Below are 72089 nucleotides of genomic sequence, written 5' to 3' on the forward strand. Positions count from 1 at the left end.
AGCCATAAATAATTTAAGAGCTACAGATGACTCTTAATAGCCTATATTCTGGAATAATTTTCAGCATGGGACAGCTCCTGCAATGACAGATAAAGATGCACTATGCAGAAATAGCTGCGCCATTTCCTGGTTTCTAAAATTCTAATAGTTCGCCTAATTTCAGTTTATGTGACAAAAGAAACAAGTACAGTGTAGAGAATTATTGAACCATCTAAATAGTTTTAAAAACATATTTTCCATAACCAAAATATTGTATATTCAGCGGTTTGAAGTTGGTGTACAAAACCGAAAGTAAAAGACGCGAAAACTAATCTTGAAAAAGGGAAGTATAGAACTAGCACACATAGAACAGATATACCGCTTCTTAGACTTGCTTTCAATGAGTATGACATATCTATAACTCACATTTCCATATGCAGCTTTAAAATTCACAAAGCTGCCTTGCGGGGGCTTCTGGGGTTTGTGCTATGCCAGTGGTTTTATTGGGATTTTACCTGAAATTGCAGTAACTGCCTGTTACATTCTGAAATTGCTGCAGTAGCTGCCGGCAGCACTTAGCCATGTAAAACAATGGAAGTCCATCCCCACCACCAAAACCATGTAAAATTGATAAGTTTTTTATTTGTAATATTGTGTGGTGATTTCAGAGGTGGCCCCACAGGTCTGGTGGGGGAGTATTGTTTTCCTGGGGCCCAGAGTTTTTCCTAGGCTAACCTAACCAACTCCGGACCCTAGTTAACACCATAGTGCCCTCCAAGCTCGTCATCAAGCTCGAGACCCTGGGTCTCGACCCCGCCCTGTGCAACTGGGTACTGGACTTCCTGACGGGCCGCCCCCAGGTGGTGAGGGTAGGCAACAACATTTCCACCCCGCTGATCCTCAACACTGGGGCCCCACAAGGGTGCGTTCTGAGCCCTCTCCTGTACTCCCTGTTCACCCACGACTGCGTGGCCACGGACACGCCTCCAACTCAATCATCAAGTTTGCGGACGACACAACAGTGGTAGGCTTGATTACCAACAACGATGAGACGGCCTACAGGGAGGAGGTGAGGGCCCTCGGAGTGTGGTGTCAGGAAAATAACCTCACACTCAACGTCAACAAAACTAAGGAGATGATTGTGGACTTCAGGAAACAGCAGAGGGAACACCCCCTATCCACATTGATGGAACAGTAGTGGAGAGGGTAGCAAGTTTTAAGTTCCTCGGCGTACACATCACAGACAAACTGAATTGGTCCACCCACACGGACAGCATCGTGAAGAAGGCGCAGCAGCGCCTCTTCAACCTCAGGAGGCTGAAGAAATTTGGCTTGTCACCAAAAGTACTCACAAACTTCTACAGATGCACAATCGAGAGCATCCTGGCGGGCTGTATCACCGCCTGGTACGGCAACTGCTCCGCCCACAACCGTAAGGCACTCCAGAGGGTAGTGAGGTTTGCACAACGCATCACCGGGGGCAAACTACCTGCCCTCCAGGACACCTACACCACCCGATGTCACAGGAAGGCCATAAAGATCATCAAGGACAACAACCACCCGAGCCACTGCCTGTTCACCCCGCTATCATCCAGAAGGCGAAGTCAGTACAGGTGCATCAAAGCTGGGACCGAGAGACTGAAAAACAGTTTCTATCTCAAGGCCATCAGACTGTTAAACAGCCACCACTAACATTGAGTGGCTGCTGCCAACACACTGACTCAACTCCAGCCACTTTAATAATGGGAATTGATGGGAAATGTAAAATATATCACTAGCCACTTTAAACAATGCTACCTAATATAATGTTTACATACCCTACATTATTCATCTCATATGTATATGTATATACTGTACTCTCTATCATCTACTGCATCTTTATGTAATACATGTATCACTAGCCACTTTAACTATGCCACTTTGTTTACATACTCATCTCATATGTATAAACTGCACTCAATACCATCTACTGTATCTTGCCTATGCCGCTCTGTACCATCACTCATTCATATATCTTTATGTACCTATTCTTTATTCCCTTACACTTGTGTCTATAAGGTAGTAGTTTTGGAATTGTTAGCTAGATTACTTGTTGGTTATTACTGCATTGTCGGAACTAGAAGCACAAGCATTTCGCTACACTCGCATTAACATCTGCTAACAATGTGTATGTGACAAATAAAATTTGATTTGATTTAGTTGTAGCGTATGACATAGTAATAAATCAGCTGTAAAAAAAATAATTATGTATGGGCTTTGATATGGACTATGATAGGAGCAGAATATTTTTCTTATAACGTGACATGGTAAAAAAAAAAATCCTGGAAAACCTCTTGGCCCTAAGGAGAATAATAACATTATAACCCGTTACAAAGACAGAGACAACTGCGATTGGACAAAAATATACAACAAAACTAACAGGGCTGAACTCACTATATGCAGGGTTGCAATGTGTAGGCCTTCGCATCTGTAAAAAAAAACTAAAAACTCTTACAGTATGACATCACTATTGAGTTGATTAATTCCAGTCAATCATTTTTTATTAAAAAGACCTAGGAAGCCTAGCACCCGAAGTGTGAATATAAATCAAACTTGATCACATTCACATTTTCGCAGAACACAAATAAATTGGCTCTTTTAGGCTATAAATACATACAGTGGGGCAAAAAAGTATTTAGTCAGCCACCAATTGTGCAAGTTCTCCCACTTAAAAAGATGAGAGAGGCCTGTAATTTTCATCATAGGTACACTTCAACTATGACAGACAAAATGAGAAAAAAAATCCATGCAATGATTTGCATGATATTTATAAAGATGAAGCCTGGTTTATTGTAATGTTGTAAAGTAGGCCTATTGTGCTTTTATATTCGTGTGAGAGGGTTAACCATTCATTTTTGATAGGCAAATGTTACTTGATGAAGACATGCTGTTACAGCAAAACTGTGCTTTTATATTGAAGCTAAAATGTTATGTGTAACCTACAGACAAGAAAATAAACCCTTTTATTTGTCTGCACACACAGTACCAGTAAAACAGTTTGGACACACCTACTCATTCAAGTTTAAAAAAAAAAACTATTTTCTACATTGTAGAATAATAGTGAAGACATCACAACTATGAAATAACACATATGGGATCATGTAACCACAAAAGTGTAAAACAAATCAAAATATATTTTAGATTTTAGATTCTTCAAAGTAGCCACCCTTTGCCTTGCTGACAGCTTTGCACACTCTTGGCATTCTCTCAACCAGCTTCATGAGGTAGTCACCAGGAATGCATTTCAATTAACAGATTTGCCTTGTAAAAAGCTATTTGCGGAATTTCTTTCCTTCTTAATGCGTTTGTGCCAATCAGTTGTGTTGTGACTTTGGCGGTGGAATACAGAAGATAGCCCCATTTGGTAAAAGACCAAGTCCATATTATGTCAAGAAGAGGTCAAATAAGCAAAGGGAAACGGAAGTCCATCATTACTTTAAAGACATGAAGATCAGTCAATCCAGAAAATGTCAAGACCTTTGAAAGTTTATTCAAGTGCAGTCGCAAAAACCATAAAGCGCTATGATGAAACTGGCTCTCATGAGGACCGCCACAGGAAAGGAAGTAACAGAGTTCTCTGCTGCAGAGGATACATTCATTAGAGTTAACACCATCAGTCCTTCATGGTCTAATTGTGGCAAAGAAGCCACTACTAAAGGACACCAGTAAGAAGAAGAGACTTGCTTGGGCCAAGAAACACGAGCAATGTACATTAGACCAGTGGAAATCTGTCCTTTGGTTTGATCAGTTCAAATTGGATATTTTTGGTTCCAACCGCCGTGTCTTTGTGAGACAGAGTAGGTGGACGGATGATCTCCACGTGTGGTTCCCATCGTGAAGCATGGAGGAGGTGTGAAGGTGCTTTGCTGGTGACACTGTCTGTGATTTATTTAGAATTCAAGGCACACTTAACCAGCATGGTTACCACATCATTCTGCAGCGATACGCCATCCCATCTGGTTTACGCTTAGTGGGACTATCATTTATTTTTTCAACAGGACAATGACCCAACACACCTCCAGGCTGTGTAAGCGCTATTTGACCAAGGAGAATGATGGAGTGTTGCATCTGATGGCCTGGCCTCCACAATCACCCGACCTCAACCAAATTGAGATGGTTTGCGATGAGTTGGACCGCAGAGTGAAGGAAAAACAGACAAGTGCTCAGAATATGTGGGAACTCCTTCAAGACCATTGGAAAAGCATTCCAGGTGAAACTGGTTGAGAGAACGCCAAGAGTGTGCAAAGCTGTCATCAAGGCAAAGGGTGGATACTTTGAAGAATCTCAAATATTAAATATATTGTGATTTGTTTAACACTTTTTTGCTTACCACATGATTCCATGTGTTATTTCATAGTTGTGATATCTTCACTATTATTCTACAATATAGAAAATAGTACAAATAAAGAAAACCCCTTGAACAAGTAGGTGTATCCAAACTTTTGACTAATACTATATATATATACACATATATACACACACACACACACACTACTGTTCAAAAGTTGGTCCTTGTTTTCCATGAAATCATGCATGAATTTCGTTGCAAAATGAATAGGAAATATAGTCAAGATATTGACAAGGTTATAAATAATGATTTTAATTGAAATAATAATTGTGTCCTTCAAACTTTGCTTCATCAAAGAATCCTCCATTTGCAGCAATTACAGCCTAGCAGACCCTTGGCATTCTAGTTGTCAATTTGTTGAGGTAATCTGAAGAGATTTCACACCATGCTTCCTGAAGCACATCCCACTAATTGATTTGGCTTGATGGGCACTTCTTAGCACGCGCTCCAGCAGGTGTATCTCACTGATCATCCCTAAAGCCAACACCTCATTTGGCCGCCTTTCGTTCCAGTTCTCTGCTGCCTGTGACTGGAACGAATTGCAAAAATCGCTGAAGTTGGAGACTTTTATCTCCCTCACCAACTTCAAACATCTGCTATCTGAGCAGCTTACCGATCAGTCTATCGGTAAATAGCCCACCCAATTTTACCTACCTCATCCCCATACTGTTTATATTTATTTACTTTTCTGCTCTTTTGCACACCAGTATCTCTACCTGTACATGACCATCTGATCATTTATTACTCCAGTGTTAATCTGCAAAATTGTAATTATTCACCTACCTCCTCATGCCTTTTGCACACAATGTATATAGACTCTCTTTTTTTCTCTACCGTGTTATTGACTTGTTAATTGTTTACTCCATGTGTAACTCTGTGTTGTCTGTTCACACTGCTATGCTTTATATTGGCCAGGTCGCAGTTGTAAATGAGAACTTGTTCTCAACTAGCCTACCTGGTTAAATAAAGGTAAAAAAAAAAAAGAAAGTACCATATGGTCAAGTTGCTCCCACAACAGCTCAAGAGGGTTGAGATCCGGTGACTGTGCTGGCCACTCCATTATAGATAGAATACCAGCTGACTGCTTCTTCCCTAAATAGTTATTGCATAGTTTGGAGCTGTGCTTTGGGTCATTGTCCTGTTGTAGGAGAAAACTGGCTCCAATTAAGCACTGTCCACAGGGTATGGCATGTCGTTGCAAAATGGTTTGATAGCCTTCCCTCTCCAAGATCCACCCCCAGACAATCACATTGCCTCCACCATGCTTGACAGATGGCGTCAAGCACTCCCCCAGCATATTCTCTTTTTTTTTTTGCGTCTCACGAATGTTCTTTGTGATCCGAACACCTCAAACTTAGATTCATCTGTCCATAACACTTTCCCCCCCAATCTTCCTCAGTCTGTGTTCTTTTGCCAATCTTAATATTTTATTTTTATTGAGATATGTCTGATATGGCTTTTTCTTTGCAACTCTGCCTAAAAGACCAGCATCCCAGAGTCGCCTCTTCATTGTTTTGTGGGTACTATTTAATGAAGCTACCAGTTGAGGACTTGTGAGGCGTCTGCTTCTCAAACTAGACACTCTAATGTACTTGTCCTCTTGCTCAGTTGTGCACTGGGGCCTCCCACTCCTCTTTCTGTTCAGGTTAGAGCCCGTTTGCGATGTTCTGTGAAGGGAGTAGTACACAGCATTGTACGATATCTTCAGTTTCCTGGCAATTTCTCACATGGAATAGCCTTCGTTTCTCAGAACAAAAATAGACTGACGAGTTTCAGTAGGAAGTACTTTGTTTTTGGCCGTTTTGCACCTGTAATCGAACACACAAATGCTGATGCTCCAGATACTCAAATAGTCTAAAGGAGGACAGTTTTATTGCTTTTAATAATCAATCAGACAACAGTTTTCAGTTGTGCTAACAAAATTGCAAAAGGGTTTTCTAATGATCAATTAGCCTTTTAAAATTACAAACTTGGATTAGCTAACACAACGTGCCATTGGAACACAGGAGTGATGGTTGCTGATAATGGGCATCCGTACACCAATGCAGATATTCCATTAAAAATCAGCCTTTTCCAGCTACAATAGTAATCTACAACATTAATGTCTACACTGTATTTCTGACCAATTTGATGTTTATTTTAATGGACCAAAAAAAAAAGTTTTTATTTTTTATATTTTTTAAATGACATTTCTAAGTGACCCAAAAATGTTTGAACTGTAGTGTATATACGTTTTATTGTCACATACACTGGATAGGTGCAGTGAAATGTGTAGTAAAGATTTTAACAATATAACAAGTGTTTTATTCAGTTTAATGAATGCTAGAGAGAGATGCTAACTTCAAACCATATATTTACCTAATTATTGAAAGGCAAGGATGTTGGCCAAGTAGCTCCTGCCAAGTCCAGACATATAAGATGGAATTTTTCCCTCTCATGTCCATAAACAAACATAAATCCATTCATTTAGACATTATACAAGTCTTATCCATCATAACTGATCAGACAAAATTAGAGATTTTTCATAATATAAATAATGTATGTGGTCAAACTAAAGCTAACTCATTTGCTTGATTAATCCTATTTTTGTTGAGGCTGGCGCTATTTCCTTTGTCCAAGGAAAATCCATAAGCTGCAGAATTACTTCCTCCCCACAACACACTCATACACATTTCAGTCTCACACCATATGGAATGCCCTCCCACCATATGGAAAGCCTCTTCAGTTTCACGTTCTATGAAAAAACAGTAGAACAAGAAGCAAACTACTGCCAGATTATTTTTTTTACCACGTAATCAGTTTTTCAGTACATCTTTTTCACAGACGTGCACTTGCTCTATGGCTCAAAGCAGCTAGTACAGACAAACAGGCGCGTGCTACTGCAGTTATCCAAGGGCCATCCAGACCTAACAAATTCAGGGCCAGGATGTCAGGATCAGCATGCCATGGAATTTTGTGAGTGTGAACATGCAGAAACAGCTAGTTGACAAAGTAAACCAATTGCTGGTAGACTTGCTCCCCCTGCTGGTTGAGAAACAACTACACCAGATAAAATCAATCCCTTACCAGCCAGTTTAGGTGGGGACCTTAAGAAAACAAACACAAAACAGCTGAACACAAGTGACTGCCTCACGGATAATCTTCTAGTTAACCTGATAAGTAATGTGTTGTGTTGACTTTGGTTAAGCTGGGTGTCCCTGTGTTATTGTGGGGGTTCCAGGAGCTCCTTCAGATGTCCATCTGGTGCTAGCTGGTAAGGTACCTGGGACTTCTTGTTTGTGTGGCTCCGGAGGGAGGGACAGCACTGGAGAAGGAGTCTGCAGACATCTTCATGGCTCTGCTCTGCAGCCTGCTCCCTTTGTCAACACACACCAGCGTAAGTGATACAACTACAGCAGGGATGGGCAACTTTGATGGGTGGGCCCCACAAAAGATCTGAACTCATGATGGGCTGCAGTGGCTCACGGGTCTGTGTTCCCACATCAATAACCCATCATGCATTCAGAGCCAGCCATTTAGTTGGCGAGGAGAGAAAATAATTGTAGTTTTACAGCTAATTTCATGCAATTCTACATATTTTGACATATTTGCGGTTAATATCATATCTGAGTGACAGTGACGAATAAAATCAATGGAGGCCCCCTGGCCGGAAATAGCTGGCTAGACTAACTTACCAATCTAAAACCTGGGCTAATTGAGTGACTGTAAAGACTAATCTCTCATGGACAGATACACGACAAGATAACTGACAACAAATGCTTCTTGTAGCCATCAAATAGCTTGCTGCACCGTACTACTGGCAATGTGGGCTACTCTTCAGCAGCAAACTGCTCTAATTCTTAAACTTCTATTTTAAGATCTCTCCATAGGTTTTGGATGCGATTCAGATCTGGACTCTTCGCTGGCCACTCCAGAACAGTCCAGCAGTTGGTGTCCAGCACTTAAACATGACAGGTAGCCTAGTGGTTAGAGCGTTGGGCCAGTAACTGAAAGGTTGGACTGTTCAAATCCCCAAGCTAACAAGGTAAAGATCTGTCGTTCTGCCCATGAACAAGGCAGTTTAACCCACTGTTCCTAGGCCATCAATGTAAATAAGAATTTGTTCTTAACTGACTTGCCTAGTTAAATAAAGGTTAAATAAAAATAGCTCAGGGGTGCCAATAATTTTGCCCATGCCCAAACTTAAGTTTTAATTTAAAAAATTAAATGTTTTTTTCAATGTTGAAAATCCATTAACAACGTACGGTGAAAAAACGTTTGTTTTTCATTTCAACTTATTTGAGAAGAAATAGGAAATGATTTAAGTGCAAGGGTGCCTATATATTTGGCTCCAACTGTATTTATAAAAAAGAAAATCGAAGGAAAATTGATCCGTGGGCCACCAGTTGCTCATCCCTGAATTACAGTATTGCCTTACAACATAATGCTAGTACTGCACCTTATGTAAAGGGGAGGATCCATCACCATCACATAGCTGGGGATCTGCCCCATGGTGAAGCAACAGCTGGACCACGTCCAGCTGTCCACAGTAGGCAGATCGGTGAAGAGGAGTGGCCCCACCTGGCGTCTGAGGGTTGGCACATGCCCCGCTCTCCAGAAGGAACTTACATACAGACTTATGCCCACTGCGGCTGGCATAATGCTGAAATAAATCACAACCATTACACATGGTTAGGAGGATCAGTTCAACTCAGCCAAAATGTGTTACCAAATATGTGAAATTATAATTTTTGCCTTTGGAGACATCCTCACCAGAGCAGTGTAATTGGCTGAGTCTCTTAGGTTAGGGTCTGTACCCTTCTTGAGAAGTGATTTGACCCTCTCCAAGTCTCCATCCATTGCAGCAGACCAAATACCTGTAATATCACTCAGACTTCACTCATTACAGCTATATATCTGTTTTGTGATCCATTTAACCAGGCAAACTGTTAATGAGTACTAAAGTACCAAATATAGCTACCTCTTTCAAAGTCCATTTCATCCAATGTTTGGTGCGCACTGGGGGACGCAAGTTGGTGGGAACAACACCTAACGTTACATTGATGGCCTCCAGACGACATTGCAGTCTTCAGTGCAGTTGTTTATGTTCTTGTATAAAAAAAACGCATTTGAAAAACAAAGCACGAAAATAGAGGAAACGTTGCACTCGGTAGCTGGCTTCCAAGTCCCACTACTGTACGTTGCTAACGTTAGCTAGCTAATGTTGTTAGCTACAGCTAGCTAGCTCTCATAAGTAGCGAACACAGATGCTAGCGAAAACCGGACGATTGTCTGCAAACTTGTCCCTAAAGTAACCGAGCTTGAGTTTAGCTATTTATCTGGACTCAAAGCTAATATTCTCGAACCACCAACACAGAATGTATACAAATACTTGTGTAACTAACCCATGATGAACACGTGTACACAGGAACTCGACATTAAAGCCATGCTGTCAACATTTTCAAAATAAAGGTTTGCTACAAGAGTAGACAACGTAACTCATACTGGCAATCATTTGTTGGAATTTAGTTAACTAGGCAAGTCAGTTAATTAAGAACAAATTCTTATTTATGATGACGTACCCGTCATTGTATTTTGACATCGTGTTACACTGTTTTAAAGCCATACCCTGTAATATGCAATCTAGCAAAAATTGTCCCCCAACAGACACCACAAAACACAATGATGGCACGGCAATGTTTAATAGAGTTAGCTAGCATACAGTTGCTATATATTATTGAGTCCACTTTGTCTGTCAGCGAGGCTTACCTACAAAAAGGTACATGAAAAACATTACTTACAATTTGGATACAAATTGTTTAAAACATTGAGAGAAAAAAAACACATAAAAAGTTGCAATATTTAACTACCAAAACAACCTCCCTTTATATTCAACTTCTGGGTAGCTTCTTGAAGGGAAATGTATTTTCAAAATTGTAAATGTCACTCACAAGTAATGCCCTCAGCCGGTACATTTCGGGATGAGGTGAGACATCAGCACAGCCAAACAAACTGCAAGATGTGTCTATCTTCGGAAGGTCTTCAGCCAGCTGTAGAATTGTCATTTTAACTAGATTTTACAATGCAACTATAGGAACATCCCTGCCATCAGTGGATACTTTACCATCACAACCTTTAGGAAAAGACCTAGCTACTTTTGCTTCCATATTATGAATAGGTAAAGTACTTACATTGTCCAGGGTGTCAGACAGGCTGTCAGTAACTCTTTTCCCCCCTGGGTTCAAGCCATAGGACCAATGTTGACAGCAACCGTGTGACACTAGAGGCGCTACCAAAAGCAGCAGCAACAAGACCTTTAGGTAAGCAACTCAGGTGTCTGAGGTTTTATAGGCAGCTTAGTTCCCATATGCCATACCCACCAGTTCCATCACTGCTGCAGGAGGACAAAGTGGATTACAGAAAAAGGCTCCACTCAAAAATATATTACAGAGCAGCTTTAAGCACCTCCACTTCAGGCACCCCTAATAGCCTTTTAAAAGATTAACACTTTGGGAATGATTGTGCACTTTTACAGCAGCAACAATAAAATTAATTAGGCACATGGTCTTGGTGTTCTTCTGGAAAGTTAGTGAAAACAGTATTTCATTTTTAATTACACAGTGGCTTTTGTTTATTGATAACAGTAATTTATTGAAATACATTTTTGTGCTTGAGTGCAATAATTATAGACAGGGGAGGAAGAGAAACACCCCCAGTCTTTAACTAACTTTCATTCGATATTTCTTTGATATGTTATATCAAAATAAATAACCATTGTTCTTTTCTACAAGGTCCTGATACTGACGATCTCCACACTCAAGGTGCAATATTCTTTATGATTGCCTTCATTATCACGACAAAAGAGTACCTACTATGGAATAGAGTATAGAGAGAGAATATTGCATCTCAAAAAGGTTTCAGCTACACCTAGAAAAAAAATTCAGCAGCCTTAGACTGGTAAAATACAGTCTTTAAACATGCAAACATTTTCTTAAACAAACTGACAGATTAACAATCACAGTCCAGCAGTGATGTTTTGCTATCCTTATAAAACGCACAAGTTTTGTAAGCACTGGATTTAAAAAATAAAATAAAAAACACTACAAGCACCACATTCAACTTGTTGGTGTCCTGCGAGTAAGTAAAACAGAAGTTAGTGAACAAAATGTTTAATTTAAGACAGATTTGTGCAAACTTCAAAACATGATTGAATTATATGCAATTCATTGTGATGGGAGTGTTGTTATACAACCATCTTCCTCATACAACTAGGTGATCCACAAGCTTGAAAATGACAGTAAACACTTAAAAAACAGCTTATTCACTTTGATTATTTGCTTATCATATTTGGATATGATGAATAATGGTTTTCATACAACAAGAGACAAAAACCACCATGAAATGCATGGAACTAGATATAAATCAGAAAGTGGTAAAAAAAAACGAGGTAGATTCACAGAGAACACCAAACAAAACAACAGGCAGCTTCTGACTTCAGTGATTATCAATGAAGAGTACATTGCATTCTTGAAATTCTGTTTCATCAGCCACATTATTATAAGAAAAATGAAATCCACAGCATAATTAGGTGGTGCAATAACAGCAAATTATTTTGCCATTTTTATCATGCTACAGTATAGCTTTGGCGTAGAAAAAACATTATCCTAATCATAAAGCCTATCTGACATAAAACTAAGTACATTGATAAGAATGTACAGTCACACCATGCCCTTATATTGTTACTTTAAACCTTCATGCACTTATAGTTTAATAATCAGACTTTCAGAGATGTTGCGTTAAATAATCAAGAAAGTGTATATACATCTAGAATTTAAAAGAATACTAATAAGGTAGGATTGAATCCAGACATAATAGTAAACATACATGAAATATTTTGGTTTTGGGGAAAAATAAGGAAAGACAGTTAAACAAATATCCCTGAATGTGCTCTAGTGCAAATTATTTAAAGCTAGTATCTGAGCTGGAATGCCAGGGATGTGCATAAAACTACCTGTATTGCACAAGGGTCAAAGAAGCTTGATAGTAGGGGTGGGTGGGATTGGCTGGCAAATGAAGACCTTTGCCAGGCATCCATGAGATTAACCAGCCTGAACCCAGATGGAATGTGCAGGAGAGTTATCTAACACTCTGAGACATGTGCAATGCAGTCAGCATCTCTTCAAAAATGGCCCCCTTCACGTTGGACCCTCTCAAGTTGGCCTCTTGTAGGTCACAGCCAGACAGATCACAGTTCTGTGAGGAGTAAAACGAAACTCAACCGTCAGTATTCTTGGTACTAACCACAGTCATTATTCTTGGTACTAACCTTAACTGTTTTATTACCGTGACATCTATCTTAGGATGGACAACTTCATGGTATCTAACTGACAAACCTTTAACTTGTTGAGTTTACTGCCTACTACTCATCCCCAGAAGATAAGATATGCATATTATTAGTAGATTTGGATAGAAAACACTCTGACATTTCTAAAACTGTTTGAATAATGTCTGAGTATAACTTAACTTATGTAGCAGGCGAAACCCAGAGGAAAAACCATTCAGATTTTTTTGTTTTTGAGGTCACTCTTTTCAATGGGTTTTCATTGGGAATCCAGATTTCTAAGGGACCTTCTTGCAGTTCAAATCAAATCAAATTTTATTTGTCACATACACATGGTTAGCAGATGTTAATGCGAGTGTAGCGAAATGCTTGTGCTTCTAGTTCCGAGATACAGTAGATGGTATCGAGTACAGTATATACATATGAGATGAGTATGTAAACAAAGTGGCATAGTTAAAGTGGCTAGTGATACATGTATTACATAAGGATGCAGTCGATGATATAGAGTACAGTATATACGTATGCATATGAGATGAATAATGTAGGGTAAGTAACATTGTTTAAAGTGGCTAGTGATATATTTACATCATTTCCCATCAATTCCCATTATTAAAGTGGCTGGAGTTGAGTCAGTGTCAGTGTGTTGGCAGCAGCCACTCAATGTTAGTGGTGGCTGTTTAACAGTCTGATGGCCTTGAGATAGAAGCTGTTTTTCAGTCTCTCGGTCCCAGCTTTGATGCACCTGTACTGACCTCGCCTTCTGGATGATAGTGGGGTGAACAGGCAGTGGCTCGGGTGGTTGATGTCCTTGATGATCTTTATGGCCTTCCTGTAACATCGGGTGGTGTAGGTGTCCTGGAGGGCAGGTAGTTTGCCCCCGGTGATGCGTTGTGCAGACCTCACTACCCTCTGGAGAGCCTTACGGTTGAGGGCGGAGCAGTTGCCGTACCAGGCGGTGATACAGCCCGCCAGGATGCTCTCGATTGTGCATCTGTAGAAGTTTGTGAGTGCTTTTGGTGACAAGCCGAATTTCTTCAGCCTCCTGAGGTTGAAGAGGCGCTGCTGCGCCTTCTTCACGATGCTGTCTGTGTGAGTGGACCAATTCAGTTTGTCTGTGATGTGTATGCCGAGGAACTTAAAACTTGCTACCCTCTCCACTACTGTTCCATCGATGTGGATAGGGGGTGTTCCCTCTGCTGTTTCCTGAAGTCCACAATCATCTCCTTAGTTTTGTTGACGTTGAGTGTGAGGTTATTTTCCTGACACCACACTCCGAGGGCCCTCACCTCCTCCCTGTAGGCCGTCTCGTCGTTGTTGGTAATCAAGCCTACCACTGTTGTGTCATCCGCAAACTTGATGATTGAGTTGGAGGCGTGCGTGGCCACGCAGTCGTGGGTGAACAGGGAGTACAGGAGAGGGCTCAGAACGCACCCTTGTGGGGCCCCAGTGTTGAGGATCAGCGGGGGGGAGATGTTGTTGCCTACCCTCACCACCTGGGGGCGGCCCGTCAGGAAGTCCAGTACCCAGTTGCACAGGGCGGGCTCGAGACCCAGGGTCTCGAGCTTGATGACGAGCTTGGAGGGTACTATGGTGTTGAATGCCGAGCTGTAGTCGATGAACAGCATTCTCACATAGGTATTCCTCTTGTCCAGATGGGTTAGGGCAGTGTGGTTGAGATTGCATCGTCTGTGGACCTATTTGGGCGGTAAGCAAATTGGAGTGGGTCTAGGGTGTCAGGTAGGGTGGAGGTGATATGGTCCTTGACTAGTCTCTCAAAGCACTTCATGATGACGGAAGTGAGTGCTACGGGGCGGTAGTCGTTTAGCTCAGTTACCTTATCTTTCTTGGGAACAGGAACAATGGTGGCCCTCTTGAAGCATGTGGGAACAGCAGACTGGTATAGGGATTGATTGAATATGTCCGTAAACACACCGGCCAGCTGGTCTGCGCATGCTCTGAGGGCGCGGCTGGGGATGCCGTCTGGGCCTGCAGCCTTGCGAGGGTTAACACGTTTAAATGTCTTTAAATGTTCCTACCGCTTCCACTGGATGTCACCAGTCTTTAGAAATTGTTTGAGGTTTTTCCTTTGTGTAATGAAGAAGTAGCCCTGTTCAAAACGAGGGTCACTTCATGTTTACTTTTTGATGGAGGCAAGTGACCAGAAAAGTAGCGTCAGTTTGGTTTCCTCCTGTATTGAACACAGATCATCCCGTTTACAAATACCTAAAGTTGTATTACAAAAGTAGTTTGAAATGTTTTGGCAAAGTTTACAGGTAACTTTTGAGATATTTTGTAGCGTTGGAAGCTGTGTTTTTCTGGATCAAACGAGCAAAATAAATGGACATTTTGGATATATACTTCCGGCGCCGACAGAGATGGCCGCCTCGCTTCGCGTTCCTAGGAAACTATGCAGTTTTTTGTTTTTTTACGTGTTATTTCTTACACTAGTACCCCAGGTCATCTTAGGTTTCTTTACATACAGCCGACAAGAACTACTGAATATAAGATCAGCGTCAACTCACCATCAGTACGACCAAGAATATGGTTTTCGCGACGCGGATCCTGTGTTCTGCCTTACAACCAGTGTAACCGAGTGGATCACATGCAGCGACCAAAAAAAAAACGACTCAGAAAAAGAGGGAAACGAAGCGGTCTTCTGGTCAGACTCCGGAGACGGGCACATCGTGCACCACTCCCTAGCATTCTTCTTGCCAATGTCCAGTCTCTTGACAACAAGGTTGATGAAATCCGAGCAAGGGTAGCATTCCAGAGGGACATCAGAGACTGTAACGTTCTCTGCTTCACGGAAACATGGCTAACTGGAGAGACGCAATCCGAAGCGGTGCAGCCAGCGGGTTTCTCCACGCATCGCGCCGACAGAAACAAACATCTTTCTGGTAAGAAGAGGGGCGGGGGCGTATGTCTTATGGCCAACGTGACATGGTGTGATGAAAGAAACATACAGGAACTCAAATCCTTCTGTTCACCTGATTTAGAATTCCTCACAATCAAATGTAGACCGCATTATCTACCAAGAGAATTCTCTTCGATTATAATCACAGCCGTATATATCCCCCCCAAGCAGACACATCGATGGCTCTGAACGAACTTTATTTAACTCTCTGCAAACTGGAAACGATTTATCCGGAGGCTGCATTCATTGTAGCTGGGGATTTTAACAAGGCTAATCTGAAAACAAGACTCCCTAAATTTTATCAGCATATCGATTGCGCAACCAGGGGTGGAAAGACCCTGGATCATTGTTACTCTAACTTCCGCGACGCATATAAGGCCCTGCCCCGCCCCCTTTCGGAAAAGCTGACCACGACTCCATTTTGTTGATCCCTGCCTACAGACAGAAACTAAAACAAGAAGCTCCCACGCTGAGGTCTGTCCAACGCTGGTCCGACCAAGCTGACTCCACACTCCAAGACTGCTTCCATCACGTGGACTGGGAGATGTTTCGTATTGCGTCAGACAACAACATTGACGAATACGCTGATACGGTGTGCGAGTTCATTAGAACGTGCGTTGAAGATGTCGTTCCCATAGCAACGATTAAAACATTCCCTAACCAGAAACCGTGGATTGATGGCAGCATTCGTGTGAAACTGAAGGCACGAACCACTGCTTTTAATCAGGGCAAGGTGTCTGGTAACATGGCTGAATACAAACAGTGCAGCTATTCCCTCCGCAAGGCTATCAAACAAGCTAAGCGCCAGTACAGAGACAAAGTAGAATCTCAATTCAACGGCTCAGACACAAGAGGTATGTGGCAGGGTCTACAGTCAATCACGGACTACAGGAAGAAACCCAGCCCAGTCACGGACCAGGATGTCTTGCTCCCAGGCAGACTAAATAACTTTTTGCCCGCTTTGAGGACAATACAGTGCCACTGACACGGCCTGCAACGGAAACATGCGGTCTCTCCTTCACTGCAGCCGAAGTGAGTAAGACATTTAAACGTGTTAACCCTCGCAAGGCTGCAGGCCCAGACGGCATCCCCAGCCGCGCCCTCAGAGCATGCGCAGACCAGCTGGCCGGTGTGTTTACGGACATATTCAATCAATCCCTATACCAGTCTGCTGTTCCCACATGCTTCAAGAGGGCCACCATTGTTCCTGTTCCCAAGAAAGCTAAGGTAACTGAGCTAAACGACTACCGCCCCGTAGCACTCACATCCGTCATCATGAAGTGCTTTGAGAGACTAGTCAAGGACCATATCACCTCCACCCTACCTGACACCCTTGACCCACTCCAATTTGCTTACCGCCCAAATAGGTCCACAGACGATGCAATCTCAACCACACTGCACACTGCCCTAACCCATCTGGACAAGAGGAATACCTATGTGAGAATGCTGTTCATCGACTACAGCTCGGCATTCAACACCATAGTACCCTCCAAGCTCGTCATCAAGCTCGAGACCCTGGGTCTCGACCCCGCCCTGTGCAACTGGGTACTGGACTTCCTGACGGGCCGCCCCCAGGTGGTGAGGGTAGGCAACAACATCTCCTCCCCGCTGATCCTCAACACTGGGGCCCCACAAGGGTGCGTTCTGAGCCCTCTCCTGTACTCCCTGTTCACCCACGACTGCGTGGCCATGCACGCCTCCAACTCAATCATCAAGTTTGCGGACGACACAACAGTGGTAGGCTTGATTACCAACAACGACGAGACGGCCTACAGGGAGGAGGTGAGGGCCCTCGGAGTGTGGTGTCAGGAAAATAACCTCACACTCAACGTCAACAAAACTAAGGAGATGATTGTGGACTTCAGGAAACAGCAGAGGGAACACCCCCATCCACATCGATGGAACAGTAGTGGAGAGGGTAGCAAGTTTTAAGTTCCTCGGCATACACATCACAGACAAACTGAATTGGTCCACTCACACAGACAGCATCGTGAGGAAGGCGCAGCAGCGCCTCTTCAACCTCAGGAGGCTGAAGAAATTCGGCTTGTCACCAAAAGCACTCACAAACTTCTACAGATGCACAATCGAGAGCATCCTGGCGGGCTGTATCACCGCCTGGTATGGCAACTGCACCGCCCTCAACCGTAAGGCTCTCCAGAGGGTAGTGAGGTCTGCACAACGCATCACCGGGGGCAAACTACCTGCCCTCCAGGACACCTACACCACCTGATGCTACAGGAAGGCCATAAAGATCATCAAGGACATCAACCACCCGAGCCACTGCCTGTTCACCCCGCTGCCATCCAGAAGGCGAGGTCAGTACAGGTGCATCAAAGCTGGGACCGAGAGACTGAAAAACAGCTTCTATCTCAAGGCCATCAGACTGTTAAACAGCCACCACTAACATTGAGTGGCTACTGCCAACACACTGTCAATGACACTGACTCTACTCCAGCCACTTTAATCATGGGAATCGATGGGAAATGATGTAAATATATCACTAGCCACTTTAAACAATGCTACCTTATATAATGTTACTTACCCTACATTGTTCATCTCATATGCATACGTTGATACTGTACTCTATATCATCGACTGCATCCTTATGTAATACATGTATCACTAGCCACTTTAACTATGCCACTTGGTTTACATACTTATCTCATATGTATATACTGTACTCGATATCATCTACTGTATCTTGCCTATGCTGCTCTGTACCATCACTCATTCATATATCCTTATGTACATATTCTTTATCCCCTTACACTGTGTATGACAGTAGTTTTTTTTGGAATTGTTAGTTAGATTACTTGCTCGTTATTACTGCATTGTCGGAACTAGAAGCACAAGCATTTCGCTACACTCGCATTAACATCTGCTAACCATGTGTATGTGACAAATAAAATTTGATTTGATTTGATATATCGACGGAATTAATCGAACAAAAGGACCATTTGTGATGTTTATGAGACATATTGGAGTGCCAACAAAAGAAGCTCGTCAAAGGTAAGGCATGAATTATATTTTTATTTCTGCGTTTTGTGTCGCACCTGCAGGGTTGAAATATGCTTTCTCTCTTTGTTTACGGAGGTGCTATCCTCAGATAATAGCATCGTTTGCTTTCGCCGAAAATCTTTTTTTAAATCTGACATGCCAGGTGGATTAACAACAAGCTAAACTGTGTTTTGCTATAATGCACTTGTGATTTCATGAAAATTAAATATTTTTAGTAATTTCACTTGAATTTGGCGCTCTGCAATTCAGCGGATGTTGACGAAAATGATCCCGCTAACGGGATGGGTGCGCAAAGAAGTTAACAACAAACTTAAAATGATTACAAGACTAGTCTAATTCTATTTGACTTAATTTTTTTGTCTCAAGATTAATCCTCTTAAATGCCCTCAGCTTACCTCAAGATCGGTTCCTGCCAAAGTGGCACCCCGCAGGTTACAGTTCTTCAGCTTAGCATTTTTGAGAGTGGCCACACGCAGGTTAATTCCGGTCATCTGACTTCCCTCCATGTCAACCCCTTTCAGATTGGCACCTAATAAGACAGAAATTAGATGTTCAACACCAGAGGTTAAACAAGTGTTATCGGTTCCATGTTTCTCATTCCTCTTATCATAAAAATCAATTAGAAAGCTTACCCTCTAAGTTGGCCTTGAGTCCAGATGGGTCCTCAAAATTGCATCCTTTGAGAGACGCCCCCTCAGCATTTGAACAGAGCATCTTGACACCCTGCAAGTTAGCACCCTAAAACAGAAAGACAAAATCAGTCCGTACAAAATACTGCTAATTTCTGAAAGATTTCATAGGCTAGTGAAGGAGCTATGGCTCACATCGAGGTTGGCCCCAGACAGGTCAGCGCGCTCCAGGTTTGAAGAGCATAGGTTGGCATGTGTCAGGTTGCAGCGACTCAGGTTGGCCATCTTGAAGTTGATGTAGCGCAAGTCGAGGCGAGAGAGATCAGCACCACTGAAATTAAGTCCCTTGTGGGTAAAGGTATTATTTGTCAGGTTCACGTGTCATGTTAGTTAGACCGGATCTAATGTTCAACAGTGCGTTGTCCTTGTTGCAAATGTGTTGCGTTTTACCTGACAGCGGAGCTCTGATTTGGTGGGTGTAGCCAGCAGAAACCGAACAAACTCCTTGCGAGAGATGGGAGAGTGGTCCTCAGGTGTCTGGTTATTCTGGAGAAAGGCATGGGGTGACATAGGACATGGATCAATATGCTGTGTTGAAATGTAATAAATCATTTGAAATATGTAGCTGGAGTTCTTCACCTTTATTGCTACTTCCAACTGCTCAGCAAGCTGCGCAATTCCAAAGAAACGGGCCTCCTCCAAAACCCCTGAAATTCACATTTAATTTACTGATTTGAGCTAATATATTGTCAATATTTCAGAAATCTAAATACTGTATTCAACATGCACAAATTAAGTGTTCTCATTCATCTGTGAGCAGTATCATAGAATCAAGGTAATGAAAGTTCTGGCTGTAAATGCCATACATACCAAGTAAATTGATTCCTTCATTGATAATGAGCTGGCCATGTCGCAGGTAATTAAGAATAGGCTCGAAGTATTCTGGGCTGCGATCAATCAGGTAAGCCCCACATTCATCCTGCTTGTTACCCCATACAGCTGCAGAGCAAGGATAGAGGGGACATCATTATGGGTAAATCACAAAAAAAAGGTAGCAGGGTTAGTAGTAGATGTGACAGACTTAATTATTTGTACCCTTCTCCCGAAACATGTGAGCAAGCATGCTCTCTGGCTCCTTGCTGACCAAGGTGCTCCTGTAAAAAAAGATTTGTTTGTGAGGAAAGAAGTGACCAAAGGATAAAGTGGATGGCAATAACTGAGAAAGATGTTCATTTGTGATTTCTGATGTTCACAGACCATGGAAATAACTCCTCCATTGCTTACCGTGTGGTGGTGAAGAGACGCCCTCCAATATTAAGCGTCAGCCAATCGGTGTGTGTCCCAGGCCGATCGTCTCTAGCCCTGACATCATTCTGTGGGTCTAAGATAATAACACTATTCAGAGGGATAACTCAAACCAAATGGTTTGCAAGGAAAGAATTAGAGGACACAAACTCACCAAAAAAGGGGTCTCCCTCTGAGACATACAAAACATCATCATCCCTATAATAAGAAATTGTAGAGAAATTAATACTCAATATTGGCAGGAGTAAGGACCTTCCAAGTGCATGAAACTACAAAGTGTTGAAGGAAGTTAACAATACCTGATGAGCGCTATGTCATCTATAAGACCACCTTTTCCATTGTATAAATTACAGGCTTTGATTCCCAACTTATTGGTTGCTACAGATAACAGGTCAGTCAAGGTCCCATACACAGCTACAACCTAATAAAGGAAAACAGAGTTATTGTCATAAAACAGACTGATTTGGGCAAACCCATTATTTCTTGCTTACTTAAATATAGACTCAGCAATATGACATGACACACAGCTAGAGCACTGCTTATAGACAGATAACAACAACAAAGTTCAAATCTACCAAGACTGCCAGGAGTTAGCGACTTAACTTTAGTCAACTCTGAGTTCAACTCGGGATAACTGGTCATACGAAAGTGGCTCACCTTTTGGTCAGGTACATTTCTATGGCAACGAATCCTCGAGAACTAACCTGCTCCGGGGCAGCCTAACTCCACTTACTCTGAATGAAATTACTAAGTCGCGAGTTAAGGAACAATGAAATCAGATTCCCTCCATCTTGCAAAGTCATCATCCCCTTCATTTGAGGTAGACAATGGATTAAATATTTTATTAATAAACATTTTTATTTTGTGTGTTAAAAATAGTAATGTTAAAATATAATCACATTACACATTTAGTAAACTTCACACAATCTAACACTGTATGTATGACTCAATAAAAAATAAATAGGTTTGGGGAAAAAGATGCTTGTGCAAAGCAGGGGCGGCAGGGTAGCCTAGTGGTTAGAGCAGTGGGCAAGGTACAAAACTGTTGTTCTGACCCTGAACAGGCTGTTAACCCACTGTTCCTAGGCCATCATTGAAAATAAGAATTTGTTCTTACCTGACTTGCCTAGTTAAATAAAGGTCAAATAAAGAAGCACACCAAAGATGGCATTAATAAAATAGAGTGAACTTATAAAAGTCAGAGCCTGCTGAATTTGCAAGACAACTTTTCTTTCATTTTGATTTTGAAACAAATGAAAATGTGGCACTGTCTCAATGAAGGGTTTGGCATTGAGAGAAAATTCTAGGTGGGATTCTGCCTTCTCCCTGCAGTTTTCAGCCATTAGCTTCACCCACGACTGGCTCATGTGAAATACGATCCCGATGCTGTGTTTTAAGGTTTAGAAACGTCAATAATCATCGCTTGCGAAACGGCTTGCGAAACATATAGCCCTTACCTTTCATCATGCCTCCTTGCAGCATGCCTAAGGCACGTTCACGCAGATGAGAAAGAATCTTTCAGATAAAAAATATACACTTACTGTGGCAGTTTGCATAGAGTTATTTTTGCATAGAGTTATGGATGCCCCCCATCTGATGAAACTACACTTAGACATAGGTGTTTGGTGCATGTTATATATCTAATTATAAACTGGGTGGTTCAAGCCCTGAATGCTGATTGGCTGACTTTTATTTTTATTTCTTGCTGATATGTAAAATAAGGTCCTTTTATGTTTCATACTTTCACTTTTGATACTTAAGTATATTTAAAACAAAGTACTTTGACTTTTATTCAAGTAGTATTTTACTGGGTGACTAACTTCAATAATGTTCTATTAAGGTATCTTTACTTTTACTCAAGTATGACAATTGGGTACTTTTTCCACCACTGACTTTAGCTAACTACACAAATTATGGGCCGCATAACTTCGATGCAACTAAACCAGTTTGTTTGGACATTTGGCTGTTAGTGGCTTAGTTGCGTCGAAGAGGAGGCTGTATTAAATTAGCTAGCTAGCTAGTCTAGCTAACGTTAGCTCAATAGCTAAGCTAACTGTACGCACCTTGCCATTTCTGGACGTCCCGTTCACAAAAACAGTAACTCTTCTCATTCTTAGTAATAAGCTTTAATACTAATTCTAGAACAATGAGCCCCAGAAGGATGCTCCAGAGGTAGCTAGCTAGCAGACTTGACAGTGGGACGAAACAGCAAGAAGACAACCTTGAACATTGGTTAACGCCAACCAACCAATGGAATGGGCATATTACTAAGGTATTAAGCCTCACACCAATCAAATGTTGAAACAGAAAGTAGGTGAGCCAATCAGGGGCCATCATTGGGTGCAATCGTTTTACAAGCCGGTGCGTGCCGTCAGTAATACTTTAAAGGTCCAATGCAGCCGGGTTTTATCTCAATATCAAATCATTCCTGGGTAACAATTAAGTTCCTTAACCTCTTTGTGATAGTTTCATTCAAAATGTTAAAAAATAAACTAAAATAATTTACCAGCAAAGAGCAATTTCTCAAGCAATAATTGGTCTATTAACTAATTTGCATCACCAGGCAGGCCAAAACTCTATCCCACCAGATATTTCAGGCAGTCTTTTCAAAAAGCTTGTACACTAAAAGGGTATTATCATAATTTGATTTAGTTAATAAATGAAGTATATCTGGTGCTATCCACATTGTCCACACGCTCTGCAGTCCACACACCCATGGTAGTTACTATCTAGAATCATTGGGATATACCCGTACGTAAAAAATTTCAAATCAATGTTTATTGGTTGCATACACAGATTTGCAGATGTTATCGCAGGTGTAGCGAAATGCTTGTTTTCTAGCTCTAACAGTCTAGCAATACACAATCCAAAAATAAATTGAGAAATATCAGAACGAGCAATGCCTCCTTATGCCTCCTTGCAGCATGCCTAAGGCACGTTCATGCAGATGAGCAGGGACTCTAGGCATCTTTCTTTTGGTGTTTTTCAGAATCAGTAGAAAGGCCTCTTTAGTGTTCTAAGTTTTCATAACTGTGACCTTAATTGCCTACCGTCTGTAAGCTGTTATTGTCTTAACGACCGTTCCACAGGTGCATGTTCATTAATTGTTAATTGAACAAGCATGGGAAACAGTGTTTAAACCCTTTACAATGAAGATCTGTGAAGAAATTTGGATTTTTACTAATTATCTTTGGAAGACAGGGTCCTGTTTTTTTGTTTGTTTATATACTGTACCATTAAAAATCTCAGACATCTACTCAAAGGTTTTGCTTTATTTTGACTAATTTCTACATTGTAGAATAATAGTGAAGACATCAAAACACATGGAATCATGTAGTAACCAAAAAAGTGCTAAACGAATCAAAATATATTTTAGATTCTTCAAAGTATCCACCCTTTGCCTTGATGACAGCTTTGCACACTCCTGGCATTCTTTCAACCAGCTTCATGAGGTAGAATGCATTTCAAATAACAGGTGTGCCTTGTTAAAAGTACATTTGTGGAATTTCTTTCCTTAATGCATTTGAGCCAATCAGTTGTGTTGTGACAAGTTGGGGTGGTATTCAGAGCCATATTTGGCAAAAGACCAAGTCCATATTATTATTGCAAGAACAGCTCAAATAAGCAAAGAGAAACAACAGTACATCATTAATTTAAGACCTGGTCAGTCAATAAGGAAAATGTTAAGAACTTTGAATAATTATTTTTCAAGTGCAGTCTCAAAAACCATCAAGAGCTATGATTGAAAATGGCTCTCATGAGGACCGCCACAGGAATGGAAGACTCAGAGTTAACTCTGCTGAAAATGATATGTTTAGTAGAGTTGTCAGCCTCCGAAATTGCAGCCCAAATAAATGCTTCACAGAGTTCAAGTAACAGACACAGAGGAGACTGTGTGAATCGGGCCTTCGTGGTCGAATTGCTGCAAAGAAACCACTACAAAGGACACCAATAAGAATTGACTTGCTTTGAATAAGAAACACGAGCAATGGACATTAGACTGGTGGAAATTTGTCCTTTGGTCTGTAGTCCAAATTTGATATTTTTGGTTCCAATCGCCGTGTGTTTGTGAGACACAGAGTAGGTGAACGGATGATCTCCGCATGTGTATTTCCCACCGTAAAGCATTGAGGCGGCAGGTAGCCTAGTGGTTAGAGCGTTGGGCCTGTAACCAAAAGGTTGCTAGATCGAATGCCTGAGCTGACAAGGTAAAAATCTGTCGTTCTGCCCCTGTACAATGCAATTAAACCACTGTTCCCCAGTAGGCCATCATTGTAAATAAGAACTTGTTCTTAGCTGACTTGCCTAGTTAAATAAAGTATGGTGTGGGGGGGGCTTTGCTGGTGACACAGTAATTTATTTAGAATTCAAGACACGCTTAACCAGCATGACTACCACAGCATTCTGCGGTAGTCACGCAGTAAAAGGCACATGACAGCCCGATCGAGTTTGCCAAAAGGCACCTGAAGGACTCTGACCATGAGAAACAAGACTCTGGTCTGAATGCCTGCATGAAACTTGGCACCATCCCTACGGTGAAGGCATGGTGGTGGCAGCATCATGCTGTGGGGATGTTTTTCGGCGGTAGGGACTGGAAGACTAGTCAGGATCGAGGGAAAGATTAATTGAGCAAAGTACAGAGATCCTTGATGACAACCTGCTCCAGAGCTCAGACTGTGGCGAAGGTTCACCTTCCAACAGGACAACGACCCTAAGCACACCCAAGACAACGCAGGAGTGGCTTCGGGACAAGTCTCTGAGTTGCCCAGCCAGAGGCCAGACTTGAACCCGATCGAACATCTCTGGAGAGCTCCCCATTCGCCCTGACAGAGCTGGAGAGGATCTGCAGTGAGAATTTTATTCAAAATCTTAAGTTACATCAATCAATCAATCAAATGTATTTATAAAGCCCTTATTACATCAGCCGATGTCACAAAGTGCTGTACAGAAACCCAGCCTAAAACCCCGAACAGCAAGCAATGCAGGTGTAGAAGCACGGTGGCTCGGAATAACTCCCTATAAAGGCCAAAACCTAGGAAAAAACCTAGAGGAACCAGGCTATGAGGGGTGGCCAGTCCTCTTCTGGCTGTGTCGGGTGGAGATTATAACAAAACATGGCCAAGATGTTCAAAATGTTCATAGATGACCAGCAGGGTCAAATAATAATAATCACAGTGGAATCACAACTGCAATCAACGCATGTTTACAACTTCCAAACAGTACACTTGTGTACTTTTTATGTACTACAGTGGACAGCCACAAGAGGGCGATGTCTACTGGCAGACAGGCCTTACATATCCGCTTTCTGAGTTTCCTAGCAACCACAGCAAAGCTGTGAGTGACTGTAGTACTGTGGATGAAGGTGTGGAAAATCATGTTGCTAATGTATTCAGCACAACAAAAATACATCCCAGCAGAGTGCACAAATTTATTGTAATGAAAGACATTTTTCTTTCAGCAATACTGTTAATTTTAGTGTTAGTATTTGCTTGAAGGAGTCATTATTCCATCAGGATATGGTCACATGGTTCCTCTTGAAACAAAAATATACATATTTTGATATAAAATGAAGTCAGTAATTCCAATTCGGTTTAAATTGCAAATATCCAGCAGAAAACATGACAACCAACCAACCCATTATCATGTCTGCATAGGTTTTGGTGCAGTTTAAAAGTTTAGACTAATTAGAGGAAGTAAACCATACCAGTTTGGATAATATTATCCAATGTGACAGTGCTTTTAACTCATATGGTCCACTCAAGATTTAATATTAGTCCCCTTACAATGTTGAGTTAAATGATGAACCAATCAAATATTTATTACAATTTAGATCCACTTGGGTTTGAAATAAGGGAAAGTTATCCTCAGAAATTGCAACATCTGTACATTTTTTTATTCCATCAGTGTCTCATCTTCAACAGTTAAATATGAAGCAACACTTTTAAATGGAGTCGGTGTAAGTTACTGGGTCATATTTGAACAACTCATTTAAACTGTCTCCATTCAGACTGTGGGAAATAAGGAGACAACTTCAACTAGTTCTTAAGGTATCTTTGCACACTGTTTAATGTGCCACAGTAACCACACCCAAAGGTAAAAACAAGTCTTAATTGAATCTATCAAAGTAAAGCAGAACATTCACCTTCATTGTCATTTAAGTGATGGATTTTATGGGGCATAACATACAGCAGAATAAATACAGAATTTGAATCAAGCAATGCAGCTTAGCCTTGAATGTGTTTAAACAAAACAAAAATAAAATCCACAATATCAAGAGATGCAACTTAAAGCCTTGTCATTGGGACAGGTTCTGGGTCTTTCTGGTAAATGCTGGTCAACACTTTGCCAGTCCTGGCCAGTTTCCCCGTCATATGGCGTGTAGGGGAGTCCGTAGAAGGCATGCCATAGGGAGCCATGGGCTCTCCCCATCAGGGGGTGTGGTGGACTAGTTGGTGGACTTTTTTGGGGCAGAATAGGAGCACCACCAGTCTCTTCAGAATGTCTTCCGATGGATGGCACGTGCTCGGTCTTCCTCATACTCCTTCTTTGACACCCACATCTTCTTGAAGGTGTCCAGTGACGCAAGGATGGAGCCCCTTAAAGCATACAACAGAGGATCATTACCGTCCATTACTCTGGAAAGACTGTTTAATCTAAGTGTGGCTGATCACATGACGTTACTTACCCTATCCACGTGGAGTAGAGTCGTTCTTGAGGTGCAGAGATCTAACAGAGAAACAGGGAAATAAACTGGCTGTGAAACAGCACAACTAGTTCAGAAATATGTTGCACCAACATTAAACATACTACATTGAAATTGCTGCTCATACATGGGTAAATACAGCGCCAAGGCAGCAAATACCTTTATTTTCACATCTTTAGGTGCCAACTTTTTTACTTCACTTAACAACCGGTCACCAAAACCTTTGGGACAGAAACAAAATTGTAAACAGGGAGAGTAATACAATTAGCCAATGCTGAAGGAGTAGAGTTTGTTTGCTACAGTCTTCAATATTTAATTGGTGGGACAGGACTCTAGGCCATACCTTTGAGGAGTGTGGAGCCCCCAGAGAGAACAATGTTGGAAAAGAGTGTACGTCGCAGGTCCATGTCAGACTTCTGAATTGCAAAAGCAAGAACTTCGTGGATTCCTTCACTCTCGTCCCCTATCAGGTCTGGACGGAAGAGGAGCTCTGGGGCTCGGAACCGAGCAGGGCCAATCTACACAGGGGATAACAAGCTGTCAATTCATCAGTAAAATACAACAGTTTATATGTTAATGTCAAAGTAAGTAGTAATATTTAACTTCCAGAACACTAAATCTTAAACATTTTGAGAATGAATCTAACATGACTCACATCCAATGTGCTGCCATCAGGAAGAGTGTACTGCACCTTCTCTGTCTCCAAGGTCTCATCTTTTTGTGGGTTCAGTGAGAGGTAGCATGCTCTCTGCAGAGGTAAACAATTAGGGTGACAGGCGTCAAGGACAAAGAATGAAACCAATAACAAGACTGATAGTGTCTTGAAGATTTATACAACTATTTGCCTTGACCCCATCAAAAATACAACAATTTCTTCATCCATACCTCTTTGATAGTGCGCACAACCTCAAACTCAGCTGAGGTGTGGAAGTCATAGCCTTCCTTGCGCAGTAGCAGGCGTAGGTAGCGTGAAACATCACGCCCAGCAATGTCGACCCGCATGATAGAGTGAGGGATGGCAAAGCCTTCATAGATGGGCACAGCATGGGTTACCCCATCACCAGCATCCAGCACCACTCCTGTTGTCCGCCCTGTGGCATATCTGCAATATCCAAAGAGACATTCAAAACGGTTGTTTTTGCTAATGATCATTTTCACAACGCTACAGTTACTAATGCATTACATGTCATATTAAACTGGGGTTTCCTTAGTTGTCAATACCACAGCCATAGGAGGGGTTTTATGACCTATATGGCTGTGATAACTAGTGATGACCATTTTCTTCCTTTGGGAGTGAAATCTTTTAATGTACCGGTATGCCCAACATAAGGCTGGCAAACAAGAGAAGATATCTAGAGGAAAAAACAAACTCACAAGCTTAATACTGCCTGCATGGAGATGAAGAGCGCTGGTACATTGAAGGTCTCAAAAAACACCTCTGCTGCACGCTCCCGGTTTTTACTTGGGTTCAAGGGGGCCTCTGTCAGCAGCACAGGATGCTAAAGGACATTAGGAGAAATGCAAAAGAAAGTAAATGCAGTGAAACAGTAAAAAAACACACAAAAAACAAAATTCATATTAACTTCAAGAAGCCCTGAGAGAGAACACCAGCTCTCATGATCAAATGAAAAGTACCCAGAATAAGTATCACAGAAACCAGAGAAAAATACCTCTTCAGAGAAGGTCTGTAGTTGCTCCTTAGAGTACACATATTGCCAGATGCGCTCCATGTCATTCCAGTCCTTCACAATACCGTGCTCCATTGGGTACCGCACAGACAGGAGCCCCCTGTGTTCCTACAACCACATGGAGAGAAAGTATTGGGAATAGCAGGCAAAGTACTATATTTTGTTTAAAAATACAGATTTAGTGTTAATAACAGCCTACATATAGGCATACAGGCCCATAAAGCCCTTTACATTATCAGTGACACAGGGCCACAGGCATCTGTCTTAGTAGAGCACTGTACCTCTGCTTTTGGGCCAATGAAGAGATCTCCTTCCAGAGCACCTGCCATCACCCGAACATGCTTTGGACGACCCACACTAGAAGGTAAACACATGGATCATTTTACATACACTTTTCATTCAAACAAAGCATTTCAGTCAAATACATTTAAGTATTTAATATTATAGTGTTGAGATGGCTGTAGTGTTTGATCTTACTAGTTTGGGAAGCAGTATTTGGGGATCTGGTCTCCTGCAAAACCAGCTTTAACAACACCGGAGCCCTGAAAGAGAAAGAACATGTAGGTCCTTGCAACGTCAGCTACATATATTAACTCATTTATTATAGGGACTGAGGGCGTCTCTGACCACATCTGTTCATCCTGTTTGTACAGTGATATCAGTCAGTAGTCATGAGAGAGTGCTGAGGGGCAGCACACCAGCCTATTGTAAACTACTGTGTCAGACCCAATATCAGTAGTAAAAATATGCTGTTCCTTAATTCTTGTACTCTAATGCCTTGTATTGATTACGATCAGCAACACAATAATGCATAGGTAAATTATTATTTCTTTTATTTCACAATGATGCTGCTATCAAGTAGCCTGAAGAGAAAGGCTGTTCATAATCTAGCCTAACGTTAGATGATGCGCTAGTTTCCTAACTCGTCCTTTCTTTGATAATTAACGTTGTCTAGACTTCTTATTTATAGCTAGCTGGCAAACTAACCTAACTAGTTGAAAAGTAAGATACGTTGTTTTACTCTGAGCTCCCCATAATTCGCATACGGCATATGGATGGATTGGTTGGGGATGCAACCATCTAACGTGAGCTTGTTGTTAGCCTTGGTTATCACCCTTCCCGTCTCACAATGCTATGGTAGGTAGCTAACTAGCTACTGACTGAGTCGCAAAGCTAGTCAGTGGCTTTAGCAAAGATATTTGATCTCTGTGGCTTTAGCTAGCTAATCTTGTTAGCTAACCATCTAGACAATAAGAGGGTTTGCAAAAGCATACTACTGGCTAATCAGCTAACTAACTTTAGCTATAAACAAGACAACGACCACCACCCATTGAAAAGCAAACTAACGTTAGCGACTTTTCGGTTACCTTAGTTACCGTTACATTTACCAATGATGTTGGCTACTTACATTATCAATAACCACAGGCTGATTTGCTATTATATCATAGGACTCCATGGTGATAACCTTATAGATATAGGTCCTTTATGAATCCTTTTGTCCTAGCATTGTAGTTAGCTGATTTCGCCTTGTTATGTGGCGCAACGATGCAGATATAAATGTATAGCTAGATAGGCTCAGCTATTATCCGCCCACTCTGTGCAACGATTAGAGGGTTGTTTTTGCGATTTCGACGTACAGCCACACAAGCCAATCGCAAGCCATTGGAAGTAAAACGGTGACGTATGAAGCTTACCTAGCAACAATAGGGTGCATGCAGTGGTGTAAAAATACTTAAAAGTTCTACTTAAGTAGTTTTTGGGGGGATCTGTACTTTACTTTACTATTTATATTTTGTACATTTACTCCATACGTTTTCCCGGACACCCAAAAGTACATTGTGACAGAAATGGTCCAATTCACACACTTATCAAGAGAACATCCCTGGTCATCCCTACTAATTTACCTCTGCTCTGGCGGACTCACTAAACACAAACGCTTCGCTTGTAAATTATGTCTGAGTGTTAGTACCCCTGGCTACCTGTCAATAAAAATAAAAATTGTGCCGTCTTGTTTGCTTTAATGTAAAGAACATGAAATTATTTATACTTTTTACTTTTGATACTTAAATACATTTGAGCAATTATATTTACTTTTGATTACTTAAGTATATTTAAAATCAAACACTTAGACTTTTACTCAAGTAGTATTTTACTGCGTGACTTCACTTTTACTTGAGTTATTTTATATTAAGGTATGTTTACTTTTTACTCAAGTATGACAATTGGGTACTTTTTCCACCATTGGGTGCGCACGCACCCTGAAAATAAAAGCTCACCATTGAAACTGATCCAAATGGATACAAGTAGTGGAATAATGCCATATCTGGACCACTAGATAATGCTAAACGAGGTTGTAATGTTGTTACATAACTTAAAAACAATGCAATAATAATTAATTTGACAAACAGTATAAAAAAATTAAGATCCCTCTGGATGTGTTAGACTGCATAATTGCAATTGGGGCATGCATATGTCCACTGTACGGCCAGCTTCACCTACTCGGTGACACACACAGATTACAATTCCAAAGAGTTTACTCAAATATTAAGGTAATAGCTCTTAATGCAGGACCTGGTAGGCCTACCCTGTAGCAAACAAACAAACAAAATCATTTCCATAGGCTATGGACCGTACCTGTTTAACTTGTATTTTTTTCCTCTGAAGTGGCCTCTCTAAAAGCAGAGTGCATCAATGCTTCCCGTTGGAGCAATTTTTTTAATTTTATGTATTAACTTTTTTATTCTTTATTTAACTAGGAAAGTCAGTTAAGAACAATTTCTTAATTACAATGATGGCCTACCCCGGCCAAACCAGGACAACACTGGGCCAATTGTGCGCCGCCCTATCATGGCCAGTTGTGATATAGTGTGGAATCAAACCAGGGTCTGTAGTGACGCCTCTAGCACTGAGAAGCAGTGCCTTAGACCGCTACGCCACTCGGGAGCTGCATTTCAAGATCGCATGTACAGTTTCAGGATAAACAATGCATGTGCTTTGAATTCATGGCGATTTGTATGAGAAAATACGGTAGGCTACAACAACGCACACACGATTATTGATCATGCGGATAGCAGAGCAGAGAAGACCGTATGAAGTATGGGACAGATTTATACATTGCATATAATTTAACAGTTCCATTTAATGTCACACTGTTCCTTGCGGCTGGGAATTGCCAGGGACCTCACAATGCGATACGATCATGATACTTATGTGCTGATATGATATATAGCGATTCTCACAATTCTATATGTATTGCGATTTGACGTTCCAAACATATTGCTAACTATATGTCTGCTGCAGAAAGACGAGAGAGCAAATGAGTTTTGATCAGTCAGGGGGAAAAAGTGCTGAAAACATGTTGGCTCCAACTAGCGTTAGCTAACGCTGCCTAATATTTTAAATATATTTTTACACACTGATATTTGTAGTCAAATAGCGGATGGGTTTGGGTGGGAAATCTTGGTAACCTGGTTCCCACCCAAAAAAATCCTAGCTGATACTACATTTTATGGATGCACACTATAGGTAAGTCTGTACAGTGCATTCGGAAAGTATTCAGACCCCTGACTTTTTTCACATGTTGTTACGTTACAGCTTTATTCTAAAATTGATTCAATCGGTTTCCCCTCAATCTACACAAAATACCCCATAATGACCAAGCAGGTTTTTACTAAACTTAAATAATACATTTACATGAGTATTCAGACTCTTTACTCAGTACTTTGTTGAAGCACATTTTGCAGTGATTACAGCCTCAAGTCTTCTTAGGTATGACACTACAAGCTTGGCACACATGTATTTGCAGTGTTACTCCCATTCTTCTTTGCAGATCCTCTCAAGCTCTGTCAGGATGGATGGGGAGCGTAGCTGCACAGCTATTTTCCAGTCTCTCCAGAAATGTCTGATCAGGTTCAAGTCTAGGTTCTGGCTGGATCACTCAAGTACATTCCTGCGTTGTTTTGGCTGTGTGCTTAGAGTCGTTGTCCTGTTGGAAGGTGAACCTTCCCCCAGTCTGAGGTCCTGAGCACTCTTTTTTTAAATATTTTTTTTACCTTTATTTTACTAGGCAAGTCAGTTAAGAACAAATTCTTATTTTCAATGACGGCCTAGGAACAGTGGGTTCAAATCAAATCAAATCAAATTTTATTTGTCACATACACATGGTTAGCAGATGTTAATGCGAGTGTAGCGAAATGCTTGTGCTTCTAGTTCCGACAATGCAGTAATAACCAACAAGTAATCTAACTAACAATTCCAAAACTACTGTCTTATACACAGTGTAAGGGGATAAAGAATATGTACATAAGGATATATGAATGAGTGATGGTACAGAGGTTATTTTCCTGACACCACACTCCGAGGGCCCTCACCTCCTCCCTGTAGGCCGTCTCGTCGTTGTTGGTAATCAAGCCTACCACTGTTGTGTCATCCGCAAACTTGATGATTGAGTTGGAGGCGTGCGTGGCCACGCAGTCGTGGGTGAACAGGGAGTACAGGAGAGGGCTCAGAACGCACAGTGGGTTAACTGCCTGTTCAAGGGCAGAACGACAGATTTGTACCTTGTGAGCTCGGGGATTTGAACTTACAACCTTTCGGTTACTAGTCCAATGCTCTAACCACTAGGCTACACTGCCGCCCACTCTGAAGGTTTTCATCAAGGATCTCTCTGTATTTTGCGCCGTTCATCTTTCCCTCGATCCTGACTAGTCTCCCAGTCCCTACCACTGAAAAACATCCCCACAGCATGATGTTGCCACCACTATGCTTCACCGTAGGGATGGCGCCAGGAACTCCTCTAGATGTGATGCTTGGAATTCAGGCCAAACAGTTCAATCTTGGCTTCATCAGACCAGAGAATCTTGTTTCTCATGGTCTGAGTCCTTTTAGGTGACTTTTGGCAAAATCCAAGCGGGCTGTCATGTGCTTTTTCCTGAGGAATGGCTTCCGTCTGGCCACTCTACCATAAAGGCCTGATCGGTGGAGAGCTGCAGAGATGGTTGTCCTTCTGGAAGGTTCTCCCATCTCCACAGAGGAACTCTGGAGCTCTGTCAGAGTGACCATCCAGTTCTTGGTGACCTCCCTGACCAAGGCCCTTCTCCCCAAATTGCTCAGTTTGGCCGGGCGGCCAGCTCTAGGAAGAGTCTTGGTGGTTCCAAAGTTCTTCCATTTAAGAATGATGGAGGCCACTGCAGAAATTTTTTGGTACCCTTCCCCAGATGTGTGCCTCGACACAATCCTGTCTCAGAGCTCTACAGACAATTCCTTCAACCTCATGGATTGGTTTTAGCTCTGACTTTCACTGTCAACTGTGGGACCTTAGATAGACAGGTGTGTGCCTTTCCAAATCATGTCCAATCAATTGAATTTACTACAGGTGGACTCCAATCAAGTTGTAGAAACATTTCAAGTATGATCAATGGAAACCAGATGCACCTGAGCTCAATTTCGAGTCTCATAGCAAAGGGTCTGAATACTCATGTAAATAAGGTATTTCTGATTTGATCTACAATAAATTAGCAAAAATGTCAACACTGTTTTCGCTTTGTCATTATGGGGTATTGTGTGTAGATTGATTTTGTCATTTAAAAAAAAAAACATTTAAAATAAGGATGTAACCAGTGTCGATTTTAGCATGTAAATCATGCTGGGGCAAACCATTTTTTCTTCAGAAAAGCCACCTCACAACAGTAAACAATACATTCATTTATAATGGTGACAAGCAGTGCCCACAAACTGTTAGGGCCAACATAAAGCTGTCCCAACAGCAGAGCTTTCTTTCCAGCACAATGGAGTGAATCCTTACCAATACCTTTTTGCCCCACTGTACATGTATGCCCTCAATGCAATTATGCTGTATAATACATCCAGAGGGATTATTTTTTACCATTTATTGTAAATGGTATTAATTATTGTATTCATTTGTAAGTTATGTAACACTCCAACCTTGTTTAGCATTGTCAAGTCCAAATATGGCGCTATTCCACTATTTGTTTCCGTTTGGATGTTTCAATTGATAACCTTTATTTTGAAGGTGAACAAAAGTGACAACAACAACACAAAATGTCACTATCTCAATACTTGGATATCACTGTATGTTTCGATAAGCCTACACCACCACCAGAGGGCACTGAAATACAATGTGGAATGTTGGACTTTACAATCAGGATAGTCTCTTCCTACAGCCGCTGAGTGCCATACTTTCTTCTGGCGAGCAAGACTACAAATGGGATGTTTCACTTTTCCGACATGCAGATGTATCATTCAGGCCATTATATTGGCAAATAATATAAGCCTACTTTGAGAAATTTAGAGGAGATTATTATTAACTCTTAAGAATATTTTTCTTAAACTTGCTATATTAAGAGTCCAAATGGCATGGTTATGCTCTTTCAGTCTGACTGACAGATTCAATTTACTTTACATTAGTTATTATTTCTACTCTTCACATTTTACATGGACCAATGCACTCAACCTGCTTTTCCTCTCAACCACCACATGTAAATAGTAATGAGATAGATACATGTTTTTCTGTAAGTAGAGGCGCTAGAGCAGTTGGTACAGTAGGAGAGAATATCTGTATCACATAGTGGACACCCTATCACTAATGTGCTAAACCAATCTCTAAGTACAGAGCTAATAGTCATGGTCAGAGAAGCAACAAGGAATTGTCACTTTAATAATGTTTACATATTTTTGCTATACTCATCTCATTTGTATATACTATATTTTACTTTTAGGTTGTGGCGCCGGGGGAAGAAAGCTGACGTTTTACGTGTTTCTTTTGCGTTGTTTGTAAAAAAATATATTACAAAAATTCTACATAATGTTGCCTCTACCATCTCTGACTGAAAAGATCTTCTGGACACGATTACTCACTACGAACTGGCAGAATCCTTTTTTTCCTTTAACGAGTCTAACGAGCCCGATGTGAATGACATACTGCTTTCCGGGAAACAGGCCCAGATCCCCGTCATTTGCACGAAGAGAAGGCAGAGAAAAAGTGGCCGGAGGGCGGGCTGCCTTCTGAGAATTCGTAGGCGCTCAAATAAAACCCCACTGCCTTCCATTCTACTAGCAAACGTGCAATCTTTGGAAAATAAAATCAATCACCTACGCAGAAAATTAAACTACCAACGGGACATTCAAAACTGTAATATCTTAAGCTTCACGGAGTCTGAACGATGACATTATCAGCGTACAGCTGGCTGGTTATACGCTGTATCGGCAGGATAGAACAGCGGCGTCTGGTAAGACAAGGGACTATGTATTTTTGTAAATAACAGCTGGTGCACGATATCTAAGGAAGTCTCAAGGTTTTGCTCGCCTGTGGTAGTTTTTTTCATGATAAGCTGTATCGTTTAGGTTGTGGCCAAGAGTTTTACCTAGAGAGTATTTTTCGTAGCTGTCTGCATACCATTACAGACTGAAGCTGGCACTAAGACCGCACTCAATGAGCTGTATTCCGTCATAAGCTGTCAACGCTGGTATGAATGATTCGGGAGACAGGCGCAGGAATGCGTAATAGTTTTCTATTATACCCAAATTACGGCGTGACATGTAAGGGCATGGGGACGAAGACCAAACAAACACTATACAAAACACGGGTTTAAACCCAAACAAAAGAGCAAGGAGTACCTCGAATAAATAACACAAGCGCACAATGAGTAACACGGGACGAGACCCATAATCACCTGAGCAATCCACAATGGCATGAAAGCCAAAACACACAGCACAGGTACTCAAACACACCAACGGATATGAGAACAATAATCAACAGGACAATGGTAAACCAAGGACACACTTTTACAATTACTAACCACTGGGAATAGAGGCCAGGTATGCGTAATGAAAGTTCCGGAGTGATCCGTGACATAAACAAACAGGAAAACGCTCACCCAGACGGGGACTAATGCAGGGAAACTTAAATCTGTCTTAACAAATTTCTATCAGCATGTTAAACATGCAACCAGAGGGGGGAAAAAAACTCTGCACCACCTTTACTCCACACACAGAGATGCATACAAAGCTCTCCCTTGCCCTCCATTTAGCAAATCTGACCATAATTCTATCCTCCTGATTCCTGCTTACAAGCCAAAACTAAAGCAGGAAGCAGCAGTGACTAGATCAATAAAAAAGTGGTCAGATAAAGCAGATGCTAAGCTACAGGACTGCTTTTCTAGCACAGACTAGAAAAGTCATTCCTCCGATGGCATTGAGGAGTACACCACATCAGTCATTGGCTTCATCAATAATTGATGATGTCGTTTGATGATTGATGATGTCGTCCCCACAGTCACCATACGCCATGGATTACAGGCACCATCCACACTGAGCTAAAGGCTCGAGCTGCCGCTTTCAAGGAGCGGGACTCTAACCCGGAAGCTTATAAGAAATCCCACCATGCCCACAGACGAACCATCACACATGCAAAACATCAATACAGGACTAGGATCGAAACGTAATACACCGGCTCTGACGCTCGTCGGATTAGGTAGGGCTTGCAAACCATTACAGACTACAAAGGGAAGCACAGCCGAGAGCTGCCCAGTGACACGAGCCTACCAGACGATCTAAACTACTTCTATGTTCTATTTGAGGGAAATAACACTGAAACATGCATGAGAGCACCAGCTGTTCCCGGAAGACTGTGTGATCACGCTCTCCGCAGCCGATGTGAGTAAGACATTTAAACAGGTCAACATTCACAAGGCCGCAGGGCCAGACGGAATACCAGAACGTGTACTGCGAGCATGCGCTGACCAACTGGCAAGTGTCTTCACTGACATTTTCAACCTCTCCCTGTCCGAGTCTATAATACCAACATGTTTCAAGCAGACCACCATAGTGTTCTTGGGCACAGGGACTAAGGTAACCTGCCTAAATGACTACCAACCCGTAGCACTCACATCTGTAGCCATGAAGTGCTTTGAACGGCTGGTCATGGCTCACATCAACACCATTATCCCAGAAACCCTAGACCTACTCCAATTTGCATATTGCCCTCACATATCCACAGATGATGCAATCTCTTGCACTCCACACTGCCCTTTCCCACCTGGACAAAAGGAACACCTATGTGAGAAGGCTATTAATTGACTACAGCTCAGCCTTCAACACCATAGTGCCCTCAACGCTTATCAATAAGCTAAGGACCCTGGGACTAAACACCTCCCTCTGCAACTGTATCCTGGACTTCCTGACGGTGGTGGTAAGGGTAGGTAACAACACATCCCCAATGCTGATCCTCAACACATGGGCCCCTCAGGGGTGCGTGCTCAATCCCCTCCTGTACTCCCTGCTCACTCATGACTGCACGGCCAGGCATGACTCCAACACCATCATTAAGTTTGCCGATGACACAACAGTGGTAGGCCTGATTACCGACAACGACGAGACAGCCCGAAGGGAGGAGGTCAGAAACCTGGCCATCTGGTGCCAGGACAACAACCTCTCCCTCAACATGATCAAGACAAAGGAGATGATTGTGGACTACAGGAAAAAGAGGACCAAGCACACCCCCATTCTCATCGACGGGGCTGTAGTGGAGCAGGTTGAGAGCTTCAAGTTCCTTGGTGTCCACATCACCAACAAACTAACATCGTCCAAGCACACCAAGACAGTTGTGAAGAGGACACGACAAAACCTACTCCCACTCAGGATGCAACCATCCTGACTGGTTGCATCACTGCCTGGTATACCCAAATTGGTATACCCAACTGCTTGGCCTCTGACCGTAATGCACTACAGAAGGTAGTGTGTACGACCCAGTACATCACTTGGGATACCAGGCGGTGTCAGAGGAAGGCCCTAAAAATGGTCCAAAACTCCAACCACCCTGGTCATAGACTGTTTCCTCTGCTACCCCACGGCATGCGGTACTGGAGTGCCAAGTCTAGGTTCAAGAGGCTTCTAAACAGCTTCTACCTCCAAGCAATAAGACTCCTGAACATCTAATCAAATGGCTACCCAGACTATTACATCGCTGCTCTCTCTGTTATCATCTATGCATAGTCACTTTAATAACTCTACCTACATGTACATATTACCTCGACACATTGACTCTGTACTGGTACCCCACTGTATATAGTCTCGCTATTGTTACTTTACTGCTGCTCTTTAATTACTTGTTACTTTTTATTTCTTATTCATATATATATATATATATATATATATATTTTTTTTTCTTTAACTGCGTTGTTGGTTTGGGGCTTGTAAGTAAGCATTTCACTGTAAGGTCTACAGCTGTTGTATTCGGCGCATGTGACTAGTAAAATTTGATTTGTGAATTGTTAGATATTACTGCACTGTTGGAGCTAGAAACAAGCATTTCACTACACCCGCAATAACATCTGCTAAACATTTGTACAGTATGTGACCAATACATTTGATTTGATTTGAATTCTACAGCTGTGGAACATGTGTTTGTTTTAAATTCCCGAAGCTATGGGCAAACTAAGTAAGAGTACATTCAGTTGTATTCATGCAAGACAATTGACAATGAGACAATGCATGTAATATCCTGTTGACAACTGAATAGGTTGGTCATATTCTTATCTCCAATAAAAAAAATGTAACATTCAATGTGTTTCTGTGTCTGCCACCCTGCTCATACTACGCAAACACACAAACCAGATAATCACCACTATGGGCTATCTTGTTGATGTAATTGAAAGTACCGGCATTGAACATACTCCACATAGTGTACAGGGTATTATCCTTTATGAAATAGATTTGATAAGGTATTAAAGGGTACTAAAATGGGTAAATCTAATCCACTTCTGAATATAAAACTATTGTAAAAGATGAATACTGTTCACTTTCAATTTAACAAGACAATTGATCTCTCAGATTTACACAGGTTGCAACTGAATGTGTAAAATATCAAATGAAGATACAGAACAATGGTTTTAATAGATTTTGTAAACATGGGACAAAACCTTAGTGTGGGATACAGTTACAACACAATTATTATATTTCGGACTAATCTTGGACATTCAGACTATAGGTTTAGCTGGATAGGGTCTTTCAGGGTCTTTTTTTAGGGGATATAGAAAAGTAGAGCAGGCTGTAGCCAGAACTGACTTGCTCACACCCTCGCTCCAGCGCCTGCTTCACTCTCTTCCACATGACCTCAAACTGCACCATTTTGTTTCTCTCCGTTGCCCAGACACTTTCAACATGTTGGTAATAAAGCATTTGACCTTTCCATTGTGTTAATAATGGAGGATTGGTTGATTTCCAGTTAAGTATGTTTTTTTCAAGATGATTGATGAGAAAGGTATCGTACAACCCATTGGGTACCTCACTGTACCCTCATTTGCCATGTCTTGAAATATGCAGACATACAGATTAAAAGTTGCTTGTAGGAATCTAGAACAGGTTTTCACACAGGCAGAATGGCCCTTGTCTGAGACTTCTCAGAGGGCTTTCATCAGTCTGTAATGTATATTATGCTGTTTTAACACCATCTACAGTGGGAGGATGTAACCTAGTCTAGATGAGACTAGCAACACAGTTTGTAAAATAACCTTGGCCTAGAGATAATTGTATAGCTTTGAAACAACCAGACACTGTTAGAGGTGATTTCTGAAGGGACAAATATACCCTGCCTATTCCCCTCCCCAATATCCCAATTTGAGCCACACATGAAAGAGGAACCTACATGCCAAGTATATAGCATATATTGTGTTCCCTACAGGTTATAGAGAAGAGCAGAAGCGCTGAAGACTCCAGTCGTATAGTAGTCACCCCTGCCCTTTTTTCAAATAATGCACCATTTCTTTCAGAAAACTGTAAATTAAAAAACTATTTGGTATCCACATTTGGTTTGCAGCTGGAAAAAAAATCTGAATAATTTACCAAATCTTAGCTTATTCCACAAAGAAATCCTAAAATGGCCCAGACAATATTATAGGCACCTTCTAGAAGTAGTTACAAATAATTAGATTTCAAGCAGCTGATTGTCCTTTACTTTGGAATTGAACTCACATGTGGTGGTTGCAGGTGCCTGCAATATGAAAAGCATGCATTCAACCAGTTTGAATAGAGAAAAGGACTCATTCTCCTGTTTTGCGTCACTGTGTATACTGCAATGAGCATGGAGAAAAGAAAGAACCAGAGTATTATCTGAGGTGGTCAGACACAAGATTGTAGCCAAGCATGGACAATCTAAATGCTACAAGTCAATCTCCAGAGACCTTGATGTTCCTGTTTCCACCATGTCATGACGTTGGCCTGGGGGTAGGTTTATGACAGTCATAAAAACCTCTTCCCCCCTTTTTCCTCTCTCTACCCTACTGATGTTATATTTGCAAACCCCTTGGTTAACATAGAGATTCTGGTAACATCAGAAGGTGGAGGGAAATGAACTATATTCTGGTAATCCGACCAATTGAACATATGTGGTGGTACTTAATGAATATGATGTCAGTTCGGTTGTCATCTGAGACATTCTCATCGATGATAGGATGACAAACTCTACAGTGGAATGTCTACACATTAGAGTTATCGGATTCACATGGAATTGTTGTTCAATTTAAATGTTTGAATATAAAATTATTGGTGAAGAGATTAAACGTAATTTTAGCTCTGCTCAATCAGTGGCCTGCCCCTGTGAAGGGACATGGGTTGTAAAACTTTTCAAACACGCCCTCCTCTCCCGTCCTATATAAAGCCTTAACGACAATATAACCTCCTGTTCCGAGGATGTGAGGACGACGGTCCGATGTCAGAATGGTCCAGATAATAACTACAGAACGAAGCCAACATCAGCGTGAGCTTTGGTTGCGAATGGTATGAACTTTGAACTCTTATTCACTACAGAAGTGATACCTCCTAGCCATTGAGTTAGCAACAGCAGCTGCAAACGAGGGTTAGGAAGGAACAGTCAGAGTATCTCATCTATCACACAACGATGTTACTACAACGTATCCAATTGACCACCAGAGACATTCTTCAAAGGACAAAGGCCTCGGTTTGGCAACACGGCCTTCCATCTACTGAAGCGCAGCTCAGAGTAAATATTTATTGCATTTTCCTTTTCCAAATGGGCGGTAATTTAGAATGCATAAGATACTGTATTTACGATAGCACAGCTTCTTCCGTTGTTACTCAGTCTTCCCGCTCTTTCACTCAAACCCAGCCCTTTTCTTTTGTTTAACAAGTTATCATATCTGTTCCGCCCGCTAGGGACGTTTTCCTTTATGACTTAATTTGTAATCAAGTTATGATTAATTATGTGTATGTGGAATTCTGTGTGATTACTTAGGTATTTAGTAAATAAATAATTATACCCAATTTTGTATTGCTGATTCAACTTGTTAGCCAGGGTTCGTGAAGATAACCAAGAATTTACAACTTTCAGATGAGACTGAATTAAGGTGACGATTAATATTGACTGCTATTGATGTAAAATATTACTAGGTCTTTAAGAGTTTATTCGGAAGATAACAGCTCTATAAATATTATTTTGTGGTGCCCCGACTCTCTAGTTAATTACATTTACATGATTAGCTCAATCAGGTAATATTAATTACCGAGAAATTATTTTATAGAATAGCATGTCATATCACTTAATCTGGCATAGCCAAAGACACGACAACCATTTGTAATGTTATCAAGAAGTTTAAGGCCCATGCGACTGTAGCCAACCACCCTGGACATGGCCGCAAGAGAACACTTGATAGAAGATTGCAGCGAAGGATTTGAATGGTGGAGAAAACACCTTGATCAACTGCCACACAGATTCAAGCTGACCTTCAGACACAAGGTACGACAGTTTCAACTCGCACCACCTGTCGCCAACTCAATGAAAGGGGGTTATACGGTAGGAGACCCAGGAGGACCCCACTGCTGAGAGAGATACATAAGAAAGCCTGACTGCAATTTGCCAAAACACACCTGAACATGCCAAAATCCTTCTGGGAGAATGTCCTGTGGACAGATGAGACCAAATTATAGAGATGTTTTACCAAAAAGCTATGTTTACAGAAAACTAAATGAAGCCTTCAAAAGAAAAGAACACCTTCCCTACAGTCAAACATGGAGGTTCAGTGATGTTTTGGGGTTGCTTTGCTGCCTCTGGCACTGGATGTTTTGAACGTGTGCATGGCATTGTGAAATCAGGAGAATACCAAGGCTTTTTGGAGCGCAATGTCGGACCCAATGTCAGAAAGCTTGGTCTCTGTCGAAGGTCATGGGTCTTCCAGCAGGACAATGGCCCCAAACACACTTCAAAAAACACACAGGAATGGTTCAAGACAAAACGCTAGACTTTACTTAAGTGGCCAGCAATGAGTCCATATCTAAATCCCATTTAAAACTTGTGGAGAGATCTGAAAACCGCAGTTGAAGAGAAGGCACCCTTCAAATATGGAAAAAACTGGAGCAGTTTGCACAAGAGGAGTGGGCCAAACTGCCAGTACAGAGGTGCAGGAAGCTCACTGATGGCTATAGGAAGAGCTTGATTGCAGTTGTTGACCAAAGGCTGTACTACCGAATATTATGTAAAATGTCAATAATTTTGTCAATGTCATTTCTGTTTATGTACTGATTTAAATTAATAGATTAAGTTCTGGATCAAAAACAAAGTTTCTGTAATATTAACAGTGAAATAAAGAATTGTGAAGACCAAATACACTATATATATATATATATATATATATATACAAAGTATGTGGACACACCTTCAAGTGACTGGATTTGGCTATTTCAGCCACACCTGTTTCTGACAGGTGTTTAAAAATCGAGCACACAGCCATGCAATGTCCATAAAACAGTGGCAGTAGAATGGCTTACTGAAGAGCTCAGTGACTTTCATCGTGGCACCGTCATAGGATGCCACCTTTACTAACAAGTTCCAAACAGCCTCTGGAAGCAACATCAGCACAATAACTGTTTGTCGGGAGCTTCATGAAATGGGTTTCCATGGCCGAGCAGTCGCACACAAGCCTAAGATCACCATGCGAATCTGCATTTGGCGAATGCCAGGAGAACGCTACCTGCCCCAATGCACAGTAAAGTTTGTGGAGGAGGAATGGGGATGAATTGTAGCAACTGTACAACTGTACCTACCTACAGATTATGGACAATTTACTCTTGTAGTATTTCTCCAGTATGTTTCCTCAAGGAGAAAGCCTCCATAAACCAGAAACACTATAGTAAATAATACAGGCACGTCTGCAAAACCCTACAGTTCACAAAAACACAACTTGAATTACTACAGTATATATTTTTACATTTTAGTTATTTAGCAGACATTCTTATCCAGAGTAACTTTCATTAGGGAGTACATACATTTTCATATTTGTTCATGCTGGTCCCCCGTGGGAATCAAACCCACAACCCTGGTGTTGCTGTTGTGAACTTGAGTGAGGACCCAAAAGCAGTTTAACAAAAACAGAGTCCTTTAATGTAAAAACACAGGGAAGACATAGATCCTCTTCAGATGTAGAAAAATGGCAAAATAGACAACCCTCAGAGAGGGCGACAAATGAAACAGAAAGTCCTTCTGATATTTACAAAAGAGTCCCCTTCTTAGCAGCAGAGGAGAATAGCTGGGTTGCGGCGACAGACTGCTGGTCTCTCTGGGTAGGCGCGGGTCGTAGCGGACAGAGGTACCTGATCACACGTAGCATCAGAAGAACAGGCAGATTCCGACAGGATGGGACAAGGGTGAAGCAAACAAGACGATAGTTTGGTTCTGGCATGAGAAACTCAAACGAGAATCTGACAAAGAAAGAAGCAGGAACAGAGAGAGAAATAGAGACCTAATCAGAGGGAAAAAGGGAACAGGTGGGAAAAGAGTGAACGAGGTAGTTAGAGAAGATGAGGAACAGCTGGGGGAAGGAGAGGAAGAGAAGGTAACCTAATACGACCAGCAGAGGGAAACGGAGTGAAGAGAAAGAACAGGAACAAGACATAATATGACAATACATGACAGTTGCAAGTGCAATGCTCTACCAACTAAGCCACATATGACCACATTTATTTTACTACAGTATTTATACTATAGTTAACTGTAAACACTACTATACATATTACAGTATTCATTGTAGTGTTTAAAAAAAAACCCACAGTGAATAAATACTACAGTGAATACTATTAAAAAAAATCATTTTGGGCCAGATCTAACAACTTGTAATTAATCTTGTAAATGTTCTAACCTAAATTGATAATATTGCGGGAGGATGAGCAGCATGATGCTTCTAGTCCTGATGGCTCCACAGAGAGAGATATGTGGTAGAACAGTGGAGGTACACAGATCACTGTCATCACTAGACTAGCTTTTCTGTCAGAGGGTCCAATGAGAGAGGAGGCAACAAGGCAACCCACTGGAAGCCCTGTGGAAGCAGTAACTAGGCAACCACAGCTACATTCCAAGGTCTATCTCTCAGTCCCACTCTCATGATCAAAGAGAGGGAAAGGTCAGATGGAGAGGCCACAGCTTAAATATGAAGGCAACCATGGACACTGCACTTTACCAATACGATTAGATCACAATATGACAAGAGTCGTAATTCACCTGTTTATTTTTATTTACTAGCTTCATGTATTATTTTTCATTATGCTGACTGCAAACTTTCTTTCCCTTGTAGATGGAGACATTATCAGTATACAAATACGTGTGTTGAAAGCACAGGTGGTACCCACTGCTGTTACCAGCAGGTGTTCTAGAGGAGCTGGAAACATCACCAATAGACAACAGCACCACATAAATTAATCAACAGGGTTGCACGGCTCTGATGTTCATTTTAGACAAAAAAAACGTGGTAAATAATGCATGGTTTAATCTGCCAGTTAAATTAGAAAATAGAATACAGGTGAGAAAATAGCAGATCTATATAGACAGTGCTGAGATGCTGTGGCACAGTGGTTTGGGGTGGGGATAAATGTCATAAAAAATGTCATATGAGCCTTTTCACTTGAGCCACTGTGTTGTTTCTTACTTGGTATTCATTAGTAAAATTACAATAAAGTACATTGTTATAGACGTGAGAATGTAGGCTGTGCAAATGGCATAAGAGAAAAGTACTACTTTTCTTTCCATATTCAGTCTCATTTTTGCAGGAGGTGGGTGATCATTGGATGGCTCAGTCATTCTTACCTGTGAAGATCCATAAATGAAGGCCAAAACCTGCTATTACAGTCAAATGCCACCCCCGTGGGGAAATGAGACTCATCAAGTGGCAGCTGCAGCTTTCTAGAACAGCTCATTTCAACTGTCATTACCCCTAACAATACAACAACACAAAGAGACAAGACAATTTTGACTAATCGATTAGGTTTATTAAGATTTTGTGTTTGCGAAGACGTAGATGAGTCTTTCTGCTACCGCAGTCTTGAGATGAGTGTGATCTCTGAAAATGATTTCTGTGGCAGGTGGAAGGAAAGCAAAGGTTCTCTTACAAATGTCCCTGTGTTCCATTCATCATAAACCATCTATTGGACACACTCTTTCCCAAGCAACTAAAGCCATCAGAGCAGCCAGGGCATAAGGGCATCAGGAAATGCCTAATAAAAAGATATGGCATAGGACAACTCAACAGCAAGACAGATTACCTGGTAAATATTGACTGAGCCAATATGCGAGTGTGACCCCAGATGACTGTCTCCATGTTTCAATGCAGTCACACGTTTTTGCATGTATAATACCAGGATTAGAATTCAAGAGGCAGAGCTGCTTTATGACCTCTTCAATTGCCAAAGACAAAGGAGAATACACTTCAAATACAGTGCCTCTATTTGTCTTACACAGACGTTAGGTTACACACAGGCCAATGTGACTTTACTATGTTACCACAGGAGATATTATTGAGAATTCATTAACATTTGAGATTAAGGCCTGTGACTGGACGATCCCTGCTGTTTCAGACTTAAGGATGGGTGGGCTAGTGCGGGCCTCCTACATCCCATTCCTCGTGTGTTTACGTATTTCTCATGCTGGGTACCTGCTTCAAAAAGGAAAACAGACGGTGTGGTTGTGTTTCATCGCTTTACTTGGTTTCAAAATACCCACATAACCCTGTCATTTAACATACACACACTTGCCATAACTATCCTTGACAGTCCGTACAAAACGTCTTCATCTCAGCAAACTGTTTACAGGGCAAATGAAGATCAGGCTAATTTGGTAAGTATCCATAGTGGCCCCAACAGGATAATAAGAAAAACAATCCCAAAAAATGTATATAGATTTCTATTTCTGGGACTCTTGAATAAGTATGTCAAACTCAACTCTGTAATCATATCACTGAAGATCACAGAATGTGGTTGCTTTCTCATCTGTGAATTATGGATAATTTATGAATAATCTTAAAAGCATATGTTGTCTCATGAGAATTGTTTAGGTGAAGGATTGACAGTGAAAGGAGTAAGGAGGAGGAACAGAATGCTTGAGAATCGTAAAATAGTATTCTAATATTCTTGACTGTATTTGTGACTGGTGAGTGACAGGGAGAGGAAATAGAATAGAAATGGATACAGTATACAGGTTTTGGGCACAGTTTTACTGCTTGGTCACAAATAGTCATTAACATCCTGCATACATTTATTTTAATTTAGAAAACACTTATCTACAGTACCCCCAACATTATTATTAAATAGAATAATAAGGTTGGGTGGAGCCGATTTACAGATACTTCATATTCTTGTAGTTCTGTATTACAATGAAGTGCTAATAAGATAGCTTGAAGTGCTAGTAGAAGTGATGATGGTGACCCTAAACAGACATTCTAACCTTAGAGGAAGTGCTAGTTGGTCAGCAACACAGCTGAACTGTTCAGAGGTAACATAACATTTTGTGAACCTCTGGAATATTTGTTTGGTATTTCTCAGAGCTGATTATAAGGTAGGGATGATGCAGATATCTGGAGTGGTTTTGGTACTCTGAATGCAAATGTAAATATGACTGGGCAAAACAAAGTGTCCCTTAAGTGACTATTTAAAATGTTTGTTGCTTTACATTCTCTTTTGCACATTGATTTCTACTCTTTCATCCAGGCCTATAAGTAAACAGGTCAAAACCTTAATTACACACATGATCTGATCCATGTCTGGATATTTGCTCCTGAACTATCCTGTACAGAAACCATGACATGTATCACTTAATCTGTGTAGCCTCTTGATAACAAGGAAAAGTACACAAATGGGGGTCTTGGAATTTCATTATAGTCAACCTTCCCATGGTTACTGATATTAATTTACAGCTATGGGTCTCACAGTCTTACTTCAACACAGACTTCTCATCCAACATTAAAAAAATGATATTATACTATGGTCTACAATATTTATATACTATAATATTCACTGTAGTGTTTTTCTTGACTTTACTGTAGTACTCACTAGTGTCCTGGCCAAGATAGACAGCACCAAGTCATTACAAAAATGACAGACAAACAACATGAAAAACTACAAGTAATCTAGTAAAAACCATAGAATTCACAAGAGTATAACAAAATCAAAAACAGTGAAATTAAAAACGTTGACCGGTCAGGGAATCAGTCTCAAGATCATTCATCAGTGATTTAAAAATACCAATCGGGATTTTGTAAGGCGTTCCAAGATGATGGCGCAGAGTACATAAAAGCCCCTTTACCAAATTCAGTTCGGACATTTGGAACAGTTAGCAGGATAAAGTCCAGCGAACGAAGAGAGTACCCACCACATTTCTGAACAATAAAAATGCCCAAATAAAAAGGTAGTAAACCCAAAATGGCTTTGTAAATGAAAGTATACCAGTGCCTGAGCCTACGAGTGACTAGAGAAGGCCAGCCAACCCTGGCATACAGAGTGCAGTGGTGCGTAAGGGTTTTGCAGTTTAAAATAAATCTCGAAGTGCCATGGTAAAGGGTGTCAATTGATCTCAAACACTGAGTGGAAGCATTCATATATAAAATATTCCCATAGTCTTGTAAAGGCATAAATGTATCTGATACTAGCCTCCTTCTTGCTTCAAAAGAAAAACAGGCCTTATTCCTAAAATAAAATCCCAATTTCAGCTTACATTTTTTTGTCAGTTGTTGAATATACAATTTAAAAGAGAGGCCGTCATCAATTCAAATTCCAAGATATTTACATGAGGTTACAACCTTAATCTCATTGCTCTGACGGGTAGTAATAGGTGAAAGGTTCAGAGGTATCTACTGTAGGACTCCTGTTAAAGAGCAGGCAGAGGCAGAGATGCAGTTCACATGGCAGGGAATGATTGACAGTTGTTGACATGAGACTTGGTTGGTTTTGTATGGAGTATGGTTGATCTAAAATGAGACAAAGGTACAAATAACAGGCAATAACAGCAACGAACATAAAATTAATCAGCTGTTAATGGCTATAATCTATTACACCATTGATTGCAACTGTTAGAAGCATATAAATTGATAAAACAATTCATAAATATAGCAACAGTTAACAATGAATGGCCAGAAAGGGGGCGCAATAGCATGCTGCATGGTAAAGCTATAGCAGGCTAGTTTATCAATGGCTACATAGCATAGCAAACAAACCAATATAAAGCTAAGAAAAGTATCAATAGCCATAACGCAGGCCTAGTTAGCATAACAAAAGCAATGCACAAAAAGTGCTTAACACTGGTCAACACTACACTACCAACACTACCAAAGAGAACAGATCAGTAGGCTCAAAATGGCTGTTTGACTGAGCCGTTAGCAGGGGCGAAACTTTCACTGGGGACGGGGGGGACATGTACCCCACCCCACATTCTGAAATGGCATTTTGTCCCCCCCAGTTTTGTCATTAGAATGTGATACAAAACGAGGCAATGATGTGCTTAGGACCATGTGGACGCCTCCGAGCGGTCGGGTTGGCTGTTTTAGAGTGTTTATTTAAAAAATCAATAAAAAAAGTTATGTCCCCCCCTCTTCTAAAATGGCGCCCCTGGCCTTTAGTATTTCGCAGCCGATATTAACTATACAAAACAAACAATGGTGAGAGAGTCCTCTTCTTATCCTCTTTTATATTATAAAAGGCTTGTACTCACATTTCAATGACGCATACTGGTTGTTGTTTGTGTCAGTTGTTTCTCATACTCAACTACTCAGCTCTGTCTGGGTGATGGACCCGTATTGAAAGGAGGCGCCCGCTTCATCTTCTTCTTTAAATTTGTATTGGATCGCAACTAACTGAAAGATGCATACAACACCACCTACTGTAGTAGAGTGTGAGGCCGGTGACGGCCTCACTATGAATCTATTTCTCTTTTCTAGCCCTGTGTTTCCTCCTACTGTTCTGGAGTGTGAATTCATTACACTTTGTGACACAACAAGGGAATGGAAAAAAGAAAGGGGGAAAAAAGGCCCTACCAACAAATCCTACACCCATTAAAACTTCACCACTCTTCCACTACTTGGCCCTCTGATCCTACACCAGGCCGGCAGCCTGGGAGGATGGGACACTATCGTTCAACACACCTTGTAACTTCTGCAGTAAAATCCTGTACACCCAAGTACGTCTCTCTGCAGCTGGTACAACAACATCTATTTCTTTGATTTACATTCTATTTCTGCGGTACAGTTGATAACCATGGCTATGAATGCTAAGAAACCAACCTTACTGCAGTACATGTTATTCCTATCACTCCATTGGCCTCGGCCTACTCACAGGAATCATATGACACCTTCTATACTATTCTAATCCCGGCGATATCACCCTGCCTCTCTCTCAGCAGACACTTCTGATCTCCAGCACTAGGGGTACCCCTTACAGTTTACACACACAACTTTTTCAACCAACACTATACATTCCTAACATTCCTTACATTCCTTTGTCTCATGCCCTCCTGCACACTTCTCACATCTAGGAATCTCCCTCCTACACACTGCTGGAACATGACCATAAACTTGGCAGGACAAAATCGGGACAAAATCTCTCACAGGATAACTGACACATCCTAACTTGACTTTGTCGGGTAAAGACTGCGTGAAAAGTCAGCAGGACAGACAGTGTCTTCTCTGTTTCACCCCTCTCTCTACCCGGGTCTGCGTCGCATCAAACTGCCTGGCTTATTAGACACCGTAGATCTTCAATATCAGTTCACCTTCCTCAGCACTTAACAGTTATCACTCCTTTCAATGGCGCCCTGCTCAGAGCAAAGAAAGTCACAGTTCTTGTCCCTAGGCACATGGTGTGGAGTGCCCACTCCCTCTGGACGGAAGAAATGCAAAAAATCGTCATGAGTCCACTTCGAGTCAGGTTCACCGATCCAACAGTCCCCAACCTCTTCTCCAGCCATCCTGACACCACATATTCTGTTCAAAGATGAAAAACCAACTGCCAGTTCCTTTTGACTTTACAAGTATAAATAATCAACAATCCTAGGACAACCAATAATAAATACATACCCAGAAAGTGGCTTTCTTTACTCTGACAATTATAAATATAACACATTGGTGCGGCTGGCTTCCGGGTTGGATGCGCGCTGTGTTAAGAAGCAGTGCGGCTTGGTTGGGTTGTGTATCGGAGGGGTAAAAAAACAGCAACAAACGAAAAAAAGAAAAAAACCTTCAATCATTCCCTGCCATGTACACTATATATACAAAAGTATGTGGACATCCCTTAAAAATAGTGGATTTGGATATTTCAGCCACACCATTGCTGACAGGTGTATAAAATCGAGCACACAGTCATGCAATCTCCATAGACAAACATTGGCAGTAGAATGGACTTACTGAGGAGCTCACTGACTTTCAAAGTGTCACTGTCATAGGATGCCACCTTTCCAACAAGTCAGTTTGTCAACTGAGCTGTCCCGGTCAACTGTAAGTGCTGTTAATGTGAAGTGGAAACATCGAGGAGCAACAACGTCTCAGGGGCAAAGTGGTAGGCCACACAAGCACACAGAAAGGGGCCGCCAAGTGCTGAAGCGCATAGCTCGTAAAAATCGTCTGTCCTCGTTTGCAATCATCACCAAGTTCCAAACTACCTCTAGAAGCAACGTCAGCACAAGAACTGTTTGGGTTTCGTGGCCGAGCAGCCGCACACAAGCCTAAGATCACCATGCGCAATGCCAAGCGTCGAGTGGTGTAAAGCTCGACGCCATTGGACTCTGGAGCAGTGGAAACAGTGTTTTCTGGAGTGATGAATCACGCTTCAGCATCTGGCAGTCTGGCGGACTATTCTGGGTTTGGCAGATGCCAGGAGAATGCTACCTGCCCCAATGCATAGTGCCATCTGTAAGGTTTGCTGGAGGAGGAATAATGGTCTGGGGCTGTGTTTTATGGTTCGGGCTAGGCCCCTTAGTTCCAGTGAAGGGAAATCTTAACACTACAGGATAGAATGACATTCTAGACAATTCTGTGCATCCAACTTTGTGGCAACAGTTTGGGGAACTGAAATGGCAGTTTCCTGTTTCAGCATAACAATGCCCCCGTGCACAAAGCGAAGTCCATACAGAAATGGATTGTTGAGATCGGTGTGGAAGAACTTGACTGGCCTGCACAGAGCCCTGACCTCAACCCCATCGAACACCTTTGGGATGAATTGGACTGCGGACTGCGGGCCTAATCATCCAACATCAGTGCCCGACCTCACTCATGCTCTTGTGGCTGAATGGAAGCAAGTCCCCACAGCAATGCTCCAGGATCTAGTAGAAAGCCTTCCCAGAAGAGTGGAGGCTGTTATAACAGCAAAGGGTGGGTCAACTCCATATTAATGCCCATGATTTTGGAATGAGATGTTCGACGAGGAAGTGTCCACATACTTTTGGTCATGTAGTTTATCATCTCCATTACATTAATCTATAAAGACTTAAACTGAACTGCATCTCTGCCTCCGCCTGCTCTTTACCTTGAGTCCCACAGTAGATGGGCATCACCAGAACCCTGAACTAAAACTCAATCACTCACGATATTGTAACTGAGGAATATTGTGTGACAAGCTCGAAACCAAACCAAGTTTTGGTCAATGTTTCACTTGGCACCCCTATTAGGGAGGACATGCAGGAAATGTATAAAGCACCTCTTGGTCATTTTCAGGTGAGAGGACATTGGGGAAAGTGTGTGCAGGAGCTATAGTGTGAAACGCTGTCATCAAGGCAAAGGGTGGCTACTTTGAAGAATCTCAAGTATAAAATATATAACACTTTTTTCGTTACTACATGATTCCATTTGTTCATAGTTTTGATGTCTTCACTATTATTCTACAATGTAGAAAATAGTACAAATAAAGAAAATTAGTAGCTGTGTCCAAACTTTTGACTGGTACTGCAGAGTTAGATGGCGGTGCAATTTTGTTTCGCCCCATTTCCCTTTTCTTTGTGAACAAATGTGCAATGCATTTTCCAAACTGTGAAAGGCAGCAATATGCAACATAGCATCTAGTCTGCCAGAAAGCCACACGAAGGAGTTCCGGTGAGAGCTTTGTACCGGGAAGGTCCTTTGTGTGTGTAAGCTGCACGGCGTCGTTGCTGTTGGTTTATTTCTGTGGCCAACCACTTTGACCATGCTGTCTTGAAATGTTTGGGGTGTGGTCGATTTGTTCTGAATGGTACGTGTTGAGTTGAACCATTAGTGAGTTTATTCATGTGTGACAATATTCAAGATGTTTATTATGTAAAGCCACTGCAATAATATCCTTTTGTTTTCAGTTGGTTTGTTTGGAGAGGCTATTCTGGTTTGAGGTCCAAGCAGTTTATTGGCAGCTCCCTCCTCCAATAAGGTGACTGTCTTTAAGTAAAGTAATTTGTATTTCTGGATTTCACAAGACTGGGCAGGGGCTCAGTCATGGGTGGGCCTGAGAGGGCATAGGCCCACCCACTGGGGGAGCCAGGCCCAGTCAATCAGAATGAGTTTTTCCCCCACAACAGGAATTTATTGCACACAGAAATACTCCTTAGTTTCATCAGCTGTCCGGATGGCTGGTCTCACAGGTGAAGATGCCGGATGTTGAGGTCCTGGGCTGGCGTGGTTACATGTGTTGTGAACAAATTTGTGCACAGCATTTGAGAAAAATAAGCTTTTTGTGCATTTGGAACATTTCTGGGATATTTTATTTCAGCTCAAAAAACATGGGACTAACACTTTATATGTATGTAAATGCAGTGGTTAACTGTTTATTTTCTACCATCAGAAGTACAGTATTGTTTGTCACTGTTTTTGGTCATTTTGTGAAATTGGTCAGCTGAATTTCCGTGAAAGCACGTTTGTATTTCAGAAAGCTATCTAGTGGAAGTAACAGATCTAAGTCATTTTGGGGTACTCTTGTTAATGCGTGTTATTTATCTGTGTCAAACAAGCAGCTAATCCTCTAAGCTTTAATAAACGTTGTTTGTTTTGATATCTGCCTCTGTACTGTTTCCCTTTAAAGCTACAATTTCTAACTTTTTGGGATACCTGACCAAATTCACATAGAAATGTCAGTTATAGATCTTTCATTTCCATTGAAAGCAAGTCTAAGAAGCGGTAGAGTGCTATTTCTATGCTTCCAAAGTTTAGTTGTCCATCTTTTCATTTCGGTTTTGTACACCAGCTTTAAACAGCTGAATATACTATATCTTTGGTTATGGAAAATATATCTCACAGCGGTTTAGATGGTACAATGATTCACTACACAATGACTGCTTGTTCTGTAAACAAACTAAAATTAGGTGATCTATTAGAATTTTTGCAACCAGGAGAGGTTGCATTGCTTGTTGGCAACCTTGTTATTTACAAAAATTTTGGAACAGATTCCTGTTGGAACGTTCCACAAATTAAACCCACCCACCAGGAAACGTCGGAGTGTTTCTGCATAGTGCATCTTTAAGAGTGTTGGGCCAATAACCAAAAGGTCACTGGTTTGAATCCCCAAGCCAGCTATATGAAAATTCTGATGTGCCCTTGAGCAAGGCACCTAACCCTAAATGCTCCTGTAAATGTAAAACATTCTAAAGTAAGCACTACATTATCAAGAGAGACTGTAGTATACTAAATCATTATATAGTAAGCACTTCATGATTGAGGGGGATACTACAGGGTGTAGTATAGAATTCTCCAGTATACTACACAGTACTATAGTAAGTACTACACAATTGAGGGATAATACGGTGTATAGTATTCTCAAGTATACAACAAAATTCCAAAGTAAGCACTACATGATTGAGGGATACTACAGTATTGTATTCTAGTATACTAGACACTTCTAAAGTAAGTACTACACATAATAAAGTTTGTAGTATTCTACTGTATACTACAAACAGTCTATAGTAAGCACTACATGATAGTAGTATCCCTCAATGTGGACTATAGAATTCCATAGTAAGTACTATAGTAAACTGAAGTATTTTTTTATGTGGGACGTTTAAGCACTACCACTCTCTCTCTGGGATGTGGATATAATTGACTAAACTGCTGTAAAACCTGTATTTGGTAAAGGAGCTGTATTTTGTAAATGATTCACACTCTAAATCATGGTGAAATACCTTGGAAAAATAAGAATGCTAATAAACATTTGACATTACTTTGTTATATCTAAGAGCACCTGGAGAATGGAAAACTCATGAAATGCAATACAATATAACTTTTTTATTAACTTTTTATTGAACTTTCGTATAGCTACTGTAACATCTATTGGTATTGTAACTTTTCATTGTAAAAGATTATCGCTGTAGAAAGGAATACAGATAATGTAGAACACTTCATCTTGCTTCTAAAAGCTCATTGCTAACTACACAGTAGACAGAAAACGTTCTTTGCACATTGGATAACATTATGCAGAGGCTAAGAGCCATATATTTAAATTGACATTTTTTCATAATAGGAAAACAGAAACGCAGCTATCTTACAAATGTTTAGACAAAATATGGCCTGATATTTGCACTACTGTATATGGCAAACTGGACTTCATTTTACCTTGCAAAACTAGTAATAACTAAATATTGCACACATTCATGAATGAGTTCCAGTTGGATCATTTTGAATAATCATTCTTGCAACTGCCAAAAGGTAATGGATGAAAATCTGTTTACGAGAGTAGATTAGAGGGAGAACAGATGGAAATGTTGAATGATTGATTCCAAATTAATATTATAAACCAATTGTCCCACATGGCAATGCAAGAGACATATCGAGTTCAATGCACACAATGCATCTAAACATGGCACTAGGTATATTACTGTGCATAAAAAGACTCTGTGGACCTCAGTGAGAGAGCAAGGATATACAGTAGGATATTGTTCCATGTGCTGCATTCATAAAGTACAGTGTATTCATTTACTGCTCTCTTTCTTTTGTTATATGGTGCTTGATATATGGTTGTTGGATAGCACATTTTATTATCAAAGTCAGCTGCTTAGACAGTAATATATTTAGCAGTAAACCTTGGTGGGTAGAATGTCCGTGACGGGCACTCTGCTTTAAATCAGTAGTTCTCAATGTTAGTCCTTGTCAAGGTCTTTCCTTGTTGAAACTCTATAACTCTGTTCTGTTACATTGGTATGTTTACAAACCAATTCTGAGGACTTCATTGACATGATGTGATCTTAGCCAAATCATTTGCCATTGTAAAGATCACATTATTCATATCTATGAAGGAAATCATTGACAAATTATTTTGGAAAACTATCCCATTAAACCCTCATCAATATCACAAATTAACCATTGGAAGTGGTTGGCACTTGGCATCCCTTAACATGCATATTCCATGAGTCTCGGAATGAGGGAAGGAATTACACAAGGAGGGCTGGAAGAATAGTGTGAGCTGGATAATAAAAGCAAATTCTGTAAAAACATTGAGAAAAAGCTCAATCTCAAAATGACACATTATTCAAACATCCTACTGGGCACAAACTGATGGAATCAACGTTGTTTCCACATAATTTCAACCCCCCAAAATTTGTGATGACATTGAATCAACGTGGAAAATTTGCTTGGAATTTTAAAAGGTCATCAACGTAAGAGCATTTAGTAAATTATTCAACCAATTTTTTACCTAAATCCAATGACATGGTGATTTTTTTGTTGATTTCACATTGAATTCACGTTAGTTGACAACTCAACAAAATGTAAGTCAAAACTAGACATTGAACTGATGTCTGTACCCAGTGGGATGGCTTTGTGAGTGGACCCCTAGAATTCCTTAAATTATAATGTGCTGCAACGCAAGTTTAAATATTACAACACATCTGGTTACACTATAGCTCTGGTATTCAGACATTTTTCACAGGGCACATTTTATTTGCCAAAATGTCTGTAAATTTAGATTTTTACATCAACAAATCACCTTCAATTCATTAGATATCCCTCTCGCTTATCAAACTTTAGACAACAAATAAAATACTGTGTTTCTAAATAAAGTTCCATACAATATTCTGTACTCATATTTTTTTTATGCCAAAAACAATCCCCCACGACCCCCTCCCAACTTGACATATTCAATAGAGACCTAAATAATACATTGAAATATTATGTTGGTGTAAATCCACATCTTTTACTCCACAGTGTTTTCACTGGAGAAGACCTTTGCACCTTCATAAACTCATCGACTTCCTCTAAGGCAGGGGTGTCAAACTCATTCAATGGAGGGCCTAGTGTCTGCTGTTTTTTCTTTTTTTCCATTCAATTAAGCCCTAGACAACCTGGTGACTGGAGTTCCTTACTAATTAATGACCTTAATTAATCAATCAAGTACAAGGGAGGAGCGAAGACCTGCAGACACTCAGCCCTCCACGGAATGAGTTTGACACGTGCTCTAAATTGTATAAACACATACAGTGCCATCAGAAAGTATTCATACCCCTTGACTTACTCCACATTATTTTGTATTACAGCCTGAATTCAAAATGGAATCAAATTTTAAAAATCTCACCCATCTAAACACAATACCCAATAATGACAAAGTAATTTTATTGAAAATGAAATACAGAATACAGTGTCTTTCTGGGTAAGTCTCAAAGAGCTTTCCACACCTGGATTGTGCAACATTTGTCCGTTATTCTTTTCAAAATTCTTCATGCTATGTCAAATTGGTTGATGATCATTGCTAGACAACCATTTGTAGGTCTTGCCATACGTTTTCAAGCAGATTTAGGTCAAAACTGTAACTCGGCCACTCTGGAACATTTACTGTCGTCTTGGTAAGCAACTCCAGTGTAAATTTGGCCTTGTGTTTTAGGTTATTGTCCCACTGAATGGTGAATTAGTCTCCCATTGTCTGGTGGAAAGCAGACTGAAGCAGGTTTTCCTCCATGATTTTGCCTGTGCTTAGCTCCATTCAGTTGATTTTTTTTATCCTGAAATACTCCCCAGTCCTTAACGATTACAAGCATACCAATAACATGATGCAGCCACCACTATGCTTACAAATATGGAGAGTGGTACTCAGTAATATGTTTGGGTCAAATCCAAACCAATACAACACTTTTGTATTCAGGATCAAACGTTAATTGCTTTGCCACAATTTTTGCAGTATTACTTTAGTGCCTTGTTACAAACAGGATGCATGTTTTGGATTTTTTTTCTTTCTGTACAGGCTTCCTTCTTTTCAATTAGGTCAGAATTGTGGAGTAACTATAATGTTGTTGATCCATCCTCAGTTTTCTCCTAACACAGCCATTAAACTCTAATTGTTTTAAAGTCATGATTGGACTCATGGTGAAATCCCTGAGCGGTTTCCTTCCTATCTGGCAAATTAGTTAGGAAGGACACCTGTAGGTTTGAAGTCATTAAAAACATGTTAAACACTTTATATTACTTGTTAAGCAGTAGTTTACTCTTTTCACTCCTATTTTGGATTGCCATAACAAAGGGATTGAATACTTATTGACTCAAGGCATTTCATCTTTTCATTTTTAATTAATTTGTAAACATTTTGAAAAAACATCATTCTACTTTCATATTATGGAGTAGGCCAGTGACCAAAAAAATCTACATTTAATCCATTTAAAATTCAGGCTGTAACACCACGTCCTTGACTTTTTCCACATTTTTTTGTTTTACAGCCTGAATTTTAAAATGGATTAGATTTTTTTAATCACTGGCCATGTTTTGTTAATACTTTCTGAATGCACTGTATCTAATTGAGGACACTGTAAAATCTATTTTAGGTCACAGTGTTCTTACTTTTCCATTTCTCTCCATGCCCACCGAAGAGACCAACCATTGATTGTTAAGACACAAAACAATCCCCTGTGACTAATTTGAACAACTCCAGCCATGTCAACTCTTGCTCCAGCATTAAGCTCAACAAGTCAACCTTCAATGGATGGTTAAGACAATGGGGATTGAAGTTCTATACTTTCTCTCTCCTTTTCTGAATGGGTCAGGACTGTACATTCATGCTCATTGATCCTTTGCTCAAGGTTGACCCCTTAGTGACCTCTGTGCTGACAATAGAAAGAGGGAAGCTCTCATAACTCTCTGGTGACCCCCAGCAGCGGCAGTGGTATAGGGTAGATTTTAGCTCTTTCTGGAAGTTACTGTTGAGAAAGCCGTAGATTATGGGATTGACACAGGTGGAGGCCATGGCTGTGAGGTGGCAGGCAGAGAAGATTATGTCATGCTGGCAGGATGGGATGGCCTGGTGGTTCCAGTCAAACAAGGTATTGAAGATGTTGAGGGGGAGCCAGCAGAGGGCAAACACTACCACAATGGAGGCCAACATGGCATTGATCCTCTTTGACCCCTTGGCTTTCTTCTGACAGTTGTCCCTGGCTCGCTCCACCATGTATTTTCTCTGTCGGAGACGCAGGAAGATGCGCAGGTAGCAGACCAGGATGAGGATGAGGGGAAGGCAGTACTGGAAGAGCAGCAGGGAGGTGGTGTAGGCCAGTCGGTTGTGCTCTGAGGGCCATCGCTCCATACAGATGAAGTGGTCAGTGAAGAGATTGAACGGGAGGCTCATGTTCTGGAAAGGACTGTTGTCGAGGACGTTGAAGAAGAGGAAAGGAAGAGAGATGAAGCAGGCCACTAACCAGGTGATGGCTACAGCCAGGTAGGAGTGGCGCACCATGGGCTTCCATCCAGTGGGGTGGATGATGAGTTGGTGGCGCTCCATGGCTATGAGGACAAGGGTGAAGATGGAAACCGTGACAGAGATGCACTGGACAAAGGGTGTGACCTTACAGAGTGCCTCCCCCAGGATCCAGCGGTCCATCAGGGTGTAGATGATGGTTACAGGCAGGCACACAATGCACATGAGGATGTCAGAGATGGACAGGTTGGCGATGAAGATGTTGGTGACATTCCGCATCTCCTTCTGCCGTGTGATGACAAACACCAGGCAGGTGTTACCGATAAGGCCAACCGCGACCAGTGCGCTGTAGGCAACTATCAGGAAGGTGGTGCCACTCCAGAAGGAGGTGCACTCGTCTGTGTCGCCCCAAGGCATCTCTTTCCACCAGGCGTGATGACTGCTATTGTTCACATGGGACACCTCCATGCTAGAAGTCCAAACGTATTTTTTTTTAGACTGGGATCCAAATATATTTGTATGTTTCCCTTCCACTTCAATATTTTATCTAATGTCTTTATTGTATGTTTGAGTTTGCGGTGGTTTTAATCATACCGGTACTCTTAGTAATGGCTGGAACATTGATTGCAGTCTTTTTGCCGTCTGAAAGAGAACACAACAATCAAAAGATTAAATCCTTCACCAAGCTGATTTCCCAAATGCGAATGCAGCTATTTAATAACCCTAGGAGAAATAAAGGACTTGTCTTTGCAACCATGTTAACTCCTGTTCTGAAAACTGCTGGCTGCAGGAAAATACTCTACTTTAGGATCCACTTTAAGTAAAAAAGTAAAACAATATTAAAATGTAATATAATCTTTGCTTTCTATAATATCAGGTTCAATAGTTTCCACTTTGGTGCATACACAATATAAATTGAAATATAAGAGAGTGAGTAGATACGCCAATATATTTGAAATTGTTCAAAACAAAACTTAGCCTTGGCTATCATTGCAGTATTCATTCATGTTTGTTTTGGCTCTTGAGGTGCTTGTGTAAGCACTAAAATCCATTTCTTAGAGTAGACTATTGCAAAACAGAGGAGAATGATGTGAGAGGTTCAAGATGCGGTGACTGAAAAACATGCAGATGTGCAGTATATCTCTGTCTACTTGAGTACTAGCAATTATAACTAAGGATGCATTAACAGCGTATCATCAAGTAAGCAGCATGGAGGAATGCTGAAATGTGTTATTATCAAAAGGCCTCATGATATACAGTAAATCATCTCAACCCCCAGAGCAAAGACAAGGCCTTCCACAGGCGGTACATTTCCGTGACAATAACCGTGTCAATGATTTGCCATCAGAATAAAACATGAGAAGACATTTAAATGAGAAGATACTTAAAGGATATAATCCTGCTGGGTAGCATATACACAATGGATATACAGCATTTCTTCCTCTTTCACAATCACAATTTAGCTAATTAACACTGGAGTGATAGATGAGCAGATGATGATATGCAAGTAGAAATACTGGTATGCAAAAGAGCAGAAAAGTAAATAAATACCATTTGGGGATGAGGTAGGTAGATTGGTTGGGCTATTTACAGCTGCAGCGATCGGTTAGCTGCTCAGATAGCTGATGTTTAAAGTTAGTGAGGGAAATATAAGTTACAGGGATGTTCAGCCCAAGGCTACAACATTGCTCCTGAGAGCAATTGAATTTGATTAATTTCACGTCTTGGGAGCTAGCAATTCAGGATAAGATCAGCATTCCATTCCAAAATCAACCCATGTTCTTTTACTGCAACAATATCAATGTCATATTTCAAAGCACAGCAACCTCTTGATTTTAATTGAAATAAAATATGGTCATTATTATTATGCTTATCCTTATTGACACTCTTATTACAGTGACATTTCCCAAGCATCCATTGTGGATAAATGCACCTTTGATGTTAAAAAGGCTGTTTCAACACCCCTTTTCTAGTAGTTTGTTGCCCAAAATCCCTTATTTTCACCATAGTGGTACCTACAAGTCACCCAACTTTCTCAGCCAATCACGGCTTAGCTATTCCAAATCACTGCCCCTCTATGTCAGAGTGAGCATCCCTAAGTTTTCCTACGGCTTGACTATTTGTGTGTGTGCGTGGGTTCAAATACAAAGCCTTGTCTCATACACTAGATATAACATCCGTGGTGTAAAGTACATAAGTAAAAATACTTTAAAGTACTACTTAAGTCATTTTCTTTTTGGTATGTTTATTTTCTCCCCAATTTCATGGTATCCAATTGGTAGTTACAGTCTTGTCCCATTGCTGCAACTCCTGTACGGACTCGGGAAAGGTGAAAGTCGATAGCCGTGCGTCCTCCGAAACACAACCCAGCCATCCCGTACTGCTTCTTGACACAATGCCCACTTAACCCGGAAGCCAGCCACACCAATGCGTCAGAGGAAACACCGTATACCTGGCGATTGTGCCCATTGCACATTCCGAAAGAAAATAATGATCTATTTACTCCATACATTTTCTCTGACACCCAAAAGTATTCGTTACATTTTGAATGCTTAACAGGACAGGAAAATGGTCAAATTCACACCCTTATCAGGAGAACATCCCTGGTCATTCCTACAGTTTCTGATCTGGCGGACTCACTAAACACATGCATCATTTGTATATGTCTGAGTGTTGGAGTGAGACCCTGGTATTCTGTAAATAACATTTAAAAAAATAAAATCGTGCCCATCTGGTCTGCTTAATATAACGATTTTGAAATTATTTATACTTTTACTTTTGATACTTAAGTACATTTTAGCAATTACATTTACTTTTGATACTTAATAGACCATTATATCTGGAATAAACCTGCTCTAAAGACTTCTGGACAGACTTATGGCGGCTGAACCATATCCACTGGCACCTATTGCCCATTATTTATGGTCCTCCCGTACCAGCCCTTTGAATTTAATTAGCTCATGAAAAATATTATCTCATGTTAATGTATCTGATTTTATTTGAGCTCAACAGATTGATTGCTATTCAGTGAGAAATTAAGTTATTTATTAATCTAAATGAATTAGCCTTGAATAAACCACTTCCACCTGGGGTTTAACCAGGGTTGTTTCTAATGATTATGGTGACAGTCACACTGTAGATTCTGTGATGCTATATAACCCTGATTGAAATTGAATTCCCAAATGGATGGTGGTTCATGTAGGAAGTATTGGTCCCACTTTTCATGAGCTAAAATAAACGATTGCAGAAATTTCCATATGCACAAAAAGTTTATTTCTCTCAGATTTTGTGCAAAAATGTGTTTACATCCCTGTTAGGGACCATTTGTCCTTTGCCAATATAATCCATCCACCTGACAGGTGTGGTATATCAAGATGCTGACTAAGCAGCATAATCATTACACAGGTGCACCTTGTGCGACTCTAAAATGTGCAGTTTTGTCATATAACACAATGCCACAGACGTCTCAAGTTTTGAGGGAGTGTGCAATTGGCTTGCTGACTGCAGGAATGTCCACCAGAGCTGTTACCAGAGAATTTAATGTGAATTTCTTTACCATAAGCCACCTACAACGTTGTTTTAGAGAATTTGGCAGTACGTCCAACATGCCTTACACAGACCATGTGTAACCACACTGCCTCCACATCTGTCTTTTTCACCTGCGGGATCATCTGAGACCAGCCACCTGGACAGCTGATGAAACTGGGTTTGCACAACCAAAGAATTTCTGCACAAAGAAACCGTCTCAGGGAAGCTCATCTGTATGCTCATCGTCATCACTAGGGTCTTGACCTTACTGCAGTTTGGCGTCGTAGCCGACTTCAGTGGGCAAATGCTCACCTTTGATGGCCTCACGCTAGAAAAGTGTGCTCTTCATTGATGAATCCAGGTTTCAACTGTATTTGGTCGATAGCAGACAATGTGTATGGCGACGTGTAGGCGAGCGGTTTGTTGATGTCAATGTTGTGAACAGAGTGCCCCATGGTGGCGGTGGGGTTATGGTATGGGCAGGAATAAGCTACAGACAATGACCACAACTGCATTTTATCATTGGCAATATGAATGCACAGAGATATCGTGACGAGATCCTGACGCCCATTGTCGTGCCAGTCATCCGCCCCATCACCTCATGTTTCAGTATGATAATGCATGTTCCCATGTCTCAAGGATCTGTACACAATTCCTGGAAGTTAAAAATATCCCAGTTCTTCCATGGCCCGCAAACTCACCAGACATGTCACCTATTGAGCCTGCTTGGGATGCTCTGGATGAACGTGTATGACAGCGTGTTCCAGTTCCTGTCAATATCCAGCAACTTCGCACAGCCATTGAAGAGGAGAGGGGCAACATTCCAAAGGCCACAATCAACAGCCTGATCAACTCTATGCAAAAGAGATGTGTCGCGCTGCATGAGGCAAATAGTTACACCAAATCCTGACTGATTTTCTGATCCACGCCCCTACCTATTTTTTAAGTTATCTGTGACCAACAGATGAATATCTGAATTCCCAGTCATGTGAAATCCACAGACTGGGCCTAACGAACTCATTTCAAATGACAGATTTCTTTACATGAACTGTAACTCAGTAAAATCTTTGAAATTGTTGCTTGTTGCGTTTTATATTTTTGTTCAGTGTAGTAAGGAGGGGATGGTGTGGGTGACTGGTGTCTGTTGGGGGTGGGTATTGTGTATTGTAGTTAGCATGATCTATTGACACAAGAGGGGGGGGTTGATATAGTACCTTGTTTGAGTGTGTGTTGGTTGGGACAGTAGTAAAATGACATAAACTGACTAGTGTGATGACCTTGACAGAAGCTTTAGTAGTACAGATCCTGTAGACTCAACATCATCTGACCCGGAGGAGGTAAATACCGCATGGGGCTGGCAAGAGCCAATGTGAAGTTCTGCCAGACCAGCTGCCATTGTCGAACACAAGATGAGGTTCACTAGCTGAAGAACATTGAGGACCTGCCTTGAACATTCAGCCAACACAACACCCATTGTGAGTTAGACTGATGTTGTAGTATAATATAGAATGCCTAGTATGCTTACAATTGCATTGTGGTATATATGTACATATACACACTTTAAAAAAAATATATATCTTTATTATTCCCGCAAACCCTACCACTCCTCCCCCAATTGGAGTAACTAAGAAACAATAACACTTAGGCTTCTACCTTCAGTTTATACATATTTTACACATTTTACAGACACAATCTATTTTACAATAGTTATATTTTGTTTGTTTTTCATCCATCTATTTCTGATGTCCATCCAGTTTTATTTTTATTTGTAACTGTGCTATTTAACAAAATTTCTAAACCTATACACATTTTACAGACCCTGTATGTTTTGCATTGGTTATCTTGTTGTTATTAGTCCCACCTTTCAGCTCCATTCAACCCCTCCCATCTATCTCTTAACACCATCCATTTTGGATTTCTATTTGCCATGTATTTTTCAACTGTGCTGTGATGCTTCACAAAAGTACTGAACCTTTCTATTCTCATAGATTCTACAGATTGTGAATTAAAGATAAACATTTTAGCTAAAATAATTATTATATTATTGATTGATTGACTATGACTTTTCAAATCACCCAGTATGGCTATCTGCAGCGTTAGTTCTAGATAAATATTGCAATTCTTCATTCATTCTTGGACCTCTGACCAAAAACGTGCTACGTATGGACAGTACCAAAATAAATGATCTAATGACTTTGCCACCTTGCAGGAACATCTGCAGAGCTTGGGAAGATTATATCCCTCATATTTATAACCTTCTACCGGTTGCAAGAATTTTGAATAATAATTTAAATTGAAAAACTTGAAGTTTTGAATCTGGCATTGTTATGCGTGTTAGTTCATAAAGCATGTGCCATGGAATGGGTACATCGAAAATCTCTTCCCAACTATTTTGCACTTTATATGGCATAGTTGTCAATGTTTTGGTCCTTAAATTAAATTGGTATATGTTTTTATTTATCACAATTTTCTTTTACCATTAATTGTCTTAAATGTAGGGCCGACAGACAAGTTCCTTACTTTTCTCCCCTTCTACTTGCCTCTTCCATTTCTGTGATGATGCTGCAATTAGTTGGTTGTAATTTTGGTAGAGCAGACATTTAAACTGAAATTGCAACCAACTTTCTAAAGCTTGTTTAAAAAATATCTATATTTTCGAGATTATTTTGTTTTCAAATAACCGAAAGTAAGCAGTTGTAATCTGAATAAAGAGAAAAAGGCCATTCTTGAACAGGGGTTGAGACATTCTTACTAATTTACTAGAGAACCATTTCAGATTTAAGTATAACTTTTGTATTACTGATGCCTTTAGTGCGAGGTCTAATGCTTTAATATTTAATCATTTCTGCCCTCCGAATTCATTGTTGTTATATAAATAGGCCCTTTTAATTTAGTCTGGTATGCCATTTCACATAAAATTGAATATTCTTTTGTTGATATAATTTAAAAAGTAGGTCACTAGGTGTAGGCAAAACCATAAGAAAATAGGTAAACTGTGATATGACTAAAGAGTTAATCAGCTTTATTTTTACACAAATAGACGGGTATTTTCCTTTCCATGTAAGCAAGATCTTATCTATTATCTATTTCTATAAACATTTATTGGAGTGAGATCATTTCTTTCTTTTGGGATTTGCATACCGAGTATGTCCACATCCCCGTCAGAATATTTTATTGGTAAACTACACGGTAATGTAAAAGTTGCATTTTTGAGTGATCCAATGCATAATATATATTTTACCTTTATTTAACTAGACAAGTCAGTTAAGAACAAATTCTTATTTTCAATGACGTCCTAGAAACAGTGGGTTAACTGCCTTGTTCAGGGACAGAGCGACAGATTTTTACCTTGTCAGCTCAGGGATTTGATCTTGCAACCTTCCAGTTACTAGTCCAACGTTCTAACTACTAGGCTACCTGACACCCCATAGTACACTTATCATAATTTGGTTTTAATCTAGCCTCTATGAGGCTGTGGAGGGATTCTAATTGTGGTTTTAAAAGAAAACATGAATCATCAGTGTACAATGACACATTTGTTTTTAAGCCACGGATTTCTAATCCCTTAATATTATTGTTGGATCTAATTTTAACAGCTAATATTTTTGATGGCAATAATAAATAGATATGCCAAGAGTGGACAACCTTGTTTTACTCCTCTTGACAGTTTAAAACTTTCTGAGATGTAGTCATTATTGACTATTTTACACCTAGGGCTACTATACATAACTTTAACCCATTTTAAGAGATTTTAAGAGATTCTCCAAAATTGAAATATTCTAGGCATTATTATATGAACTCCAGTCGTACTTTATCAAAAGTCTTTTCAAAATCAGCTATGAAAACCAGGCCTGGTTTCCCCGATATTTCATAGTATTCTATTGTTTCCAGTACTTGTCTCCAATGTGTCATCCATGTAAAAAAAAACTGTCTGACGAGGATGAATAATATCTGACAATACCTTTTTAATTCTATGCGCCAAGCATTTAACTAGGATTTTTGCATCACAACACTGAAGTGTAAGAGGCCTCCAATTGAGGTTAAAACATGTTAATAATGGTCCTCTGAGTATATAAAAACATTGGTATACTTCTGCTAGTATGCCATCCAGCCCTGGAGTTTTCCCAGCCTTAAAGGCTTTAATTGCATCAAGAAGTTCCTCCTCTGTAATTTGGCCTTCACATGAGTCTTTCCATACAGATGTTCATTTTACATTATTAATAGGAAAAAAATCCATACAATTAGCTTCGGTTAGTGGAGATGGAGGAGACTGAAACGAAACATATTCTTAAAGTTCTTCCTTTACTTCCTCTTTCAAAATATCATTTGGTGAACCGTGTGTGACTCCATCATTTGTAACATGTTTCAATACATTTTGTTTGGTAGCATTTCTATGTTGAAGATCGAAAAAGAATTTGGTATATTCGTCCCCATATTCCATCCAGTTCACTTTATTTTTATAATATATTACGCTGGATCTTTCTTGAATAAGTTTCTCCATTTCTTTTTGTTTTTCCTCTAACTTATTCTGTGCCTCTATGGTACAGTTTTTATTTATATCTAACTGTACTGTTAGTCCTTAAATTTCCTTTGTTAATATGGATTATTTTGATTTAAATTGCTTTTGTTTTAATTGATGAGTACTGAATTGCATGGCCTCTAAAGGCACATTTAAAAGTGTCCCATATAATAAGGGGATCTGCTGTACCTATGTTATGTCGGAAAAAGTCAGTTATAAATTCTTCTGTCCTAGTTATAAACAAGTTATCATCCAGTAGGCTTTGATTAAATTTCCAATATCCTCGCCTATGTGGAAATTCTGCAAGAGTAATATAAACTCAGCAAAAAAAGAAACGTCCCTTTTCAGGACCCTGTCTTTCAAAGATAATTTGTAAAAATCCAAATAACTTCACAGATATTCATTGTAAAGGGTTTAAACACTGTTTTACATGGTTCAATGAACCATAAACAATTGATGAACATGCACCTGTGGAACGGTAGTTAAGACACCAACAACTTACAGACGGTAGGAAAGGTCACAGTAATAAAAACTTAGGACACCAAAGAGGCCTTTCTACTGACTCTGAAAAACACCAAAAGAAAGTTGCCCAGGGTCCCTGCTCATCTGCGTGAACGTGTCTTAGGCATGCTGCAAGGAGGCATGAGGACTGCAGATGTGGCCAGGGCAATAAATCGAAATGTCCGTACTGTGAGATACCTAAGACAGCGCTACAGGGAGACGGGACGGACAGCTGATCGTCCTCACAGTGGCAGACCACATGTAACAACACCTGCACAGGATCGATACATCCGAACATCACACCGCGGGACAGGTATAGGATGGCAACAACAACTGCGCACAATCCCTCCATCAGTGCTCAGACTGTCTCAATAGGCTGAGAGAGGCTAGACTGAGGGCTTTTGGGCATGTTGTAAGGCAGGTCCTCACCAGACATCACTGAAAACAACGTCGCTTATGGGCACAAACCCACCGTCGCTGGACCAGACAGGACTGGCAAAAAGTGCTCTTCACTGACGAGTCGCTGTTTTTTCTCACCAGGGCTGATGGTCGGAATCGCGTTTATCGTCGAAGGAATGAGCGTTACATCGAGGCCTGTACTCTGGAGCGGGATCGATTTGGAGGTGGAGGGTCCGTCATGGTCTGGGGCGGTGTGTCACAACATCATCGGACTGAGCTTGTGGTCATTGCAGGCAATCTCAACTCTGTGCGTTACAAGGAAGACATCCTCCTCCCTCATGTGGTACCCTTCCTGCAGACTAATCCTGGCATGACCCTCCAGCATGACTATACCACCAGCCATACTACTCGTTCTGTGCATGATTTCCTGCAAGACAGGAATGTCAGTGTTCTGCCATGGCCAGCGAAGAGCCCGGATCTCAATCCCATTGAGAACGTCTGGGACCTGTTGGATCGGAGTGTGAGGGCTAGGGCGATTCCCCCCAGAAATGTTTGGGAACTTGCAGGTGCCTTGGTGGAAGAGTGGCATAACATCTCACAGCAAGAACTGGCAAATCTGGTACAGTCCATGAGGAGGAGATGCACTGCAGAACTTAATGCAGCTGGTGGTCACACCAGATACTGACTGTTACTTTTGACCCCCCCTTTGTTCAGGGGCACACTATTCAATTTCTGTTAGTCACATGTCTGTGGAACTTGTTCAGTTTATGTCTCAGTTGTTGAATCTTGTTATGTTCATACAAATATTTACACATGTTAAGTTTGCTGAAAATAAACACAGTTGACAGTGAGAGGACGTTTCTTTCTTTTCTGAGTTTATATGCCAATTATGTGACGATCCGACCGCATTCTGTCCCCTATCAACACTTTTTAAAAAACTTTTGGTGCCAGCGAGAATGACATAAGAAAGTAATCAAGATGACTAGCTTGATTAAGCCTCCGCCATGTATATCTCACTAGGTCATGGTATTTAAGCCTCCATATATCCACTAATTCCAATATATCTATGACATTCATGATTTCCTTAAGTGCCTGAGTGTGATAGTTTGCAGTGTGATTTCCTTTACGGTCCATAGAGGTTTTTAAAACCATATTAAATCCCCCACCATAATAATATAGTCTAGTGTTGCTTGTAGAGTTGATACATTCTCATATAAACTTTCAAAGAAGCTTGGATCATCATTATTTGGAACGTATAGGTTAATAAGCCTTATCTGTTTATTGTCCAATAACATATTTAAAATAATAATAATAATATTTGTTAGGACATTTTGCATATTGGGATCAAAATTACTGTTAATTAAAATCACCCCTTTTGAATTTCTTTGCCCATGGGAGAAATATAATTTGTCCCCCCCAGCCCCTTTTCCACAAAACTTCATCTAAAATTGTTGAATGAGTTTCCTGTGAACAATAGATATTAAATCGCTTCTCTTATAGCCAGGTAAATACTGATCGTCTTTTCTTGTTATCTGCTAAGCCATTACAATTATAACTGGCTATACTTATTTCACCACTTACCATAATGAGACACAAGTTTCAATTATATTTATCAAAATATATGTTGGTAAACGTACCATTAAAAAGTAACATGATGATTGTCTATATATCTGAACCATGATATTTGCATTGCTACTAAGTAAACCTCCAATTGGTCCCCACTATTCCACCTGCTAAAACCCCTCCTCATCCCGAGTTGGGTTGTGATCCCAATGCCCGCCAGACCACCCCCGACCCCCCGGATCCCATAGCCCCGAAGAGACCGGGACCCATCCTTCGAAAAGAGCACAGAGTGCCACCCACAGAACAGAAGGAGATCAACCGCCAAATGCATTTCCATCGCCCTCACCTCAATTTGTATTATATATAGACATTAAAAAAATATATATATATATTTTAAATCCTGTTTATCTTATTTTCCATAATTAGCTATTTATATATTGTAGTAATGTAGGCAATTTATGCAAAGGATTTTTACCTCTCACCAGTCTCGCCATTACCAAAATTACATTATGGCAAGCAATTATTATATTAGCAATCAATTATTGGGAATCATCCTGTATTGTCCCTAACATCTTTTACTCCCTTGCAACAGTTGTGAGATACACACACACACACACACACACATACACACATACACACTCATACACAGTCAACCCCTTTCCCCAACAACAACCATAGACTCAGATTCTCAACAGTTGCACCACTTTGCAGTTCTGGAACTCGCTAGCCAACTATACAAGTAACACAATCACTTCAGACTGAAGCTGGAAAGACAGCAAGATAGTTTTTCTATTGACATGCCGTTGTACAGTGTATATTCAGTATATATCCATAGAAATTGTGCTGATTCATGATTTCGACTGGCTGAGAAAAGACGACTGTCTGTCTTATCTCGACTCCTTCATTACTATGGGACACAGTGGGGATCGAATTTCAATATTGCAACATTGTTGCAAACGTTGAAGATAATGTTTTATATGCTTTTCACAGTGGAGATTAAGTTTCTAAATTGAATAGCTGGGCAGTGTATCTGCCCAGAGAAGTAGTAGTAGTAAGTGTGTATCTAGGTAAAGACATTAACAATGGCACTTTTTATTAATGTACTGGCCATGGGTATGTTGTCTAGTATATCATGGGCTGGATAGGCTCTAACAATGGAAATTCTAAATCACCCGTTGTATAAAAAAGTGACTTTACTATGTAGATATTCAGCCACTTCCTGCAACATTGTATTGCATTTGCCACCACATGATGCCATACAGTCCCATAAATGTGTGTTGAATCTTGAAATTGGCATTATCTCAACAAAATTTTATTATAGCCTGACTATAGATACCCAAAGAGCGGATATCTCATTGAACTAAAGCAAATACAGACAGGGGGTAATGAGGGGTGTCATGATGCAGATTAAGTTCTTGGAACCGTTTAGCTTAGACACACAGAGTGAGTTAGCCTGCATCATACTCAATACAGAGTTGAACATCAATAGGGAATATTATTGTTTTTGAGGCATTAATTAACGCATTAGTTCAGTAATTGCCTTTTCACCGTTTCTTAATGTCATATATCCCAACAAATATAACAATAGCCTATTATGTAGGTCCTCAAAGCAATTGTTTTAGCCACTCTGTATAGGCTAAGCATAGCCAATAGTTAATTGTTCGACCTAATATGAGAATAAAAGTAGAAAAGTCTGATTCTAACCCGCTTTGCTGAACGTTTCTCTACATCTCACTGAG

The 72089-nt window shown here is 40.7% G+C and overlaps 5 protein-coding genes across 8 annotated transcripts in view; all 5 read right to left on the reverse strand.

The window, feature by feature from the left end:
- Positions 1–6663: 6663 nt before the first annotated feature.
- Positions 6664–9785, reverse strand: ankrd39 (ankyrin repeat domain 39). Its single transcript, XM_024438834.2, has 4 exons — positions 9327–9785; positions 9119–9222; positions 8805–9008; positions 6664–7715 (listed from the first exon to the last, which is right to left on the reverse strand). Exons 1-4 carry the CDS (start codon positions 9424–9426, stop codon positions 7569–7571), a joined length of 555 nt encoding a protein of 184 aa, XP_024294602.1. The 5' UTR covers positions 9427–9785; the 3' UTR covers positions 6664–7568.
- A 280-nt stretch (positions 9786–10065) lies between these two features.
- On the reverse strand, positions 10066–10734 carry LOC112264087 (progonadoliberin-1). The gene is made up of 4 exons (XM_024440685.2): positions 10722–10734; positions 10537–10673; positions 10297–10395; positions 10066–10114 (listed from the first exon to the last, which is right to left on the reverse strand). Exons 1-4 carry the CDS (start codon positions 10732–10734, stop codon positions 10073–10075), a joined length of 291 nt encoding a protein of 96 aa, XP_024296453.1. The 3' UTR covers positions 10066–10072.
- Positions 10735–11498: 764 nt separating this feature from the next.
- Positions 11499–22785, reverse strand: LOC112262944 (BTB/POZ domain-containing protein KCTD9). 4 transcript variants are annotated; one of them, XM_024438838.1, is made up of 12 exons: positions 22616–22785; positions 20852–20973; positions 20707–20750; positions 20532–20628; positions 20343–20401; positions 20118–20246; positions 19887–19954; positions 19698–19793; positions 19443–19592; positions 19251–19356; positions 19014–19147; positions 11499–12598 (listed from the first exon to the last, which is right to left on the reverse strand). In XM_024438838.1, exons 1-12 carry the CDS (start codon positions 22661–22663, stop codon positions 12482–12484), a joined length of 1170 nt encoding a protein of 389 aa, XP_024294606.1. In that variant the 5' UTR covers positions 22664–22785; the 3' UTR covers positions 11499–12481. The 4 variants fall into 4 exon arrangements, with proteins under 4 accessions (XP_024294606.1, XP_024294605.1, XP_024294604.1 ...); XM_024438837.2 differs by lacking the exon at positions 22616–22785 and adding an exon at positions 22094–22336; XM_024438836.1 differs by having other exon boundaries at positions 19698–19954.
- A 3181-nt stretch (positions 22786–25966) lies between these two features.
- LOC112262946 (beta-centractin) lies at positions 25967–30549 on the reverse strand. The gene is made up of 11 exons (XM_024438839.2): positions 30352–30549; positions 29421–29485; positions 29225–29300; positions 28926–29051; positions 28630–28754; positions 28141–28357; positions 27911–28003; positions 27599–27773; positions 27415–27476; positions 27238–27278; positions 25967–27148 (listed from the first exon to the last, which is right to left on the reverse strand). Exons 1-11 carry the CDS (start codon positions 30397–30399, stop codon positions 27046–27048), a joined length of 1131 nt encoding a protein of 376 aa, XP_024294607.1. The 5' UTR covers positions 30400–30549; the 3' UTR covers positions 25967–27045.
- Positions 30550–58510: 27961 nt separating this feature from the next.
- Positions 58511–72089, reverse strand: part of LOC112263995 (neuropeptide Y receptor type 1-like) — a 14083-nt gene continuing 504 nt past the window's right edge. Inside the window, exon 2 of the mRNA XM_024440610.2 lies at positions 58511–60482. Within this exon, the coding sequence (XP_024296378.1) occupies positions 59190–60308 (1119 nt within the window). The 5' untranslated portion in view covers positions 60309–60482 and the 3' untranslated portion in view covers positions 58511–59189. The remainder of the gene's footprint in view (positions 60483–72089) is intronic.

The sequence above is a fragment of the Oncorhynchus tshawytscha genome, linkage group LG12, assembly GCF_018296145.1.
Source record: "Oncorhynchus tshawytscha isolate Ot180627B linkage group LG12, Otsh_v2.0, whole genome shotgun sequence".
NCBI lineage: Eukaryota > Metazoa > Chordata > Actinopteri > Salmoniformes > Salmonidae > Oncorhynchus > Oncorhynchus tshawytscha.

What these genes read in the sequence shown, in the direction of transcription:
- LOC112262944 (XM_024438835.2), bottom strand. Translation starts at nt 22,183, where the DNA reads ATGCACCAAACACCTATGTCTAAGTGTAGTTTCATCAGATGGGGGGCA. An exon ending in ACTCTATGCAAACTGCCACA is followed by an intron (nt 20,974 to 22,093) that starts GTAAGTGTATAT and finishes TTCCTTTATTAG; the next exon opens with GTTGTAGCTGTGTATGGGAC. An exon ending in GATGACATAGCGCTCATCAG is followed by an intron (nt 20,751 to 20,851) that starts GTATTGTTAACT and finishes TTCTTATTATAG; the next exon opens with GGATGATGATGTTTTGTATG.
- ankrd39 (XM_024438834.2), bottom strand. Translation starts at nt 9,426, where the DNA reads ATGTCGTCTGGAGGCCATCAATGTAACGTTAGGTGTTGTTCCCACCAA. An exon ending in CAGCCAATTACACTGCTCTG is followed by an intron (nt 9,009 to 9,118) that starts GTGAGGATGTCT and finishes GATTTATTTCAG; the next exon opens with CATTATGCCAGCCGCAGTGG. An exon ending in GATCCTCCCCTTTACATAAG is followed by an intron (nt 7,716 to 8,804) that starts GTGCAGTACTAG and finishes CAAAGGGAGCAG; the next exon opens with GCTGCAGAGCAGAGCCATGA.
- LOC112264087 (XM_024440685.2), bottom strand. An exon ending in TGTCTGACACCCTGGACAAT is followed by an intron (nt 10,396 to 10,536) that starts GTAAGTACTTTA and finishes ACAATTCTACAG; the next exon opens with CTGGCTGAAGACCTTCCGAA. An exon ending in ACCGGCTGAGGGCATTACTT is followed by an intron (nt 10,115 to 10,296) that starts GTGAGTGACATT and finishes ACCTTTTTGTAG; the next exon opens with GTAAGCCTCGCTGACAGACA.
- LOC112262946 (XM_024438839.2), bottom strand. Translation starts at nt 30,399, where the DNA reads ATGGAGTCCTATGATATAATAGCAAATCAGCCTGTGGTTATTGATAAT. An exon ending in AGCCTGTGGTTATTGATAAT is followed by an intron (nt 29,486 to 30,351) that starts GTAAGTAGCCAA and finishes TTTCTCTTTCAG; the next exon opens with GGCTCCGGTGTTGTTAAAGC. An exon ending in CTGATGGCAGCACATTGGAT is followed by an intron (nt 27,774 to 27,910) that starts GTGAGTCATGTT and finishes TCCCCTGTGTAG; the next exon opens with ATTGGCCCTGCTCGGTTCCG.